Raw genomic sequence first — 71,475 nt, forward strand, 5'->3', positions numbered from 1 at the left:
CTTGAAGTCTAGATGCTATTGTAAGGGGTTGATTGGAAAATTGTATCTCTAAACTAGTCATCATTGGATGAAATAAGTACTAAATTCATTGTTAATTTGAAACCATCCACACAAAAGTAGATATCAAAACAAATAAATGAGCAAAACCAGCTATCTATTCACCAGATGTTCCACATTAGGAAGACAACATGAGACTCTTGGTGAATTCAGGCACACAAAACCTAAACGCATTTGCATGCTATTGAAATTTGGCAGTCAAATATGTTATAAGAAATGCTCTGATTGCAAAACCAAGCTAACAACTCAATTAGTTAGTCAAATGATGCCCGAATAGACATAGAAACGTAGACCCAAAATCAACTGAACATGTATATGATCATATAAAACCATGACATACTATAGAGTTCATGTGAAAAAGTGTAGACTTGATTGTCATACCTAAATGACAAATGAAGACAATATCAATAAAGGAAGTGGCACGGTTAGCAACCAAAGCCAAGACAGCAAGAAAAGCAATCCTCAATATCTCTTGACCAAGTGCATCCATTTTGAACACATGCTTGAAAACCATTTGGAAACCATTTTTGAGCATTAAAGAAGACAGCCGGGGTACATATCATGTAACTTATCCATGTCATGACATGACTTGAACTTTAAGCACCTTTGAAGTTTGACTAATTTTTCTAGAGAAATCTATGGCTACTAGAGTCTTGATAACTTGACCAATGAGCAACCGAAATAACTAAGTAACTTTGCTTCATCAACTATAGAGAAGTTGAAGTTGAAGTGGTGCAAATAAAGTCAATTAAGAAGTGAAGACAAAGTGAAAGAACATCATGGAAGTTATTGATGCGAGGAGTAAGTTTTGCAACTTAACTGTTAAGTAGTATAAAGTATTTGAAAATCTTAGGTGGTTGCCTTGTCAAAATCGGTAAACAAGCCTTATTCAGAGTGGACAAAGAGAAATGGAAGCACGAAAAGAATATAGCTACAGACGAAAGCTGTAATCCTAGTCGAGGTACTTAATCTTGGCTTGGACTTTCGACTGCGATAATATCTACACGACTTGTATATAATTAAATGACACTGGGGAAACAGACAACGGGTATGAACTGAAGCAATGTTGATATTGGTGATGCGAGTTTAGTGATGTGTAAAAGTTTACAGTCTTTTGCGTCAATAGAATGGTGCTAAATTACCAGTTAACCTTCATTATTTCCTTTTAAGGGTTTCTGAACTTCTAATTTAGCCCTTCCTCCTCCTAATCCCAGCCACTCGACTATTTGCATCAATAGAATGGTTTTTAATCTTGGCTTGCCGCCACACAATAGCTGCACGAACGTCGCACGATCGCCACACGACCAAAAACCAAAAAATTGAGATACTCTTGCTTTGCATCATTTAATCAATGTAGTGTCAAGGCAATCCAAACAATTATATCTAGAAGGAAGACACTTACAGATCTTACGCCCATAAAAGCAAAGATGGTTCTAGCACCAAATGCTAGAGGTAATGGTAGCAAACGCAAAGGATCTCGGCAATTACTAGTGAAGTAGATTGGGAAGAGATATATTCTCTTTCCTTACTACATGTAGTTGCCGTAAAATCTAGTCATCCAAAAATACGGTCATTAAAGAACTGACATCTTGCCATGTCTTTTGATTAAATGGTAAAACTAACAAGATGAGATTGGAACGTACCTTATGCTAGAACGATTTCATCATCAAGCCTTGGCTCTTCTATTTCTATGATTTCATCGTCACTAACAAGATGAGATTGGCCATCTATCTCCAAATACAAATCACTTTCATCATCTATCTCCTCAATTGAGCTTTCATCTTTTGTTAGGTTGGCACATGTTTTTCTGAGAGTTTTGTCTTTGGCGACAAGTGAAGCTGTTACAGTGGCTAGAAGGAATGTAAAAAATGTTCACAGCTTGATTAAATAAAAAGATAGAATATCGTGTAGCTGCAGACTTCACTGGACCTGCCCATGACAAAGTTGATATAAGTTACACAAAGTAATCATCCAATTATCATATCTCTTGAAGTCTAGATGCTATTGTAAGGGGCGGATTGGAAAATTGTATCTCTAAACTAGTCATCATTGGATGAGCTAAGTACTAAATTCATTGTTAATTTGAAACCATCCACACAAAAGTAGATATCAAAACAAATAAATGAGCAAAATCAGCTATCTATTCACCAGATGTTCCACATTAGGAAGACAACACGAGACTCTTGGTGAATTCAGGCACACAAAACCTAAACACATTTGCATGCTATTGAAATTTGGCAGTCAAATATGTTATAAGAAATGCTTTGATTGCAAAACCAACCTAACAACTCAATTAGTTAGTCAAATGATGCCCGAATAGACATAGAAACGTAGACCCAAAATCAATTGAACATGTATATGATCATATAAAACCATGACATACTATAGAGTTCATGTGAAAAAGTGTAGACTTGATTGTCATACCTAAACGACAAATGAAGAGAGTATCAATAAAGGAAGTGGCACGGTTAGCAACCAAAGCCAAGACATCAAGAAAAGCAATCCTCAATATCTCTTGACCAAGTGCATCCATTCTGAACACATGCTTGAAAACCATTTGGAAACCATTTTTGAGCATTAAAGAAGACAACCGGGGTACATATCATGCAACTTATCCATGTCATGACATGACTTGAACTTTAAGCACCTTTGAAGTTTGACCAATTTTTCTAGAGAAATCTATGGCTACTAGAGTCTCGATAACTTGACCAATGAGCAGCCAAAATGTGACATCCCAGATTTTCAGTCCTGTCTTCCACTGAATAAAGCGGACAATTTTACACAATAGGGCCCGAGTCGTTACAAATGGTATCAAAGCCGACTCCCGACCGTGTGTAGGGGCCACAGCTCTTAAGGGGTGGAGAGTGTGATAGCCTAAGGAATGGGAGGGGTCCTCTCTAGTCCCACATCACTTAGGGGGAAGAGTCCTGGGCTAGTTTATAAGGCTTGGGGTCCCTTTAACCTGTGTAATGCATTTTAAAGCCGTGATGACTCAGTGTCAAAAGCAGACAATATTACACAGTAGGGCTTGGGTCGTTACATCATAAATATTATAACACTCAAATGGGTACCTCTTAAAACGTTCGTTCATTTGAAAAAATTTGCTATAGCCTCCTCATATGTGCTATGGATCATATCATCATCCTTTATCTTATATCTACCGTTTGCACTAAAAATAGTGCTATGGCCTCCTCATATGTGCTATGGATCATATCATCATCCTTGATCTTATAACATCTACCGTTGGCTCTATATCGATAATGATAGAAGTTATGGGTACCTCTTGGCCATGATTTTTATAAACGTTTATTTGAAAGTTTTCTTGTTTGCACTAAAAATAGTGCTATAGCCTCCTCATATGTGCTATGGATCATATCATCATCCTTTATCTTATAACATCTACCGTTGGCCCTATATTGATCATGATAAAAGTTTTTCTTAATTTATAATGTTGGTAGTGATCATTGACTAAGATCTCCTTTCTCTACGAATAGACAATCCTTGCAAGTGGATTTGCGGAGAAAGATTATGACAAGGCACTATAGCTGCATCTAGGTTATTATAGGTACCTATTTTGATGAATAATAATGGCTTTTTGAACCCCTAATCTTGTGAATTGGAGATTCTCGAGAGCCAAGAAAAAAAAAAAGAAACAATTAAAATTGCTTAGACTAATAGATTGAATGATAAGCAGTATTCAAGCATGAAAACAAAATAGGTGCACAAATATTCAACGTAGTAGAACGAAGGATCCGTTTAATTAAATTAAATTTAGTTTTTTTGGTTGCATTGTCTCCAAATACACCACCAGACAAACAGTGCAGTATTCCAAGATTTTTTATGAAGTAAAACCAGCATCATATTTAGGACCCGTTTGGTTCGGGGCCCAAAGCCCCTTGGGAATGCCCAACCAAACGGGCCCTAAAATAACCGGATGTTTCCCCAAGTTATTCATTTGGCGAGACTCACGCAAAAGACATTCATGTCTGTCTTCCTTAGTAGAACTACGTCTCTATTTCTGTTGTCTCTAGATCCAATTTTATAATACTGGTTTTAGTTTTTCAGAAGAAAGAAAAAAAATCCCCTATTCTTCTACTGATTAATAAGTAGGTGCATATGCTGCTAGTTGAATTTTCTATCATTTGTGGAACTTTGTGGATATTTTTCTTTTACTCTTGAAGGAGGTCAACTATCATCAATGAACATCACTAATGATGGAAGTCAAGTTCATCGTTTGAATTGATGCGCAGATGGATTTGGATGTGTATATTATCCTCTATCTAGTGCTTGATTGGTAATTAACTCATAAATTAATCATCCTTTCATACACTAATTACCTATGTTATGCTCTGTCTTGCTTAGTATCATGGAGGAACAAATTTTGGTCATACTAATGGCGGGCCATTTATCACCACAAGTTATGACTATGAGGTACCAATTGATGAATATGGTAAGCATAATTTGTTCGCATGTACATGGACATGTTTAAACTTGATAATTGCGAATGTTTATAAAGTTAATATTTTGGCTACTAATTTGACCGCTTGCTTTCAGGTTTACCAAGGTTCCCAAAGTGGGGACATCTCAAGGAGTTTCACAAATCTCTAATGTTATGTGAGCATGTGCTGCTGAACGGTGAGCCAACTACTATGTGGTTTAAGTCCCAATGCCGAGGTGATTGATTCTTTCTTTCTTTCTTTCTTTCTTTTTTTCTTCACTTCTCAATGCTATGACTTCTGTTCTGATGCTAACTGGAACTTTGATCAAATATTAACATCAACACAGCATCACCCCTTCACATAATCACCTGTTTACTTCCTTTTCTGCAGACCACCATTTTGGAATTTTATTTTGCACTTGTCACATAGAATCCAAGATTGTAGGATCATACTAAATAATGTGAGGAATTAATTTTGGAAATCATGTTCATTCATGCAAGTTGATAGGCAACCTTGACATATTTTTCCAGTTAAAAGCTTATTTCCTTTTTAAAGGATCTCTTGACAGTTTTAGTCATGTCTACTATAAATGAACCGTCGAGAAAAACTGACACACTTGGTAGTTGCAATGATGCATACTGTTTATATTCCTCTATGTCATATTATACGGTTTTTGTGTCTCAACAATTTATCCAAATCTACCCCTTTTTTCCCAATCCCAATTAACCTTATTATATCGTCATTCCCTGACAGAAATTTGTGTAGGCCAATGTCTACACTTCTTCAGGATTTTGTGTTGCCTTTCTGGCAAACATTGATGACGAGGAAGACAAGAAAATACTGTTCCGAAACATGTCTTATCATTTGCCTGCATGGTGAGTCAGCATTCTTCCTGACTGCAAAAATGAAGTCTTTAACTCAGCAAAGGTAGCACTTTAAACTCTTTTGCATTTATTGTCCAAAAAACAAAAAAAAAAAACTCTTTTGCATTTCTCTAATAAGGATTTTTCTTTTGAGTTTTGATGCATCACATTCTTAACCAAAAGGTTGGGTTTGGCCCCACATTTTTTTCTCTTTGGTGTGCATGCCTTGGGTTAATTGCCTCCTTATTAACAGCATAACTTGAACAGGTTTGCTCCCTGAGCTCCGTGCTAGAAATGATACCAGAATCTTTGATGCCATCTGCCTCATCATCGGATAAGGATCTGAAAGCTCTTGAATGGGAAATATTCACTGAGAAACCTGGACTATGGGGAAAAGAAGACTTCAGTCTGAATGGTTTTGTAGATCACCTCAACACCACAAAGTATAGGACAGACCACCTTTGGTATAAAACAAGGTTGCTCATGTTCCTGTTCATTAGTAGAAAATCACTGACATATTTCTTAATTTATTATTCCTGCCAAAGATATACATAAAAAGCGAAGATATTGTTCGACCTTCACAGTTGAGGAGTCCATTGTTTCTGCATATATCTGTATGATATCGTCATGAGTACCTCTTTCCTTCCTTTCTAATTCTTCTGCACTTCTTCATACATTTAATCATTAAATGGCCTCTTCTTGGATTCTTCACTTTCTTCAGTTAGATTAGCTTTCCTAGTGAGTGCACATTTATTTATATTATGAACAAGCACTCTCATTTCAAAATTTCACCCTTCGTACATACATCTGGATAATGGACCAACCTTGATCGAGCAACTTCTGATGAATGCTTTTGCTTTGCATTTCCAGTATAAATGTCGGTTAGAGTTTTGTCTCCTCTGAGATTTCTTTCTATAGGGAACTTCTTCTACTTATCGTTCAACTCGTCACCTAGCATTCTGCTTTCAATTATGCCTCCATTTCACCTATGTGTTTATCATGCCCTGTGTGGTGCAAATTGATCTTCCCTCGAGAGTTTTTTTTTTTTTTTTTGACAAATCCCTCGAGAGTTAAATAAGTACGGATTTTTCACCATTTAATATTTTCTTCCTTCCATGCCGTGCTGTTAGTGGCATATTCTTTTTAAGGGTGAGCTCTTGTCATGTTATATGTTGGAGAAAGTATCTTTCATTCAGTCGTCAGCTCATAATTCGTGGTTGCAGTTCAGACTCTGATGTTTGATTATTGCCCTGTCAATTGTCAGGTAGTGGTTATGGAAATGGATTGAATGTACCTTTCAACTTCTCTGCTTCCATTTCTCTCAAGGCTGGAAAGAATGACATCGCTATTTTGAGCTTGACAGTAGGAACCCAAGTGAGTCCCAGGTTCATGTAACTGGTCCAAGGTTTATGATAACTTCCTTTTTTGCCCCATGTCATTAAATCTTCTGCTTAGCAAAAGAATGGCTAACTTCAATAAAGTAGTGGAGTGCACTTTAAAAGGGTGGCCAACTTTGAAAGCTACCGGGTGCAGTTCTGTAGTGTAAACATGTTTAGGACATGTCAGAGAGTCTGATGATGATGAAACTGTTCTTCTTGATAACAATGGAAAAGTTAGCAGGAGCTTTCTTATATATATTTGGTTTAAGGTCCTTCTTCCTTAGTGCCTTTTTAATTAATTGCACATTGTCCTTGTTTTTTGTTTTGGTATGATTTCAGAATCAGCCACTCAAGGTAAAGAATGCTTGGACAACGCCCAATGCATTCGATGGTCCTGTTTTCATTGACCCGAAGAGCGCACTAATAGTTATGTGTATTATCTGTCACAATTAAGTTGATTTATTGCAGCCTATTGTGGACCCTCCAACAGGTAATGAACCTGTTGGTCTGGATATGATCCATGTGGGTAAAGGACGGAAAAATTGTCCAAAAAGTCATAAATCTATTTCACTTTTGCCAATTCAATCATAAATCTTTTAATTTTGCCAATTGAGTCATAAACCTTTTTATTTTTTGCCGATTTAGTCCATCCGGCTAATTTTGGCCGGAAAATGCTGATGTGGATGCTGGTGGTGCCACCTAGGACTGACGGCGCTAATGTGGACAATTTTTAATAATATTTTAATAATATTTAATTTTTTTGAATTTTTATTTTTATTTTTAATATTTTCTGTTTTTTTCTTCTTTTTTTTTTTTTTTTTTTTTTTTTTTCTTTTTTTGGCTTTTTCCTTGGCCTTTTCTCGGTGGCCGGCCATCGGCCACAGGCAACGGCTAGCCACCGGCGACAACCGGCCGGCTAGCCTCGCTTGCCACGGGCGAGACCCGGCCAGGCGAGGAGGAGCACTAGCGAGGGAAGCTCGGGCGAGGCCGACCCTCCCCCAGCCGGGGTGGCCTCGCCGGGCGTTGGTGAGCGACGGCGACGTTGGGCCACCCCTCGGCGAGGCCGCCTCGGCCTCGGCGAGGGCCGAGCTCGCCGGGCTCGCCCGCCTGTGTGAGCGTCGGCCTCGCCCCGACCTCGCCCGCCACGGGCGAGGCCCGGCCGGGTGAGGAGGAGCATCGGCGAGGGAAGCTTGGGCAAGGCCGGCCCTCGCCGAGGCCAAGGCGCCTCGCCCGACATCGCCGTTGCTCGGCCAACGCCCGGCAAGGCCACCCCGGCTCGGGAGGGTCAGCCTCGCCCAGGCTTCCCTCGCTAGTGCTCCTCCTCGCCCGGCCGGGCCTCGCCTGTGGCGGGCGAGGCCGCGGCCGGGCCGTGGTCGGTGGCCAGCCGTTGCTGTGGCCGTGGTTGGCCACCGGAAAAGGCTAAGGAAAAAAAGAAAAAAAGAAAGGAAAAAGGAAAAAACAGAAAATAAAAATAAAAAATTCAAAAAAATTTAAAAATTATTAAAATTTATCCACGTCAGCCTTGGTAGCCCTACGTGGCACCGCTAGCGTCCACGTTAGCATTTTCTGGCCAAAATTAGCTAGATGGCCTGAATCAGCAAAAAGTAAAAAGATTTAGAACTCAATTGACAAAGTTAAAAGGTTTAGAACTAAATTGGCAAAAATACAATAGGTTTAGGACTTTTTGGACAATTTTCCTGGTAAAGGACTGGCATGGTTAAACGGACAGCAAATAGGAATTTACTGGCCTAGATTAGTCTCCTTTGCGAACCCGTGTGTCAGGGAGTGCAACTACAGAGGCTACTTCAAGCCAAACAAATGCCTCACTGGATGTGGAGAGCCTAGCCAGGGATGGTACAAAACTCGATACTTTAAAAATTAGAATACGAAGCGACACTGCAAATGCCCGGTCTTCTTCCAAAGATTATTTGGAATAACATTCTCTATGACAATTTAAATGACCCCTGGTGGATCGACTTTCTCAAACACGATAATGTATGCAGGGAAATTTTTTTTCTCTTGTCATGTCATATCTATTGTTTGTTCTGCTACATGGGAAAGGTACCACGTCCCCCGATCTTGGTTCAAGCCATCTGGAAATGTTCTGGTTATCTTGGAGGAGGTAGGAGGTGATCCAACGAAAGTCACCTTCTCAAAGCGGAAAATTTCAACTGTTTGGAGCTATGTTGCAGAAGATTACCCCTCCATCAACTTAGAATCTTGAAAGCCAGATATAGATGATGATAGCAGTCAATATAAAGCACCCAGAGCTCACTTGAAATGCCCTGATTCTACCCAACTATCTGCTGTTAATTTTGCAAGCTTTGGGAATCCGGTCGGATCTTGTGGATCTTACAGCCTGGGAGACTGGCATGATCCCTCGTTCAAATCCGTGGTTGAAAAGGTAAGTTTAGCGCTATTGTCCTCTTAATTGTTGCAGGAGGTCTTTGCCATTCTATTTATTTAACTTCACATTCAGGCTTGTAACTGCTATAGAAATACATGTCTTAAAAGTAAAAATGATTCATTTTCATTGCATTGCAAGCTCCCTGGCACGCTTCATAGCGCAGGCCTGCCTAACCAAAAATGAATGTACTGTAGAGCTAACCGAAGGGAACTTCAGTAAGAACCTGTGTCCTGGTTTGAAGAGGAAACTAGCCGTGGAAGCAGTCTGCGGATGATATTGAGCTTAGTAGGGAGAAGAGAAGAAGCCGGAGGTTCCATTTCATGATTGTTTTTTCCCCTCTCTTTTTGCGGAAGTAGCTTTTTGGCTTATAATTCATTAGCTTTAGGCTATTTCTTCTGTTTCCAGCAAAAGCTGTGCAGAGGACATGTTACTTTGTGATATCAATTGTCGTTACCATGTCCGAAGGCATCAAACAATGCTCTCTGAAATTTATCTATGGTGCATATCTATAAATAAATGCAAGATCCACAACATAAATGCCCGTTGATCTTATGAAAATAATGCTAAATCTTCGAACCATGGTATCTCAAAATACCAGTTGGGAGCGGGAGGCTTTTCTTCGTCCCTTGAAATTATGAGATCCCAACAAACAAAATCCTGGAGACACATTGTGGCTCTATTTATTATCAAGAGATACACAGTTTGTTTTATCTTTAATGTGTAAAGGTCAATGTTATATCTTTTGTATGGTACTAACATTTTTTTTTGGGGGGGAATGGCGCTAACATGAATGCTATATTTGGGCAGCCTAACTGTTTTTCTGTCATAATTTTTTCTACCACTTTAGTGCTACCACAAGTGTTGTGTCATGTCAGATTTTCGGCAATTAAGTGAACATTTCTACAAAATTATGACACTGATCAATTAAAATTACTTGTGGCAATTGGTCGCAAAAAAAAAAAATGCCTCAATTGAGCATCATACGATGTTACGACATTTGTTATATCTTTATCCCAATTATTCCTTTCTTTATCCTAAAATGAGCCCACCTAAAGCAAAGTATCTCATTGACTATTTTGCTTTCACTTTATTCCCTAATTGCCTGTTTTGCTAGACAGAAACATTCATAATTTCGTAGCAAAAATTCAGTGAGGGACCAAACGAAAAGGAGAATGTTAAAAATTGCCTTCTTTGAAAAATATGCTTTGGAGATATTGATGGCTTCCTATCTGATTAAAACATGATTCTCTTGTAGTTTGCACTTAGATTCCAGAAAATATCTTATCTTAATGAATGTGGTTGAGCACAGAAGAGAGGCCAAGAATGAACCAAGTCGGGTTGGGTTGGGTCGAGTTAGGTCCCAGCATCTCCCCTACCCAGAAAAAAAAAAAAAAAAAAACTGATTATAACACATTCCTATTAAGTTTGAAATGTTATGATAACTTTTGGAGATTCATAAACTTCATTTACATTTACTCAATTATAGGGGAAATTGCAATATCTCAAGTGCAAATTTAAGTATGAAATGTATGGCATCTCAAATTTTTCTTCTAGAGGGCCTTGAGAGCTCTCTTTTAAACAATAACTCATCCTTGTTGTTTATGAAAACTTCATGACGAGAGAAGTAACATTCTCACTCCCTTTATTAGTCCCCAAAATGAATTACATGCTCGGTATACTATTCTTGTTGGTAGTAAATTTCTATTAGGAAAAGAAGCATTTAGTAGGTGTAATAGTAATTAGGGATGATCTGTTTCGAGATGAGTAAATTTTAAATTGAGAACATGAAACTTGCGCTATCCGTAAGAGTTGATTATTTCATGAACCGGTTTTGAGCATAATTGGCCGACTCTAGGGGCCACTTGGAAATTGAGGAATGTACTATGTTAAAGGTTTGTGGCATAATAGTTAAGCCATTAGTGGATTTCTTAAAATTCCTGGGTTCAAAACCTATATTTTGTATATTTACCCTTTTCTTAAACAAAGTTAAAACAAGAACTAAAATCGATTATGTTGATTCTCAAATATGGCAGGAATTTGGGAGCCAAACTAGTCAAGACTGATTCTCCAATTCGGTCATGACCGGTTCTTCAATTTTTCATGTAGTGATCCAATGTGAACCAGCCTAGACTAGGTTGAGTAAGCTAGCTGAGATCGATTTGATTCTTGAGTGGAACCGAACTTATTGCTCTTCTTTAGATTGAAGTTTCTTTATGGAGAGTTGGATTATATCAAAATATCAATTCTTAAAGCCTAGCCCATAGCCCATAGCCTATAGGTACCCAATGAGAAAAACAAAATTATACACAATCACAACCTATGCATATCAAAGATTAATTTTCATATTAGCGTGATTGATAACCTCGATGCATACAAATTTTATCTTCTGACATCATTGTAATTGAGGATGGTAAAACACAAGAGAGATGTGAAATTTCTGTCTTTTGATGTATATATTAATGAAAAATACGTTAGCTATTTATGAGCTTTTAAGATAACTATTCTAAATAAAATATTAATAAAAATATACACAATCAAGGAGAAATATACATGAAATATATGTGTCATATATGTGCAATATTAAGAGATACGGATAATCAACATAGTTATCAAACTATATCTAATAAAGGAAATTATCATAATAAATCCCTAATTATCTCTAATTGTTGTAAAGACATCATTTGGCAAACAAGTTGCTAGTGACGAACATCATTTCACAAACCTGGAAGCCAGATACAAATCACGATAGCAGTTAAGATAAAAGCACCAGAAGCACACTTGAAATTAGCCCGATTCTACTCAAATATCTGCGGTTAATTTTGCAAGCTTCGGGAATCCGACAGGATCATGCGGATCTTACAGCATGGGAGATTGCCATGATCTTACATTCCATTGCTTTTTTCCCTATGCCGCCTCCGGACGTGCTGTTTTCTCAATTGTTGCAGAAGGGCTTTGCCATTTTCTTGCATTCGTTTGTATTCAGGCTTGTTGCTGATGTATGGTTTCATGTCTTAAGAGTGGAAATGATTCATTTTCAGAGCACTCTAACCTTCCTCACACGCCCCATCGCTGCTGCTGGTGTGCCTAAACAGAACAGAATGTACCATAGAGCTAACTGAAGGGCATTTCAGGATGGACCCGTGTCCTGGTTCGACGGAAAAATCTACCGCGGAAGATGTCTACAGGTGATACTGAGCTTAGTAGAGCGTGGATCGGAAGCTGGAGGTTCCACTCCCCGAGTTTTTTTTTTTTTTTTTGCTCGAAAGTAGCTATTCGGCTTATGGTTTGTGAGCTTTAGATGCTTTTTCTTGGTCTGGCAAAAGCTTTGCGGAGAGGACATGTTAGTTTGCAATATCAATCGGTGATACTATGTAAGAAGGCATCGAATGGTGCTCTTTGAAATCTACTGTGCATACTTATGAATAAATGCAAGATCCACGACATAGATACCTGTTGATCATATACCAATTGCGAGCGCCAAGCGGGAGGCTCTCTTCTTCTCTTGAAATTATGAGACCCCAGCAAACAAAATCCGGGAGTGTGGCAGTATTATCACGAGATACATTCAATTATCCCTTCCCTTGTACAAGAATGAACCTACCCAATGCAAATCTTATATGCCAAGTCTCTCATCGACTGTTTCGCTTTCCCTTTAATCTCTCATCGCTTGTTTTGTTAGCAGAAAAAAATGCATAATTTGGTAGCAAAAATTCAGCAAGGGACTGAAATCAAATAGAGAATGTTAGGTTTTATTGAAAACTTATTGACAAAGGAAAATTTTTCCATGAAAATTGTTTTTAAGGAAAATGGTTAATTTTTATTTATTTGGTAATTTAGAAAAAATGATTTCCTTCAAATGAATGGCCCCTTAAAGAGTACCTTAATCGTAAAATATGCTTTGGAGATATTGGCCACTTCCCATTTTAATCAACAAGGTTGTCTTGTAGTCTGCACTTGATTCCAAAAAGTGTCTTGTCTTAATACACGTGGTTGAATCATGACGGGGTGGGTTCCTGCATGTTACGAATCTTATGATAATGTTTGAAGGTTGATAAACTTCACTTACATTTCCGCAATTTCAAGAAAGTTACATTGAAATTTCGCGATAAGAGAAATAACTTCTTCATTCTTTCTTATTTCGTAAAAAATATCACATATTCAATAACTTTCTGAATTTATTTATTAACTTTTATTTTAAATAAAAAAATTAATTATCTTATCCGATATGAATACATACATAATTAAAAGATTAATTCTCTTGATTTTTTTTTGTTCTATTAATTCTCACGTTTAACCATATAGTGAAAAATGTAAATTATTTCTAAGAAAATCGCTCTATCATCATTTATTTACTGTAATAAAATAAAATAAAATAATAAAAACCCCGAAAGATATTTCAAGGGGGAAAATGCCGCTCCCTCTCCGGCAAAGAAATCCAAAACCACCAACCTCCTCCCGACATTCTTCTTCTTCTTCTTATTCCTCCTCCGCCGCCGCCGGTCGTCGCCGCCTGTCATTCTGCGACTGAATCCGCCGCCGTTTCTGGCACAGAGCAGCGGGCAGCAGAATGTCCATCGTCTCGACAACCTCGGCTCCTCCTACTCTCACTCCCCTCCACTGCCCGTCGCTCCCCCTCCTCCGCCGCCACCGCCGAAGCCCCGGCCGACCGCCGCCGCCGCCGCCGTTCCTATCGCTCGCGGCCCCGCGCCCGAGGCGGCGCGATGCCGCCTCCGGCCTCGTCCTCTGCCGCGCCTCGAAGTCGCAGGGTAACCCCGTGAGGAAGCGCCAGCCGTCCGGCGCCGGCAAGCGGAAGAAGAAGCCGGCGAAGGAGGACGGCGCGGCGAGGGATGTGGAGATTGTCGATGATTTCGTCATCGGCGAGGGCGAGGGAGAGGGCTCCGGGGGCCTCGGTGCGAGCTCGGCGGGGTATCACCCCACGCCCTTGCCGAAGCCGCCCGCCGGATTCGTGGTGGATGATCAGGGCAGGGTCGTCATGGCTTCGCACAAGCGTCTGGTTACGATTGTGAGTTCGGTTTTGCATCGTCTTTTTTTTGCTGTTTGCGTGGTTGGTTTGGTGATTCTCTTAGTGGTTGCTGTGTAATTTGAACTCGTTTATGGCGTTTTTTCGGGGCTTCCGCGATGTCTGCCTGTGCATTTAGGTCTAGTATTGGGAGTCCAATGCCAAATTTGATTGAGGGTTGCTTAACGACTGAAAGCTGAGCGGTGGGCAACATGGATGGTTGTTTGAAGACGAGTGTTCTTCATATCCGGAATATTCGATGGGCGTGTTCTTTGAAAGCTAAGAATAGAACGAGAATTCTATGTGTATTAGGCTCCAATCCCAGTTCAAATCCACTCCTTGTATAGTTTCTTCTTAGCTGTCCAGTAGAACATGAAAAATTCGAGGTTGAGGGGGTAAAGTGAAATAGGAATGTGATGTAAATAAAAGGGACTCATGGCTCTTTTGCATTAACTTTTCCATTAATTATCACACTAGATTGGCAGATCTTGATGTCTTACAATTAGATCTGTTGAACACATTAACTTGTAAATGATTTTTCTGCAGGGGTCACCATTTGAATGAAAATTTGCTGTTATTAATGGAAAAGAAGTGAAATAGGAATAGAAGGGAACTTTAACTTATGTAGCGGACTAGACAGTTCCTTAATTTGAAATGTGATCGAAGGAGTAGTCCTTTTCAATGGTAGTGCTCTTTGAATTATTAGTATGCGCAGGATTTTTCTCTGTGAATAATTTCACTCTCAGATACTCTGCGTGTTGTATGCTGTGGTGCTGGTATACTAGTTTTTTAGAATAATCACACCCTGGATTTGGATCTTAATATGTTACCTGGCCGCGATGATATCCACAATCTGTGTTTTGTGCTGTTAAATCTATGCAAACCAAGGCAGACTTTTGGCTTAGGTATGTCATGATTGGCTCTGGTTATAGTGGATTTTTAACAAATGTTCTTTTCTTTAAACATATTATGTTGCAGTTTATGTCTCTCTTATGTGAGGACTTATCTTTGCACGATAAATTTAAGTTTTCATGACTTTTGAAGTGGTCATTGGCAGGTTGATCCTACTAACAACTTTCCCTTGGAGTGTGTTATAAGGAGAATTTTCAGAAGTTCAAGCGGTGATGAATGTATGCTGCTTTGCCCTGCAGACACGTAAGCTATGGTTCCATTGCAACACTAGGCTATAAAGTATAGAGTTGTCCCCTTGGATACTATCTATAATATGGATGTTTTTTGAGCAGGCCGGTCCAGATATTGAAGAGCACCAATATTGATGGCTGGTCAGCTGTATGTTCAATGTCTCTAATTTGAAGTTCTTTAGTATTGAAGTCATTCAGGTCTGTTTTTTTCGTTGACAAATCTCTTGATAATTGTGATTTGGTGTCTTGTTGATGTATATGGAATTTTCCGACTTCTACATTTTGTTTTGTTTGATCTGTTTGTTTCTTCCTTGTGTGAATGCCTTTTTCCCCTTGTTGATTCTCTCTATCCTCTCCTGCAATCTTCCCATAGCATTGGAAATGTCAATATTGCATTGTTTTTCAACCATGATAATATGCATTATAGGGTTTTCTGCACCACGCACAGAGCTAAATGCATTTGCAATGTAATTTTTTTATAAATTGTGGCATGCTTGTGCATTTGTTCAAGTACTTATGCTAGTAAGATCCTTCTTCAGTGTTTCTGCACGATGGTGTAAGTTAAGGCAGATTTTTATGTTTTACTGTACTATATTTTTTTTGTGGTTATTGAATATTGATATGAAGCTTGGCATAGTCTTATCAGTTTGATGCATATCTATAATCTGGTTCACAATTATTAAATGATCATAAGTTTTTCTTTCCTTCAACTAAGTGGCTTCTGAGGAGAACTTGTTTCTTTCAATGGAATCTTAGATAATTTTTGTAAGCATGAAGGGGCAATAGCAAGATGACTGTTCTGAAAAAAATATAACTAAATTAGCTAAGATGGGACAGTGTAGAGAGGGAGAAGAACAGGATGTGTGAAAGGCTGGCGAGAGTGGACTTTGGAAGGTCCTTGTACTTCCAAGCAGTTGTTAGTCTTTCTCTTATAAGAGTGATGGCTAGTGGTAGCTACGAAGCTCTTTATTGGGAAGATTCTCCTATGTTGTAATGAGCATCAATTTCTAAAGCTAGAAAATGTCTTGAACTATTGTTGGTGTGGTGTCATATTTTGTTCGTTTAGATTCACTAAGTTTGTCTTATTAGGTAGGTGACGAGGAAGTTGAATCTATACTTCCTACAGCAGCTTTTGCTCTTGCAAAGATACACATGCACTTGGTATATAGTGGGTGAGAACTCTCTGCTATAAGAACTTTATTTTTTCATCCCTTTAAATGTTTTTTTGCTGATTTATTTTCTTGCATTGTTCCAAGCAGATTCTGTTATACTGCTCGGGGAGGGTTTTGCTACTCGGAAGATGATATATTTGATTTCCGAACAGGCAATGGCCTTCTTTCTGAACTAAATGTTTCTTCTGACTTGCGAAATACTTATTTTACTGCTTTTACGTACTTGGGCCAGTTGTTGGTGTATGTTTATTCACATACAGTCTGGTATATTTAGCTCATATAAATGCTTACAAGATAATGCTAATGCAAGTAGCCTCCCCCCTAAACCTTGCAAGTCAATATATCATACATCACTGGCCCCTTTTGTCACACGTGATGGGCATATGGATATAGCAGGTGCAAAATGCATGCCTATATATAGGAGTCAAGACTTCAGTAGGGTCTGGCGTCTGACTTCATTCATTCAGTAGTTAGTCTCTGTCTTTCTCTGAGTAAACAAATTATAATTCCGGAGGTAAATAAAAGCTGGTTGGGTTTTCCTCAGCGAATGCATTTGGGACCCCCTTCAGTGTATTATTGGATTTTAAACATGAACTCTCATGTTTATGGGAGTTTTCTGATGCTAGATCGTTTCGTGGAGACTCAACTCCACACTGGAGAGTGGAGACTCATGTTTTGTGTCTTTAGATTACTTTCCCTATATATATACACACGGGCTTCACTGCAAAGCTGATGATAAATTTTAAACATGACCAGTACTTTTGACCATGTCATGTAACTTGAGTTTTGGTTTAAGTATGGCAGTGGCGAGCAATCTAATTTGAAACTTTGCTATCAAAATATTTTTGATAAATTCTTGAAGTGTTCTTCCCAATCTAGAAAGAAGTCACTCATTATTATAATTGGTTCGCTTAGTTAAGATTTAGAATGTTGGTTGGTTAATTTGATCTATCAAATGATGAAATTTTTGCTTCAGAAATTTTACTGATGCTATGCATCTTTCAGCTTTCTTATGTTAGAAAGTGCCACTAGAATTTTAATAATTATAATGGAAATATTTGCTTGGGTGATAACTAATTATCTAAAAGCTTGCAATCTCGTTATCTGTTCAGATTATTTGAGTCATTGTCACTTGTGAAATTGTTTTAAATACTTCTCATGGGTCTCCTCTTCCCCTTTCTATGTGCAAGGAACTGCAAATGCCATGATTTTGTCAGTTTATTTTTGTGATGTATTTATAAACATCAATTAACAAAACCTGGATATTTGTCAGAAAGACAATTAAAGTAATATGTTGATTATCTTGCAGATGATGGTCAAGATGTTGATGGCTTACCCACTGAAGGAGTGGAAATTACATGCTTCCATATGGTAATGCAATGATCATCAATAGAGATTATTTTCCCTTTCCTTTCACTTTGTTTCCATTCCTCCAATTATACCTATTGTGTCGGACAGTGTGATCCTGCAACACTGATCATTAGTGCTAGATATTGGTTTCCAAACATGATAGCTCCTACATTGATAAGGTACTGGGCATTTTAGATGACACTATTGATTCCAATTCTCTTATGCTCTCTTTCTGTTGCTTTGTGGTTGTAGGATGGTGCACATTACATGATTTATACACCCTCCGATCCACTTCTTTTTGTTGCCATAAAGGTAAATTCCTTCTACTAAGGTCATAATGAAAGAAAATTGTGCTCTCAGCCAATTCAAGTGATTGAATTTATTCCTCTACTTATGTGCTTTTCGTTACACAAAAAAGGTGTTAGAAAGAATATTACATGTGATGTTGTGGGTTGTAGATGCCCGTTAGCTAAGTACAAAAAGTTGTGATTGCTAGAGTTAACCATGATCTCTCAAGCTGAATTTTATCCTGCAGGATCGCAACGGGAAGTTGCAGATTGCTGATGACGTAAGCAATTCTTTTCCTGATTGAAATTTTGATTTAGGATGGCTGAAAATATAGATATTGTCTCTCTGCTTTAGCAGTTTCTTGTGGTTGGATCTAAATAGAATATTACGTTGTCTCTAATTTTTCATGTTTGTCACTAATATTTCGTGCTTTGAGGCTGCATCACCTATAGATTGCAGTGACAGCTTCTATGCTATTATTACTCCATAAAAAGGAATATCATCTTGAAATTGCAATAAATTTGTGAAGGCACATGTAAGTTGAAGTTGATAGATCTCCAATTGAGTGATGCTTTCTGTTTTAAGTCGCCTTACTCATTTTCTGCTTTTGGATGTTATTGAATTATCGTAGACTGGGAATATGTGTTTGTTGTGGACATATTCCTCATGGTGTTCCACATGCTGTTTTTGTACCTGTTTCTGATTGATAACAGACAAACTTCTCTTTCAATATCAGAGAGGATTATTTGATTCTGTATTATGTAACATGTTTTTTTTTATAAAACTGTTTAAAGGAAACATAGTTGTGCCCTGGCATGATAAGCTGGGCTTTGCAAATTCGTTGGCAATTAGATACTACCCAGGATCTTGAAGGTTTTTTAGTTTATTAGGTGATACTTCACAGTTGACTTACTAACTGGGTTGTTGAGTTGAAATCTTAGTGTCGCATGATGTCATGTGTAATGCTGGAATATGTTCAAGTGGTTTCTTGATTATATTTATGCACTCGATGACTGATTGTTAGCCCCATACTGGAGAATTTGAGGAGCTAATGCCATCCCGATAACAACCGGAGTATGTGATAATTGAGTCTGTTATCGAACAAAACTCTGTGGGTGGAAACTCAGTATGAATTCTAGGGTCCTTCTGGAGCGCCATTGTTCCACATGATCTAACACCTCACATGAAGGGCATAAGCCAATTGAAAGGTTCTTCTGATTGATCTAGAGATCATTTGACTCAATTATTTATAATTCTAGTTTCCAACATGAAGAGGCTAAGTGATGCACAAGTTCTGTGATGGGTATCTACTTAATAATACTGAATCCACATTAATATGCAAATATATGGAATTTTTTTTTAACAATTCCTTTTGTTTTGAATTAATAGGATCTGTTGGAGGACCCTTCCATAATAAGTGCCATAGATGAAGAGACTGAGTTCAATGCCTTAGTGGTAAGGGTCATCTTTTGCTGATACTGGATGTATGCAGTAAAGAAAATAATAACATGGTTCCTCTCTCTCTCTCTCTCTCTCTCTCTCTCTCTCAGGAGGAAGAAGCTGCCCTGCTTGAATCACTGATGGGTGAAAGATGACAAAGGAGCTTGCCTGACACAAAATATAGGTTATTTTGGAGGTGGCTGTCTTGAGAGACCAGTCTGGCTAAAGAAGCAATGCAAAAAGAAAGGCCTTAACTTGTAGTGTTCTTTTGCCCTTATGCCTGTCTTATTGTAAATGGTGAACTCTCTCTGGAGTAAGGTGCAAAACTGCAAGTAGTCATTATTCGTGTTAATGCTTTCTATTCCTCTATATTGGCCCTTTGTTCAGTGGTTTCTGATGAAGAAATCTTGCTTCACATCATTTGGATTGGTCTGTCTCCAAAAATTCAGGTCAATATAGAAGTTGAGGAGATGTTATTCTAGGAAAGACATGGTCACTGTACATAATTGACGTGAATTTTGTAATTCATTAAGCATTTAGCCATTAGTCCTTTTCTTTAACTTTCCTTTTTTTCTGATATGTTGGAGATCCTGCTACTGATGTAAAAATAGGGATGTGGAAACGCCACTTTTATCGTCTTTTACCATGAGATAGCATTGCTTGGATGATCCTTTTTAAGATCTTTGTTCTAGAGATTACTTGGCTAGAAAATCGTCGTATCAGTCTCTAGACATTGCCTCATATTCATGGACTTCTTGCTACTGGGAGCTTCTGGTCTTTACTGGTGTTTTGTTTCGGATCTCTTATCACCAGCGAAGATAAGCTGATGTCAAAGTTTCAGTTGTATAAGAATATTTGTCTTGATTTGCGAGAAATCGCAGATTACTTGTTCGTGTTCCTGGTGGTAATGGTCATAAACAACCATGTGACGAGGGCTCAGTCATCGATCCGGTCACATGGACTAATTATGTCATATGTGCAATGCCGACCTCCTCATGCTTTATCAATTACGGCATTCTGATTCCACTGCATAATGCGAAGCGGGATTGCAATCCTTTCGAGATTTAGATGATGACACGATCTTCTCCATATCCTTGTTTTCTCTAAGAGTGAATGGTTTCATGGTGAGTAGATTTCAAAGTTGGAATGCGGAACCTATCCTATTCTAACCGATTCTTAGTTTTTGGAATTTGGAACCTATCTTGTTTATATAGAACTGGTTTTGAAATCAACCTGTTTTTCCTATGTCTAAGGTCTACTCGAGAATTTATTTTATATTTTTAACGATTTAAAGTAAAAAAAATGAACAACATAAATCATAATCCATCAAAAATAACAATTTATAAGATAAATACGTATGTAGTCGTGTAATTATAAACTATAAAAAGTAAAAACACATAAAATAAAATATACATTATAAAATTCTATTCTTCATTTATCCAAAGAAATTTAGGGGAGGAATTGGGGCCTCCCAATCACTAGTCAATATGCTTTTCTCTCATGCCTTTCTTCGTTCATGGTTCGATATTCTGGTGTGCTAGGCGTAGAGGAATCACACCAATCCATCCCGAACTTGGTGGTTAAACTCTACTGCGGTGACAATCAGGGAGGTCCTACGGAAAAATAGCTCGACGCCAAGATGATAAAAAGCTTAACACCGCGGATCATACCACTTGCATCGGTTACTCAAGGAGTTTAGTTCCTATTGAGGAAAGACTGATGATGAGTTCTAAGCAAGGACAAAAAACAAAGGAATGTTGTGATTAGAATTTAGGGAAAATAGAAATTAGAATTTTGGCTTTTTTTAACTTATAAAATCAGTTCTAAAATTAGTTTCAAAATAGAATGGTCTCGTATGATTCCTGAGTGAGTATTAACTCGGAATTTGCTCTCAAACCAATTACAATCGGTTTCGAAATTGGTTCTAAAACAGAGTGGTCCAATCCGATTCTCATTTGGGTATTGACTTAAAATCTGTTCCGAACTTGTTACAATCGATTCCAAAAAATTCGGTATCTGTTCTCGGACTCGGACTGGTTCCAACAAAAACTATTTCTCATACTTGTTTTTTGGGTGGTCCAGATCGATTTTCGGGTAAGACCACTTTGGTTGGACACTCTTAAGTTTTCTTTTTGCCAAAAGGATAGTTGGAGTGATTTTCCATGATATGTCTCAAGGTAATGACGATAAAAATTTCCATAAAGGTGCACTGCATGGGCAAGTTGTCAACTTCTCATGATTGAGTGTGAAATTCGGATCTTTCTCCTTTCGATTTCAAATGACGTGGTAAAACCGTCCTGTATCAATTACCAAATGCTTCTACCTACTTTTCAACATGAAAGAGACCGGTGAAAATTTGATGAAACAAAATATGCGAAATCACTATATTGATTTTCAACCTCTACAAGAATACAGATAATATTATAAGTTATGTGAAGAATCTCGACCCAGATCGAAAGCAAAAAAAATATCCTTTTCAAATTGGGTCAAGAAATCTTCGACCGCTGTATGGAGAAAAAAAAAGTACACATTTATAGAAAGCATTCCCTGGAAAACCCAAAACCTTGTACAGATTCGAAGGAGGCAAAAAACAACGACATGCCGTTCTGAAGCAAACTCCCAGTTCTCCCGAAACGGCACTGCGTTTTGGGGAGTAGTCTTCTCTCCCCCAGGCCGTGTCTCAGTTTTTTCGCAGAGAGAGTGACGACTTTGCGCAGGCCAGCAACTCCATTGATTACCTCTCACGCCTCTCTCTCTCTCTCTCTCTCTCTCTCTCTCTCTCTAGGGTTCCCAACCCATCTTCCTATGCTCGATCAGCCCTCATGAGGACTCGTCTCTCCCTCTTCCTCCTCCTCCTCTTCTTGAGTTCTTGCGCTGTCGTCCTCTCATGGAAGAAGGAGGAGTTCCGGAACTGTAACCAGACCCCCTTCTGCAAGCGCGCCCGTTCCCGGAAGCCCGGCTCCTCCCCCTTCCTCGCCGCCGACGTCTCCATCTCCGATGGCGATCTCGTCGCCAAGCTCGTCCCCAGAGAACCCGACCCGGATCAAGAAGATCAAGAACCGCCCGCCAGGCCCCTCGCCCTCACCCTCTCCGCCTACCGGGATGGCGTAATGAGGGTCAAGATCGACGAGGACTACCCGTCCCAGGAATCCCCCCACAAGAGGCGGTTCCAGGTCCCCGACGTGATCGTCTCCGAGTTCGAGTCCAAGAAGCTCTGGCTGCAGAGGGTCTCCACGGAGAGGGTCGGCGGCGACGAGGGTGTCTCGTCGATCGTGTACTTGTCTGATGAGTATGAGGGGGTGGTCCGGCACGACCCTTTCGAGGTTTACGTTCGCGAGAGATCGAGCGGGGATCGGGTGTTGTCGATGAATTCACATGGGTTGTTCGACTTCGAGCAGTTGAGGGAGAAGAAGGAAGGGGAGGATTGGGAAGAGAGGTTTAGGAGTCATACGGATACTAGGCCTTATGGTCCTCAATCCATTAGCTTCGATGTCTCGTTTTATGGGGCTGACTTTGTTTATGGTATTCCCGAGCGCGCCGCTAGCCTAGCCTTGAAACCCACCAGAGGACCTGGGATCGATCACTCGGAACCGTATAGGCTGTTTAATTTGGATGTCTTTGAGTACTTGCATGATTCTCCCTTTGGGCTTTATGGGGCGATTCCCTTCATGATTTCCCATGGGAAGGCGAGGGGGACTTCTGGGTTCTTTTGGTTGAACGCGGCTGAGATGCAGATTGATGTTCTGGGTGAAGGATGGGATGCCGATTCTGGCATTTCACTTCCTTCGTCGCAGAAGCGGGTGGATACTTTTTGGATGAGTGAGGCTGGGATTGTGGATGCTTTCTTTTTCATTGGTCCAGGGCCTAAGGATGTCGTCAAGCAATACGTTGGTGTGACGGGTAACCCTGCGATGCCTCAGCTCTTCGCGATAGCTTATCACCAGTGTAGATGGAACTACAGGGATGAGGAGGATGTTGAGAACGTGGATGCCAAATTCGATGAGCACGACATCCCTTACGACGTTCTTTGGCTCGATATTGAGCACACGGACGGCAAGAGGTACTTTACCTGGGATAAGGTGCTTTTCCCTCATCCCGAGGAGATGCAACGGAAGCTAGCTGCAAAGGGTAGGCACATGGTGACAATTGTGGATCCTCATATTAAGCGTGACGAGTCATACCACATACACAAGGAGGCCTCCAAGAATGGCTATTATGTCAAGGATGCTTCTGGAAACGATTTTGAGGGTTGGTGTTGGCCCGGTTCATCATCATACATTGACATGCTAAGTCCAGAAATCAGATCATGGTGGGCCGACAAGTTCTCATTTGAAAACTATGTCGGCTCAACACCTTCACTGTACATATGGAATGACATGAACGAGCCTTCTGTTTTTAACGGTCCTGAGGTATATTTGTGCTTTGTGTCCTTGTCTTTGGCTCTTAGAGTCCACATAGGTGCTGAGATTAGATTTTATTGGTGACCATTCATGATACACCTTTGCTTTCGTACAAATATTATATCTTAAACCGTACCTGGGTCACAATCACTCTGTAGGGAATGCTCATAGGACCTTATGTTGGGGCTAGTGTGAAGGATTAGAACTATTGCAGACCATGAAGAGCTTTTAATTCTTGACTGTTTGGATGAGTCTTATGATAGTAATTTTTTAATGCTTGTGGAAGTCATTAGTCATATCTCTGCATTTTTTTTTTTGGTGAAATGTAAGAAATATCTCTGCATTTTTTTTCTTGCCTTTTTTGCAAATTTTATGCTAAGTGTCTTAGCTTCACCAGAAAAGCAAATAGGTAAAGAACTCGTTATCATTTAAAAGGTTAAGTAAGCAAGTCTTTTGTTGTTTTATCTGTATCTTGAAGAAACGTTAACATTGGGGTTTTATGTGTGTTATTGTTTCATTCAAGAAAATTTAATTTTTAATTTTAGACTGATGCTCATGCCTTCTGGTTTATATTCAGTGGCAGCACCAGGAGTATCGGACTTTTCCTTTTCAATTTGGGGGAATGGGGTAGTTAAATTTTATTCATGGAACCTATGTACTAGAACCATCCCATGGTAACTTAATTGCACAAATTAAATTTCTCAGTTAGGCATGTACAAAGCACGACTTGCTAGTTCTAAATCTGTTGTACATCATCTTTCTCGAAATCTAGTGACTTGACCATTGGACTGGGAACAATTATAGTACTTACTTGTGATGCAAGATAGATTGATAGAAGAAAAAATAATAATAATCTTTCAAGTTTTATAATGGTTGGCTGAAATATGTGTCTAATGTAGACTCATGTCAAGCTGCATAACTTCATCTTGGCTTCTTCAAGACTTTTCGTGTGTAATCAGTAAATACAGAAGATTATGCTATTAAACAGAATGAAAAGTTAATGCAGTCCAAAAAATCTTGTTCTTGGAAACCTGTAAGAAGAGTCGGCCAATTATATTTGGTTGAGGGGAATTTGTTCTCCCACTCCTATATATTGTGGAAGAGAAAAATGAATTGAGAGTGGATCAAAGTTATTTGTCATAAAAGTAATAGCTTATAGCTAATTTATCGACCTGGGTTTGTATAAATAACAGAATCATGGTGGATTGAATTTTCTTGTCTTTTGTCATCAGCTCACGATGCCAAGAGATGCTTTACACTATGGAGGTGTGGAACATCGAGAACTACATAATGCCAATGGTTATTATTTCCACATGGCAACATCTGATGGGCTCTTAAAGCGAGGAAATGGAAATGACAGGCCTTTTGTTCTTTCCAGAGCTTTCTTTCCCGGAAGTCAAAGGTATGGAGCTGTCTGGACTGGAGATAATACAGCAGAATGGGATCAACTTAGGGTTTCAGTACCCATGATTTTGACTCTTGGTCTCACTGGACTGTCATTCTCTGGTGAGTTTTGATTGATTAGAATAAATATTTGATGTGAGGTTCTCTCTCTCTCTCTCTCTCTCTCTCTCTCGCTAGTTTTCTTTGCAATGTAACTTTGCATCGTCTGTAGGTGCGGATGTTGGTGGTTTTTTCGGCAACCCTGAACCTGAGTTATTAGTCCGCTGGTATCAACTTGGTGCGTACTATCCTTTCTTCAGGGCGCATGCTCATCAGGATACGAAAAGACGGGAACCCTGGTTATTTGGGTAGGTTGTCCTTTATATTCAAGTTGTGATTGGATCATAGTATGGTTCTGTGGGAAAGATATTACGCTTTACCTAATTAATGGGAGGACAAGTGGGTCCATACGCTGATACAGTTTTTTATAGTGGTGCATCCTTATAATAGGTTTTGAGAGGTATTTGTGGTAGTCCTTTATCAAGGGTGACCATTTATACAATACTTCACTGTCCACCCTTTCCGCCCCTTCTGATGCTGACTTCAGTTTGCCATTATTATTTGTGTTGTTACAGAGAGCGCAATACTGAACTGATGAGAGATGCCATACGTACACGCTACATGTTGCTCCCATTCTTTTACACTTTGTTCAGAGAAGCAAATGTCACTGGTGTTCCAGTAGTACGCCCTCTGTGGATGGAGTTCCCTTTTGATGAAGCTACATTTGACAAGGATGAGGCATTCATGGTGGGAAACAGTCTGCTGGTCCAAGGCATCTTCACCGAGGTGCTTTATGATTGCTTTTTTGTTCCTCTTTGGAACCTCAGTTTGTTGTTCTTTTAGTCTCTTTTAGTAGCAATATCAAGCATACTTTACTCTTCTGGACCAGCGTGCGAAACATGTATCAGTATATTTGCCGGGGAAAGAGTCTTGGTATGACCTAAGAACTGGGACAGCATACCTGGGCAGTAAGACTCACAAGCTGGAAGCTCCAGAAGACCATGTTCCAGCTTTCCAGAGGGCTGGAACCATCATACCACGAAGAGATCGGTTTCGTCGTAGCACCACACAGACGGTGAATGATCCTTACACTCTGGTAAGTATCGACAATATTTTGTCATTTTCAGGCCCAAGTTGTTATACTCCAAGCTTACTAAATACACACAGCAATTTGTAAGTGCACCCTTTCTTATTTTTTTTCTGAAAGCCTCTGGGCCTGCTTGTAATATTCAGTCATGGCATCAGCATGTAAATGGGAATCATGTGACATATGAATGATTGATTTATTCCTATTATGCAGTTCTGATATGATATTGGAGATGAAGAATTTTTGATGCACTTATCTGATTATTGCACAATGCAATATGAAGCAACCTCTAGAATAACCTATGATTATGTTGGAATCATACTGGTGGCTTATTATTATTATTATGATTATTAGCATTTAAAGAGAGAAAAGACCATCTAATAAATTGCTTCATGGAAATGGCACTTCCGAATTTTGCAATAACCTCAAAGATGGCCTAATTGCTGTCTCCATGTTCTTTCTCAGTACTGTTCCTATGTGGATACTGTTATCCAGTTATTTCATTCACCTATTGCATGTCTAGATCTGTAAGATTTTTCCTTTGATGCTTGGATGCTTTTAGGCTTCTTTCGGTCTTGTTTGTGCCTGTGATTGTTTTCCTAGTGCAGACATTATGAAGGCTTTCCCCTCCCATGAGTGCTGTTACTGATGACGTGTAAGTATTGCTTACAGCCTTCCAATCTCATTTCAGGTTATAGCTCTGAATAGTTCCCAAACAGCCGAAGGTGAACTCTATATTGATGATGGGAAAAGCTTTGAGTTCAAGCATGGGGCATACATTCATCGCCGATTTGTTTTCAAAGGGGGAAAACTTACATCATTGAACATGGCACCTGCTACCTCTGGTAACCTTCCATTTAAGTCGGAGTGCATAATCGAGCGGATCATAATTCTTGGACATGCTGGCGGGCCAAAGAATGCTCTCATTGAGCCAGGTAATCTGAAGGCCCAGGTTGAATTTGGACCCCTCCTGCTTCAAGGAAGAAGCAGCTCTGGTGTTTTGACCATACGGAAGCCTGGCATCCGAATTGCAGATGATTGGACAATAAAAGTTTTGTAAGAACATGTGAGTTTTCCTGATTTTCTTGTTTCAGTCGCACATCTGAAATTCATGGTAGTCATTGGGTCCACCTTGTGAAGAGCACAGGTGGATTTCATGCTTTCTTGATCAACTTTGGCTAGCCAACTCATAAATTGGCCATACTTGTGTTATGGAAACATCACACTTCGCTCTCTTGTTAAACCATCGTATGGTGGGACCAACATTTGGTGATTCACAGGGAAAGGAATTCTGCTGTTCAGAAAAAGCTTCTTTTTTTCCTTTTTTTGCCGCTATTATGTGGTGACAGATTAATGCTGTTAACTGATGCTAGATTTCTTTGCAGACCCGTAGTCCTTTCGATGTTCAAATATAAATGCTGGGTTTCTTTTTGGAATTTATCCGCAGGATTGCTCAACAAGAACTCTCCCTTCCCTTTTGCAGAGTTTGGAAATTGGGCAAATGGAACTAACAACTTGGTGTTACTGAAAAATAAGAACCAGAATTTACAGGATTGCTTGAAGATGACCTGAATCACTACGCAACAGAAAGTCATCTGTCTGGTTATTTTTCAGTAATTTTTTGTGCCGCTTACTCATTCTTTCTTGAAGAGGGAATGACAGTGAGGAATGTTAATGCAAATTTGCAATTTGAGGATTATACTGTACTAACTGTTCAGTTATCAGATTACTGTAAGAGAAGCGTTAATAGAGATGGTTAGACCATTCTTAAGTGTTGGAAAGTCGCTAGCAGAAATTTCAGTTCAGTGAGTTTAGTCAAGCAGAAGTAGTGCTCATTGCATTTTCTGTGCAAGATTTAGGTTTTGATTGCATATGATTCGAAAATTTTAGGAGATTGCATGGAGGCACAAGTCTGAGGAATTCATATGGCATTGTCCCAATGCTTTTATAAGTGATAGTAATTTGAATTAGGAAAAGTAATGTCCAACATATCTGATGTCCAGGACCGAGAACCCAGTATGTTGTAGAGAATTCAACACTGGTTGACATGAAAATCTCCGAAAATTCAACATGTTCACCAAGTTGACATATAGGTTCGACCATCCGATTATGGGAAACATTGAAAGGTAAATTGAGCATAAAAAGTGGAATGAAAACTAAGAACATCCTGTATATGGCAGAAATTCGACCAAATCCAGGTACTCATTCGAGAAAATGCTGCTACGCGGATGGCCATTCGCCTCGACACCTTCAACAACCTCTCACTTACACTCAGAATGGAGGAGCCCTTCGATCCCACTGCGCGATCAAATACATTATAATCATTATGTAAGCTCGGGGATAAGTTAAAACTCGAGTTGAACACAAAATCAATAGTCGAATTGAACTGTGACTCGGGTTTCTCTGATCGCTTCGTATACTTTAGGTTCACTCCAGCTGTCGGTAGTCTTCGATCTTTGAGTTACCTTGGAGCGGAAAATTGAGTCTGGATCAATATGAAAGGATCGTGGACTAAAGGAGGATGAAATAGGTCGGGAGACTTGAACAAAATATTGTCTTAGTCAACACTCAACGGTCTTATTTAAAGATATTCAACCGGCTCAGCTGGTCGACTTGTGAATTGAATCCCCGTACTTATTTGAAATCTTCTTATCTCTCACACCTCCCCATCCTTAATTTTAGTGCTAAACTCACACGATTGAGCGGCTCTAGAAAAAAGTATTATCTCCGTTTATCAACGAAAATTACAATAATCCGGATAACTCAAAAATCTCTTTAGTTGTTTCTGTTATACTGATCAAGATTTCGCCCCCTAAATTAGGTCAGCAGGTAATTAAGCCGATTTGATCTGGATTGCTAGTCCGGATTGCTCAATGCTCATTAAGATTTACGCGATGTCTCGCAGAAATCACCACAACTTGTACTAGCGCCAGCCACCAGGGGTGTCCAAAAAACCGGTGGGCAGATCGAAAAACCTCGTTTTGAACCACCCAAAAAGAGCATTCCTTATAGGTTGTGTGGCAGTTTTACTTTAGTGTTTTCAGTTCAGAACAACCCAGAGACCAAAAGGAACAAAAACGGCCGAACGACCCTTTCAGAATTTTTCACCGTTCCACTGCACTCGGACCCAATTGAAATCATGCATTGCCCTACACATTTCCCCGGAAGAAGTAACTCCACTATACACATCTCACATTATCCAAAAATCTCTAAATACTAAAAGAAACCCATCTGCTTCAATGCCGTAGTACGCTATAATCCCTGTTCATGAAGAGAGCAAAAGAAACAAATCAAAGGGAAGTACCTGTCACCATTCAGCCTTTTACTTATAGACAATAATCTGAACAATCAAAACAAAGGGCTAAATCACCGAGACACCTCCGCTACTTTGGTAATTTTAGCCAGCTGTCCCCCTAACTTGAAAGTAGCACAGTCAGTCCTTGCTTTGGATACTAGTGAGACGTCCATCCAACTTTTGACAAGAATTCTATTGGAGTTAGGAATGTGGTGAAGTAGCAATCTCCCATGCTACTGCATAAAATGTTCCTGCTAGGAACCTTAAGGTACGGAGTACAGAGGGACTTCTATCACCAATATCCAAAGTATAGGGACAGCTTTCACTGTTTTCAAAGTGGAGGGGTTTGCTCGCTAAATATCCTTAAAGGGGGATATCGACAATTTACCCACGCTAAAAATATCTTACAAGTATACCAGCAAATTGGTACAAATGGTAATGTTCCAATCCCATGAGATGTATACACAATGCTATTATATTTGTTGCGGCGGATTGCAAAAGGCAATGAGTTTTAGCCTCGTCACTTGGACAATGCAAGGGAATTCATTGTAGGCGCAACCACAGGATCTTCCATGCAGTAACCTACAACATTGGCTACGAGGAGAACAGTTTCGGCAAGATCCTCATAGCCCAAGTGAATGTACTTGTTTGGCAACCCTAAGTAAATCATTGGCTACGAGGAGAACAGTTTCGGCAACTTCAGAGGATGAACTTCCTTAAATATACTGTATTTCAAAACGGGTGCAATATTGGCAAGATTATATTCCTCAGAGACATTCATTGTCCTCCAGGAGTATCTGCCAAGGAAAGAAATGGGACGCTTGCTTAAAATAGCTTGAAGCTGAAAGGTTGTCTCAAGAGTTCAGAAGAGCTCCTCTGAATTAAATTTGTTCCAAGCTTCCTGTAATAACAAGGACAATTAACAATCAATGCTGACATTGGAATGTCATATTACTAAAACCACGAAACAAGAATTAAATGGCACTTATAAAAGTAGTAAGTAGTATTCTTTCCCCACATTGTCACATGGAGTAAACGTTATTGAAAGCAGAGAGTGCCAGGAGAAATCTTCAGAGAGGTCATTTACCCTCCGCACAAAAAAATGTTAACGATGTATTATGCTTACAGAAAACCAACAAAGGAAAAGGAACATCTAGAAGCGCAAAGACTGATAAAGAGGCACCACTGTAGGATAAGGGAACAAGAATTGCAGACCTGGCAGGGTATTCACGTGCCAAAAGATGAAGAAACTTCCTATCAATTCTTTTTCTCACTGTTAATCCTCATTTGTAAATACAGAAAGGGAAAGGGGAAAAACCTAAGTCTTTGAAGAGGATGGATCTTCTTTTTATGATCTTCAAAATGATTTAGAACATTAAATATAGCATCCAAAATGTACTCTTGGAATAACTTCTCAATCATGCAAGTGAGCATTTTCTTTATATGAGCTCTTTTCTAAATGTCTTGGTGCCTGCCGTTGACAAAATTCTCATAACTAATGAAATAATATGCAGACCAACTTGTGTAGCCAGAATTTCCTAAAAATGACAAAGCAAAAGTTTGCCAAACCCAATAACGAACATTATGAATTATTATTATTATTATTGTTATTATTATTTTACTGATCTCCACATGCATAATAGAATCAGATGCAAATGGAGGACCTACCCTTCATTTAAACCTGATAAAATGGGACTAACCCTACTCTCCGACCACAGAATACAAACAAAAGCATGATGTCAAGATTAATAAACAATCTACTAGAGTCATTTTATATTTTTCCAATGTTAGCAATGCTAATTTTGTGGAACTGTCCCAATGCTATTCAGTCCACCACACAAAAACGATGATAATTTCAAAGCTCTTGGGTTGTTAAATACCTTAAGGAAGTCAAAAACCTTCTCGGCAATATATTTCTGCTGAAGATTGGCACCTTTTTGCTGCACCTTGTCAGGATGAATACACAAAGTTGCCTTCCTATAGAACTTTTAACTGAAGCAGCAGCAATCAAATCCGTCAGAGAAACAGGTTCCCAACCACATTCAGGCCAGAGCACCTAATAAGAAAATGATCAACAGGAATTGCTTAGCCCAAACACCAGAAAGGTATGCTCCAAACAGATAAAAAAGCGAAATGAACGGGATAAGGATACAATCTATAAAAAGTTTATATGAGATTTGAGCAAAATGTCAAATAAATAGCTTCGGGTAATATGTGCCAATAAACACAGGGTAGCTAATAAACAAGTAGGTAGCTTAAAAATACATAAAACAGTCATATGCAGAAGTACATCCAGATCAGGTCAGCAAAATCTCATCATATGCTATTAGTTTAACATGGCTCACAATCAGTATTTCTTTGGAGCGTCTTCCTCCCTTTCATAGAAAAACCTCAATGTGTCCAGTAAAATTTTCATGCACACAAAGCAAGAAAGTAGCTACTTTCTCTATCAAGTAGACCAATGAGGAATTTCTGTAAATGCATGACCCCTCTTATCATCACCACCAGCTTTAAATCTTCTGTGTTTGCCCACAAAGAAAATATTTTGTTGCGAATGAACAAGATATTGAGGAATTGTCTGTGTTTATTGTAGGCAATGTGAGGTGACACAAAGGTTGCACCTACATCTTTTTCATGTAAAGCTGTTTCCTATGTACTGCTTTCCAATGAAAAGCATCTGTTTACGATAAGAGTGCCACAACTGCCATTCAAGAAGAAAACTCAGACGTCTCCCTATTGTGTTATAGGAACAATTGCAAGACAAGTCCTAAAATCGGTTATGATAATGCACTTGAGTAAACTTTCATTTAGTGCATCTAAACTTTAAAACTTGCGCAACTTAGATGCACTTGGGTACTCGAAATGCCACGTGGCTTTTTTCTTTTATGTGGCCATTAAGGGGGAAAAAAAGCCATGTGCATCTTCCATCCACTAAAGCCTAATGGAGTTATCAGAAGGATTTAAATGAACGACCATGACAAATTTTATGACTTGCAAAAAGTGAGAGTTTTAGGACTCAAGTGCATTAGAGTGTCAACTTTTAAAATCCTGCTATAATTATCCAATAATCCCATGTTATACATACTGATTTCAAGGATCTCAAGAACTCATCATGAGTGAAATGCTAAAGAAGAATCACCATCCCATATTCAGTCAAATTTAACACTGCAAATTTCAATATTGAACCACATAAAATCCACCTCTTCTTTTGGAGCCTTGAAAACAGGGCACATCAATTTTTGGCTCTGCCAAGGAAAAATATTTAATGCTCCATTCCTTGTATACCGAAAAATCAAGATTGAATAAAACATGCACTCTTTCGACTAATCTATTCTAGAATTAAACTACGACCAATAGATAGTAACAGCTTCGATGCAGAAAATGGGTGCCTATTCTCTCTCCTGTGTATTTGTCTTACTCTTGTTCTTGCATCCCGTCCAATGCCATTGGATGAGTACCAGAAGATGCAGCCTGTATTTTTGCAAGCAATGCACGACAGTGAAAAGAACATCAAGGAACACATCTAACTTACATATTGCAAAGTCGATAGCAAAGCACGCAAGTTCCCCTCTTTTCCAGTAGCCCAGCGCTTTATCTCAACATCCAGTGTTTCAGCAATCCTCTGAAGGAATTCATCAGATAAGCGGTTAATGTTAACTTAACGAAAACCTAATAGCAGGAGTGTCAGCGAATAGCCATAGGGATGTAACATTTCACCGATAAAATAATGTGAAATCAGGAGCAAGAGGAATTAGTTACAAGTAATATTCTGCAGCTCCAAGCATTTATGTGCACCGCGAAGACAATGTTTTTTTTTTTCTTTCAAGATTTCCAAATCTTACTGGCGAGGTACACAGTTCAGACAGTCAGTCACTTGGTTTTCCCCTAGGTCAACCATGGGCCATGCATCTATTTTTTATTAGGTGTAGTGAAGTCTTGAATGGAAAGTAATCAGGCATAACTAACTAATATTTTAACTCTTGAAATCCCAAACAAATTGAGAGAGAGAGAGAGAGAGAGAGAGAGAGAGAGAGAGAGAGAGAGAGAGGTTCAGTCTATGCACTTAAGTCTCAAATTCTAAAACCCATTATAGTCCACACTACAGCAGATACACCTCCTATTCTACTTATCAATTTCCTCAAACATCAGATAGAAATAGTAGCAGAATGTATCGAATGGTTCATATCAACTCCACTTTGAGGGGTTACATTGATAACTCTGCCTTTTCACCTATGTCACAGTCACAGCATCCAATAAGATAGAAAAACTATGGCATCTTGGTGAAACTAAACACATAGAGTGGGAAACTCAAGCTTCTTACATGTCTCTCTTCCTGTTCCTTTAGAGTCTGAAGATCACGCTGATTTTTCTCAGCAAGTGCTTTGGCCTGAATAAAACATGCGAAGAGTGATAACACAATACTCTCAACAATCAAAATGCCTTCAGCTGAAAATGCACTCCATTCAGAGTTGCAGAAAATAAAAAATTAAATTGCCAAAATGAAAACCTACTGTTCTTTCTTGCGTTCTCTGATGGCGTTCCAGTCTGGCTCTTCTTCTTTCTTCAGTTTCTCCTTCAACTTCCTGGAATTCTCTGGATGGTGCAGCACCTTGTCCCAAAAAGATTAATAAAATTCAGCAAGCAATCATTATAAAATGATGACCATGACTTTCAAAAAAAAAAAAAAAAAAAACATGTTTGTCGAATAGTACCACCAAAAAGAGAGGAAAGATCATCAGCAAGATTGGCTGTTGAAGATGGTTTTCTTATGTTAGATGATGTTGCAGCAGATGGCTTTGCTGCTTCAGGCCTTTGCCTTTTCTGAGTTTTTGTATCAAATTCAGGATCCTGAGGCATACGTTCAAAGAGGTTAGCAACAGAATGAGCAATACATGAGAAGCAAGACCTTCACATCCATACCGATGAATTTACTCTTGGCCTTGGAGCTGTGGTGGCATGAGAACCCATCTCGAAAAAGGAATCAAGATCATTATCATTACTGGCTTGACTAGCCCTTGAAGCCCCAGCAGCAGCTGCTGCTGCTTTTTGACGAGCCTCTGTAGTAGCCCTTTGCCTAACATCTGCAGTGGCTCTTTCTACAGCTGCTCTTTCTGCTCTTATCCGAGCCTCTGCAGCCTTCTCACGTGCTTCTCTCTCCCTTGCTTCAGCAGCAGCCTTCTCAGCTCTTTCCTTGGCCTCATTAGCAGCCCTTTCACGGGCTTCTGCTTGTGCTCTCTGGACAGCAGCCCGTTCTGCTCGTTCTCTAACTTCAGCATTAGCTTTCTCAAGAGCAGCCCTTTCAGCTCTAAGGCGAGCCTCAGCAGCTGCTCTCTCACGAACTTCCCTTGTAGCCCTTTCCACAGCTTGTCGAGCCCTTTCCCTCTCAATCTCTCTGGCTCTCTCCCTCTCCTTCTCAAGTCTCCTTTGCTCCCTCTCTTCCTCTTCCCTTTGTTTTTCTTTGAAAGCTTGCTCTTGAGAGTCATATACATTCTCATCCTCTTCCAGCTGTGTATCTTTACTTCTGGCAGCTTTAGTACTCCCTCTACCCCTTACTTCCTTCGCATGCCTGAACTTTGCCTCAGCTCTATCCATAGCTGCTTTCATAGCTGCAGACGACGCAGCAGCGTTTGTATTCCTAGCATGTTCCTCCCTAGAAAGACCATTTGCAAGATCATCAGGATTAATAGGGCTACTGCCCCTGGCAAACTTTTCAAGTTCATCCACAGCTGATGGAGATGACACCTTAGTCATCGAAGGTATTGATTTTGGACTGTGGTAGCGTTGAGTGGGATTTGCGAATGAAGAAGAATCATTGATCTTCTTCTTTGCACTTTTTGATCCAAATAATCTACTTACTGCCTTTGGAATTCGGGTTGGCAGAGGGGGTGGGGGTCTAGATGGTGGAGGCACAGTTGTTGGTTGTGTAAAAAGAGGGATCTCGGACACAGTGAGCCAAACTTCATCAGATGATCCCACATTCTGTTCAGACCAAGGGGAGCTGTCGCCCTGGGTCTTTGTGTCATGAATACTACCCTTCCCATATATTGGTGAAGAAGCAGTCTGGCCAGTAGATTTATGGGAGCGGTTCAAGCCTGAAGCCATGTCAAAAGATGTATGTTGAAATTTGCTGCCATTCTCCACATTCATTTCCCTCCTTGACTGGTCATTCTTATTGAATGAAAAGGATGGTGCGGATTTTCTAATACTACTAAGCATTTCCGAACCATTGTGGATTTCGCCAGCGGAAGCAGATGAACCATCAGCTGCCGTGCTTCCAGCATTACCTGTCTTATTAGAAGATGAGGCAACATGGGGTGAGGTAGATCCCAATACCACAAAGGGGTCTTCTGTCATTTTACTAGTGTGAGTCCTAGGCCTAGATGACCAACTTGACTCAGGATTTGGTCTGAAGAGGAGAAAGATAAAACTTGAAGTAATCAAATCTTTTGTATCGAGCATAGAGTAACAAAATCAAAGAAAAAAGGAGACTAAAACAAAAACAATAGCAAAGAATAAATGCTGTCATGCCTTAATTTAAATATTTTTCTCATAACGTGAAATATTATAAGCGTGTGAACATTATTTGCACATACCCTACTGACTAATGAGATCTACCACAGATGCCTCTCATCAGAACAGTCGCAAGTGAATACCATCCAAATTCCAAGCCATTTACAGGAAAGAGTATTTACCAAGTATATCAATGAAATCTTAAAAGTATTAAAAGAATAACAACAACCCTAGATAAGCACCGCCAGCCGACGGCTCACATACACAGCATTGCACACCACATACATAGTGTCAAATCGCGAGAGCAAGACAAACTCATTTGCAACTAAATAAAAGACGAGTCACGTTCATGGAGATTTAGTAAACTCAAGACAATATCACAGCAGAGTCGAACACACTGAATCATTCCCCGACATAAAGAATTCGTTTAGCTGCATAACGGCATCATTCGTTGTACTGAGAATTCTAAGCTTGCCAAGTGGACATGAGAAGGAACTAACTACTGGCCCGGAAATCACACTATGCGGGATTATGCAGGCCCTGCAGACACACAATAATACAAAAGTCCGCTACTTGAAATCCGAGATGTCCAATAGTACCTTCCGATCGGAGAAGACTTCCTCCCAAACCCAGGTAACAAAGCATCGAAATGCTGCATACCCTTATCCCCGTTCTTCGCAGCTCTACTCCTAGGACCGTCGTCCTTCTTCCCAACTCCAGCTAAAAGATCGTCGAAGTGGTCACCGCCGCTCGCACTAGAAGAGCCCTTCGATCCCAGCACGCGATCCAACACATCACCATCATCATCACCTTCATCATAAACGGGCTTATCGTAACGCGGCAGGCTCGAGGACGACTTCGAGCCCGAAACGGGCGCGGAACCGAAATCCGGCTTTCTGGGTCCCTTCGTACGGTCGAACCCACCATAATTCTCGAGGTTCTCCGATCTCTGGGCGCCCCGGGAGCTCGAAACAGGATCTGGGTCGGCGGGAAAGGATCGGGAATTGGGGGAGGGCTTGGGGGCGGACATTGGGGCCGATTTGACCTGCGATTTGAGGCCGAAATCGGGGGCGAACAGGCCGTCCAAGTCGTTCATTACGAAGCGGCGACGATCAGGAGAATGCACGAGGGATCGATCATGGGATTACCCGGAATTGGGACACGGAAAGGGAGGCGAATCTGCGGATCAAGAAAGGATTTTGAGGGGCCGAGAAACGGCAGAACGCGTTTTCAAGAAATGGGGTCGTCGAATCTGACCATTTCTTGAGCCGATTGTTTTGAATTAATGGCGAATTGCCTCGTCTTCCATCTTCTTCATCTTGCCAGTTTTAAAAAATTGCAGAGAGAGAGAGAGAGAGAGAGAGAGATTTGTTGGGAATTTCTTTACTGGCCAGTTTAATGAATTCGAATGTCGGCCAAGATTCATAGTAGTTTATATGCATTCCTTTGAATTGAGATCAGGTTTACAAAAACACCACAGATTAGTAATAATATTTTTGGCCAAGATTAATAGTAACCTGATCGACTAACTGGGCTGGTAATTTGTCTAAATAAGAATATCTTGTAAAATATGAGAAACATCGTATCCCTTTAATTAAATTTCAGAGTATGAGAATATTGTATTATTATTGAAAAAAATGTGTTGAAAACTGATTATGTAAACATAGTATCATGTTTGAATTTGATTACATCATTTAGTGTAAAAATATTGTCCGTCTCCAGTAAAGTGACGTGCACTTAACTTTGCTTTGGAGGAATTTGATAAAAGAATATTTAATTGAACTTCAGCGACCAAAAAAGAACTTCATGTTCAAGAAAAGTGCCCCAATTAACAGAATCTACATTAGTTGCAATTGAAGAGGGAAACCACTAAAGATTGCTTATCTCGTTAAAAATAATAGATAATAATTAAGGACGTGCATGACAAAATTTTTATTTTCTTTATTTTTTTTTTTTGTTTTCTGAAATAGATTTGGAACATAAATCGATTTAGTGACGCAATTTCATTTTTATTTTTAGAATAGATTTCTATTATAAAAATATATTTTAAAAAAATCGAAACTAAAATTTTTAATTTTTAATTTTGAAACAAAAATAAAAAATAAAAACTCACATCATCATTTATTTACCACATTATCCCCACCCATCACCTATGAAATGCTGAAAGCCCACTACTAGTCACCAGATGCTGGCTCCTTTGCTAGCTAACGCCAGTTGCCAGACGCCTACCACTCGCCACTTGCCACCAGATGTCAGCTGCCACTAGAAATAGAAGTTTTATTTTATTATCAAACGAATTCTATTGTATAAATAAAAATTTTGAATCGTTATCAATATATTTTCTTTTCTTTCAGAAACTTGTTAAATAAAAATTGATAAATTAATATTTTGTTAAAAATTGATTTCTATTTTAAAAATTTTGTCACGCGCACCCTAACAAACAAGAGTCAATATCTTTTTAGGAATGTAGTAGAACATAAATATTAATGAAGTAATTTCAAAAGATAGAATACTAGTTTTGTAAAAACAAATTTTATATATATATAAACAGCAAAAATAAAAAACAAATAAATAGACAAGAGATATAATATGGACAGAAGGGAGCCTAACATTTTCACTTGGAGGCGAAGTAAGAAATTGGAAAATTATTTCCTTTTCATCATAATGGGAAGTCATTTTTCACAATCTAGATTTGTTGTTTAAGTCTATGGAAAACTTTGTGATTGCTCAATTAGTTTTCCGTCTTCCAAATACTAAAATATTCGAAAACAATTTCTCGAGAATGGTTTTTCATTGGACAAATTGACCTAAAAATTATATCATAAACCGGTGAATACATAGTTTTTCTTTTTAATATATCCCATTATCCAATCGCGTCTCATTATATGAAAGTTGTCTTTTGCCTAAAAACAAATAATTACACTATAAATTAGAGAATTTCGTTGAAATCTCAATTCATCTTGTCAGCCAGAAAATCATGGTTCACAAAAGGCTAGTGAATAAGACAAAAGGGGTCATCACTCGATACTTTGAATTTTAAACACATCCTAATCCAAGCACGGTTGAGTTGTTCATCCGCCTGAACCTAAACTTGGAAAAGGCACTAAACTACAGCCACTTGAAGCCAATTCGAACCCACTCCTGAAAATGCCCATCTCAATGAATTCCATATGATTTTGACATAATCTATATTTATATACATACTAGATCTATTTCTATATTTCACAAGTTCTCATAATCACGATATGTACATTAATCGCGACTATCTACTAATAACAAGATATCAATACTTATCGAGACTGCTGGTGAAGAGTTTCTTATCTCAGTATTTTTCAAAAAAAAAAAGCCATCCATTCATTTATATGTCTATCTCTCCACTATCCACACGAAAGATACAAGAAGCTCATCGCATGCATGTCAATTTTGTCGCGTGATTATATTGCTGGTGAGTTCTAGCAATCGAATTATTTTCATTGTTAATCTAGCCTAATGTAGAGCTGGTGTAAATTGGCTTGAGCTTTGATGTGTATTATTACACTTCAACTTTGCATACTATAGATTGAAAATCCAAAAAAAAAATGGTGCCGCTTTTAGGTCGTTCGGATAGGATAAGAGGGAGCATGCTCTCTGTTGATTAAAAATAACTAGTGTTGAGGTGCATGATTATAGGTTAATTATGTACGAAGAAAAAGGAGTCTTGTTTTGCAAGAAAACCCGGTGATTATGTAGCAAGTAATTGTTAAACATGTGCAAATTGAATGAATACTTGATAAAGAAAAAGTAACAAGTAATTTGCTTTTGTATATTTTGACATTTTATGACATCACTCTTTCTGTATTCATCAAACGAAAACCGGAAATTAAGCCATTTTTGAAAAGTTGATATATTTAGAGTAATAGAACATGGGTACTCGATTAAACAATGCTAAAGAGTCAGGTACTTTGGCGTTATAACCCTTAATCATATTGATAGGGTATATGTTATATTTAAGATACATTGTTGAAGACAGATATGTACGTGTATGTATATATTATATGCATATAAATTGTTATATCTAACACTTCAATTTTTCCAATATTCACTCAATGGAGTCCGCTACAAAATAGTTAGTTTGGGTATTATTTCGCAACACTCGACGAAGAAACAGAACATTTTTGTAAAGGAGTAATGATATGAGTAATCCATTAAAATCCGCTCAATGTACTGCTTCCGTCAAGTATATGGCCACGCCATTCGCAGGAAGAAATTGTTGGGGGTAGTGATGATGATCGAATTGTAAATTTTATTTCGATACATTTTCTTGGAATTTCCTCACAGCATGAGAATCAGAATCTTTCTGGGGCTTTTCTTGGATTAGGGTTTTGTTAGGTAATTCTAGGTGATCAGTTTACTTTCAGCATTTGGGTTTAAGTGGTGAAGGCTTTGCTTCCAGGTAATTTATAAGTTTTAGTTCGCGACTCGTGAGCAATATCTTGGCAAGCATCAAACGAATAAGAATAAGAATAGATTTTATGGGGAAAATAAGCTTCGGCCAGGGAAATCGTAATCGGGTTAGATTTTTGGGGAAAATTTGGACGTCCCTGTGAACATTAAACATAAGCTAGGATCATATACTTTGCAGGAAATAATGTACTTAAATATTCTAAGAGATATCATTATAGGGTCGTGCTTTTGCCACTCCTCATATGCTTTAATACTCTCTTTTACAGTGTATGGACTATATTACCCATCAGTTTTTCCATGCTGTCCCTGCAAAGAATCGAAAGTGGGGGATATTTGGGTTTATTTATTTATTTCTTATTTTTCCTTCTACTTTCCTTTTTCATCTTGGTGGTTTTGTTCATTAGGGACTCCTGAACCTAATAATTCACCATCTCCTGCAACCTTGACAAAAGTGTTCGAGTTCTTTATCCTTTCAGGTAGCAAGTTGTTAGACATATTAATACTCTTTACATTTAGGTCTTTGCTCATGTTATCCATGGACTTGAGCACTTTGATAATTCTATTTCGATTTTCATAAATCATTATAAGAATCAAATGATTGTCGTAGAGAATTACATCTTAAGAAAGGGCACATCTTGATATAGGGGTGGTTCTGCCAGACATGCTAAGGTTTGTGAGGGGCGATGAAAAGGTAGATAGGAAGCTCGTGAAGCTATATGAGACCACCCAATTATTGGTGTGCATGGAGATGTCGGGGAGGAAGATGAATAAGCGGCAGTAATATGCTTGAGCACAAGTGAGAACAAAAAGAAGGAAAGTGAAAGAAAAGAAGAAGCAAATTCAAAAAATGACCCCATATGTCCCCTCGTATTTTGACTATGTGGGGGTACAACATTTAAATGAGGAAAAAGCAAGGGGTAATGTGGTCAATACACTAAAAAGAGAGTATTTGAGCTAAATGAGGAGTGAAAAAAGTACAAACTCTTACTATATAGTTCAACTTATCCCTTTTTTCCTTAATTTTGTTTTCTATATGTGTGATAAAATTTAATCATTGACTCAATCAAAAGTATAATTAACTTGTTATGTAGCTAACGAAGCAGTCGGTATATCAGACCAATACAAAGTAGAAAAAATGTGCTTAAATGCATAATGCATTATCATTAAATGGATCCTCTTTAAATCTAAATTCAAATGGCCAAATCCTATTCCCTTATTCAACGGCATAAATTATGTGTATTATGGGCATATTGTGCTTCATGCCTAATTTTGTTGAAAATTGAAGTGGAAAACGGTTTTCTAATGCCACCTGCGATAATGTGAGGACTTAATCGAACCTATTTCGAAAGAAAGGGAGAGAATTACAAAAAAAAAATCATAAATTTATTGCAATTGTGTCAATTTAGTCATAATTTTTTTGTTTTGCCAATTTAGTCCTAAACATTTTATATTTATACCGAGTTAAGTTAATTTAGGCAATTTTGACTGGCCGGTGTTAACGTGGAACTACTCGGTGCTAAGGTGGCATTTTTAAAATAATATTTTAATAATGTTTGGAATTTTTATTTTTATTTTTTTCTTTAAATTTCCCCATTCCCCTTCTCCTTCCCCTAGAGTCGGCGAGGACGTCCCAACCCCTCGCCAACCGGGCGTGAGGGGACACCCTCGCCTAGCCAGATTTGGCGAGGTGCCGTGGCCCTTGCCTATGGTTGGCAAGGATCCGCTGGTGACCCTCGCCGGTTCTAAGGGAAAGGGAAGGGAAAAAAAAATTAAAGAAAAAAAAAGAAAAAAGAAAAAAATATTCAAAAAGATTGAAATATTATTTTAAAAATGTCATGTAAGTATTGGTAGTGTCACGTTAGCTGCTGTTAGCCAAAATTTGTTGAATTGACTCAACCGGCATAAATGCAAAATGTTTAGGATTGAATTGATAAAAAAATCTTTAGAATTGAATTGACACAATTGCAATTGGTTTTAAGACTTTTTTTTGTAATTCTCCCAAAGAAAGACTTATATCACTGTACTAATCAAGACGATTTAGATTAAATTGATGAATGGACAAAAATTTTAGGCCTCCTACTCTACTATTTCATGAATTGACGTCTTGTTGTAACTCGGGCTTGTTAAGATGTATTATGGTTAATTAATTGTTCAAAGAATATAAATCTTATCCAGGTATGGTGGAGCTAAATAGAGATTAACTTTCTGGAGGGAAAAAAAATGGACGTACACGTGGAAGATTCATAGATATGATTGAAAACTTGTGAATAGTTGGGTTTCTAATTATTATTATTTTTTTAACTCATTAGGACTAGGAATCCAAAAGCTGCACGGATTCCGAATCGTGCTGAATTCACTTCTACTAGGATTAGGAATCGTGCTGTATATAAACTAAAGAAGCTTCTCAAATTCCCCACTCGGTTATTCCGTAGACGAGATGTCGCAGAAGAGAAGCGATCCCGGATTCACCTCCTCAACCAACCCCAACTCCTCCATGATGGAACAAGAAGAGGATGATTCCAGGTTCATTGGCCCCGATCTTCTCGTAGACCCCCCCATTCACGCAGTCACCAGCCGAATTCGTCGGGTCTGATGTCTACTCACTTGTCAATGGACTTGGAGACGATAATGACGGAGTTGTTGGACCAATGAGGAGTTCCAATTCTGAGGTTTCTCGTCGGGAGAGTGCTTTCAAGAAAATCAAGAATTTTCAACATGACGTTTTCCCTTTTCCATTCGCCACGAAGATGTCCGGAGGAGCATCTCAGCTTGAATCCAAAGCCGACATCAACATATGGAGCTGGTCGAAGGTAAAGGAGAATAGACTTGAAGAGAAAGTGGTTAATTTGCAAAACGTTTAGGAACTGGGCCTTTCCTTAAAATAGGTTTACAAAACAGCGTCAAGCGTCAAGCGTCAAGCACGTATTCAATTTCGTTAGTTTAGTTTTTCCGGCTCGTACATCATATTAATCATTAAATAATATATTCATGTATTTTCCGAGTTCCAATTAACTCCATGATCATTCACATTATCTCCAAATAGTTACCATCTTTCGAAATCTAAATCCATAAAATTTTTTAAGAATTGTAATTCATCCACGTTGGTTGATTCTAGGATATGCTGTAGAATAAACAAGAAAGGAACTTAATAAGAAGCTCGCATGAAATTGAGTCACGTGATATGATTTTCCTTTTTTTTGGTGGAAACGTGGCATGGTTATAAGTGAAGTATCATACGCTTATTTAGTAGATTAATGGATAGATATATATCTGTAAGATTTTATTTAAAGAATTAAGATAAATAGATGTCCAAAAACAAGAGATACAAATAATAAACCTTAGCCCGTTCAAATTAATCAATTTAAATTCTTTTATGAGCAACTTTCAATAACAAAGTTAGGCTTGAACGGGCCTCAACCCCATTGGACCCATCTATATCATTACGTCTATCTCGCAAACAAAGACAATCATCTTTTTTTTAGCTTTTTTTTTTTTTTTTTTTTGAGATGCTTCTTTAGTTCACTAATTATATAAAGGCACGGTCTTGTCTTAAGGCCTATTAAGAAGCTTTTAAACATAATTTAGCATTGACAATAATTGCTTGTATAAGTTAATTGGATTATTGCGGAGCAAACAACTTATTATTTAATGTTAAAAAGTACGTTACTATTTAATTAAGAATTTATTTAGCGAGCAAGAGTCCCATTTTGATATTTATCAATTTATGTGATAAGTACGGTAAAAAATCTACATATGTGATATACAAGTCAAGTTATTTAAACCAATCGAGACTTCAAACATTTAAAGAACGAATGGTACTAGGAGTCATAATTAGATTAGAAGACATTAGGACTTAGGAATCATGTAGTTTAGATATATAATCCTCCCTCCATAGCTAAATTCTACCGGTTAATCGTTTCTCAGGACAACTTGCATTCTGGAGGCATCTTCCCAACGAAATCCGACTCCTCCATGATGGCACAATTGCAACCAAATCGTTTCGAACAATCGCCAGCCACGTTCACAAATGGACCGAGAGATGAAGATAGTGGAAAAAAATACTCACAAGCTTTTGGGTAGAAAGACCGCTCTCTAGATAATCAAGGAGATTTGAGATCGGGACTATGAGTTTAATTTTTCATACTTTATGACAACCCATGAAGAATATCTTGGCTTAATTGCAAAACCAAAATCGATTGATGGAGTGGCGCTGTCGAAAGGGAAGAAGCATGAAGTCGAGGAGAAGGAAGGAAATTCGGTCTCTCATCCAATTGATTCGCAAACTGTTTAGGAAGAACTAGGACTTTTTTTTTTAAATGATGGTTGATGTGTTCTTATGTTTTTGTTGAAATTTCGGAGTATTTAGATTAAATTTATATAATCTCTCTTATTGATTGGAGTAAATTCATTGGAGAGTATGTTTTCGTAGAAAGTGTTTTATTATAATCTCTCTCATTGATCCCGCGGTACACATGGAAATTTGACCATTCGTAATTGACTTCATTTTAACATATGATCGACCCATTGATGACTTAGATCGATTATTCAACCATCCATGGACCTTGAATTAGAAAATAAGCAGAAATACATTATGATATCAATATGGCTGATAAAAATAAAATGGACCCTTCTGCCTATTTGTCAATTTTTTGCTAGTCTCCTATAAATCAATGTGAAGAAGCAACTATAGAATTACTTGTTAGCTAGTGCGTAATGACATATCCTATGTAAAATACACAGGCGAAAATAGTTGTTTTATGGAATAATCACATGAAGCGGAGTAGTAGGTAGAGTACGTCACGCTTTGCGTCCGGAGAAATAAATGTAACTATATTCTAAAATCTTTATTTTTCAATATTCACACGAAAACCTCAAAGTGCTTTAAAATATATAGTTTTATGGACTAATTTGTTGGTAAGAGTAATCGAGTGACAAACTGGTTTTGGAGATATGTACATCTAACTACTTTGGCTTTCTTGAACTGTCAACGAATAAAAACTGCCTTTCAACTGCTTTTAACAAGCTTGGCGCTTAGTTCAGGCTTCATAAAAGCCAAGGCTACCTGCAAATTAAACCTCCACGAGCCATTTTGCATTTTATATCCAAGCGTTTCAGAGAGAAAACCACCATTACAGAGCTTTAGTTTTCCGCTGAAGCTACACGAGTTTTTCTTCCTTGGAGAACCGATGGAAAGAGCCCAAGATTCACAGACGACAAGCGGAAATGGCGATGAGTCTGGAGAAACATCAAGACAGTCGCAATCGCATCGGCGACTTGATTGTTTTATTCTTTTTGATCGAAGGCGACTTAATTATTCAGTACCGGGTCGCTACTACTGGACGCAAACTTCAGAGAACTTCATTTTCGCTTTGCGAAGCATTAATGCTGGTAATCGAGCAGGCGATGATCGAACTGCTAGCGTTGACCCCGAACGAGAGGCGGAGAATGTTCCTGATGATCAGACGGGGACAGCCCAAGATCAAGAATTGGCTGACGGGTTGCGTCGAAGGGAAAGCGACGGTGATGTTGGTGATGATCGAAGGGGAAGGGTTGACGCCGAACAAGAGCGAGAGAAGGTCGTTCCTGATGATCAAGCAGCGAGGCTCGAGGGCCAAGAATTGGCGAAGGGGCCGAGTATGATTCCTGATCAAGAATCGACAGCGGGATCTCACGGACAGAGAAGAGACGACCACATTTTGACACTCGATAGCACTGATACGAGTTCAAGGCAGCGGCCATTACTCGGGTCGAATAGTGGAACGGATAATCAGAGTGCCGCAACTCAAGGTCAAGAATCGATGCATTCTGTCACGCGGGAGAGCGCCAGCGGCAGATCGAGGCAGACGGAATGGCCACAACTGTTCGAACGTCTGAGGGTTGCAGACGAGAAGAAGAAGGAAGCGCAGGAGTAAAAGAAGGAACGAAGGAGATGGAACCGAGAGGAGACCGAGAGGGAGAGAAACCATAGAAATTCCTTAGCAATGGTGGAGTATGTTCTTGGAATCTCTCTCGCAAAGCATGATGATAAGTTTCTTCTCGGGCTTTTCTTCGTTAAGGGTTTTTTAGGCGCTTCCTTCAATTTTTTTTTTTTTTTTTTTTTGGTTTCTTTGTGTGTAAGCCTTCGTGTGAAATTGATTTTCACGGATGAATATTCTTGGTGAAAATAAAGATTTTTGGCAATGGAAAATGAAGGGTCAGATTTTCCAGAGAAAGTTTGGACGTGTAGTTAATTTGTTTGTGCTCTCCTATCCTTTATTCCTTTCTGTTGACTTAGGTTAGGTTAATTGGATCATCATCATCTTCATCATTACTATCTCTAGTTTTATTGCCCCTATGTTGCACGGTTTTTCTTAAATCTGCAAATTAGAGAGGAGTAAATAAATATTCGATAACATAATTACTAATGCTGGTATCATGACTAAAAGTTCTCTTTATTGGTGATATATTTCCCACCACTAAATTTTTGTAATAGCAAAACCAATGAAATATCGTAGATTATATTAAAAAAATTGAAGAAATGTTTCGTGATATTTTCCACTCAAAATAGATTGTCTGCGTAATAAAAATAAAATACAATTTTAGTCTGCCAATTCGATTTCTCAAAATTTGGGGCACCAATAAAAAAAAATGTATGTATTTAATTTCATAATCACGAAATAGTGGAAAACTATATTGTAAGACAAAAATGATGTATTCCTTATTTATAAACAAAATATGTAATTATCAATGAGTGTAAACTTCCCAAAGAAAATCAATCAATTGTTAGACCTTATTCTAAAGAATGAGAAATAATTTAACTTTAAAAGGACAAACTCCATAGTTTTAACGTGCATTTTGTCTTCGCCGTTTGATTAAATATAAACAAAGAGAGGTGCGAGTGTTTTAGTTTTCTTTTTTTTTCCCTTTTGTCTTTGATGAAGTCGGGAAACATCAACATGAAAGTAGGAGATTTTTAGACGTTTGAAAAGTAATTGATCAAATATATAAATGCCAATAGAGTGATCTGAGTAAGACTTAAGTGAGATTATGTTCTTTCTTTTGGAAACTTTCTATTAATGAAGAAAACTAAGCGATGATGCTTCCGTTCGTTTTCTAGCTCGATTAGAGAATTCTATTTTAAGTCAAATAGGAAAAAGCAACATCAACGGGAGTATTTTTCACAAAAGAACGTGCATGATCAGGACCCATAATCTTAGCTATAGTTCTTTGAAGCAGAAGACAAAAAGCACGGCACATGGTCATCCTTCTTTGGCATTAAAGAAAAACCTATCAAAGAGGTGCGACATAAATTATTATTATTATTATTTTTTATGACTCGAAAATCGCCATACAGCCAGCAGTTGACGACGTAAACCTAGGGTGACGCTAGTGGAGCGACCCCTCTCCCACGGCACCGCACTTAAGTCGCGCAATTGTGCACGCGGTAACTTGAACCTCCCTTCAATCGGGATGGGGGAAACACCGGACCAACACACTCACAGCAGGGTGGGTGTGGGTGGTGCGACATAAATTATTGATTGCCAAAAAAGCCAAAACAAAAAAAAAAAAAAAAAACTTGAAGGATGATTCTATCATGCTTGAAGAGAAGATGAATCTATCCAAGTTCTTCAACTCATGACCGGCGAATGTAATTGGTTTCTCCACTTTTTCCCGAATATCCCTGTGATTGTGCAAACACATTGGAGCATGTATTTTTAAAGATCCTTGAAAAGGATATCATCTCGTAATAATTATGGATTTTTGCAATTTACTTTAGACAACTCGATATTATTAGTCATGATGTGTTTATATCAACTGCCACGTGCTTATATTTTAAATAATACTGAAAATGATTAAGAAGATAAAAGAAAATAATTGTGCATTTTCAGGAGGAAAGCTTTTAACCCAAAAAAAAAAAAAAAAGAGCGCTTACATTAGGAAACTCCTGTGTCAAGTCACGCGACAAAATCGTGTTAGGTCACGTGCCTATCACGTGGCAAACAGAGAGGTGTAACGGGGGACTGCGACGGCCACTTCTGCAGCGTAGTTCTTTCCCGCAGCTCTCTACTTCGCTCTTCTTCTCAACCCCTGAAGCCACCATGAGTTCCTCCTCCTCCGGCGGCGATGGCGACGGCGGCGGCGGCGCGAAGCTCCCTCACGACGTCGCCGTCGAGATCCTGAAGTGGTTGCCGGCGAGATCCCTACTCCGATTTAGGTGCGTCTGCCGATCGTGGCGTTCCGCCATCGACGACCCTCGTTTCGTGGCCCTCCACTTGAGCCACTCCGCCCTCCACGCCTCCAGTCGGCATCTCGCGTGTCTAGATTGCGGCGACGACGCCGTCCAGAACCGGTGCTCTCTGTTCCCCAACGCCCCTCTCGCCCTGCTTCCTCCCCCGTCGCAAATCGAAATCCCGTTCGTTGCTCCTCCCAACCATTACGCCCTCGTCGGTTCGTGTAACGGTTTGATCTGCGTCTCGGAGAGTTCCAGTGACGGCACTGAGCGGGCGCTGTATTTTGGAATCTATTCACCAGGAAGCATAAGGCGGTTCGGCTCCCCCGTCCGGAGCGGATGCGACCCCAAGGGGGCGCTCATGTAGTTCTGGGGTTTTGTTTCGATGCGAAGTCTAATGACTATCGTGTTGTCAGGATTATCCGATACCTAGGTATTCGCCATCGACGCTTCCGCAACAAGAAGCCTCGAGTCGAGGTTTATTCGTTCCGTACAGATTCATGGAAGACCTTGGAATGTGAGGTTCCTTTTCTCTGTGACAGTGCGGTCTTCTTGAATGGGAACCTGCACTGGTATTCTGTCAATGAAGAGGGGGGTGAATACGGATCCATAGTCTTGTTCAATGTCGCAGATGAGGTGTTTGATGAAATAGCTCTGCCGGAAGGGATCAGTCCCCATTTTGAGTTTGTGTTGTCCCTGACGGTATTGAATGACTCGCTGGCTGTGTTCTTTGGTGATGGGGAGGCTTGTTTCGTTTGGGTTATGAAAGACTACGGCGTGCCAGAGTCTTGGACTAAGCTGTATACTTTCGAGGCTACTGGACCGGTAACAAGACTTGATGGCTTTACATGGAATGGCGAGCTTCTTATGGAAATAAATTTCGAAGAACGAGTTTCTTGGAATCCGATCACAGCACAACTCTCAATTCTTCCATTATTGGCGAGATACGAATTGCTCCCCGTTGTAGAGAGCCTCGTTCCACCTTAGATAATAGATATGACTCGATTGCTGCTATATCGGTAAAGATTAATTCTGACTGCTGAAAAGTTGAAAGTTACATCTGAATTGAATTGAAAAGATGTAGTTTTATTTTTATTTTTTTTTGGGTAAAGGAGAAGATATGATTTTATTCGTATGTGTCGGCCATAAAATGATGAGGAGAAGTAGTGCGGCAGTGTGTATTTACTTTGGATACTTGTTGCAAGATTTAGAATGCATTTTCATTTTCACTTCGAGTTTTTCTTTAGACTAGTGAAGTGTGTCCTCTGTATGACTTCCGCATTGTCAGCACCAGCGGATTTTAGACCATGCGGAAGAAAATGACACAGCTTTTTGAATGCTATGCATGTATGTGTTCGATGCTATGCCACCATAAGCATTTTCAGCTTCCATAAGACCAAAATATTCATGGCTTGAATCACGCATCTTGATCCCGGGGCATTGCAACTGGTGCAACTACAGATTACTATATTTTGTTTCCTAGCATTGGCAATGCTTACCTGGTAAGCTTATTTATCAATATATGCAGACTGCTGCATTAATGGATGAAGAAAACAGTGGAGATTGTATTACCACGATACACTCTTTTTCCCCCCAAATGCTTTGGGATCAGAAGTCTCACTTCTTGTTATGATACACCGATGATTTTGCATGTCAAGCCTTATGAGAATTTGGTCTTTAGATGAGATAGTCTCTTTGCTTCCTCCTCGGAAAGACATCTGGGATAATGATTTTTAAATTGCAATTCTCTTCTAAAGTCAGGTGCAAGGAAGGTGCTGGAGCTCTTCTTTATTAACAGGAATTGTGGTGATTGGCGATGCAAGTTCAGCTGGCTCTAACAAAAATGGGGGAGTGGCAAAGGACAGCAGAAAGTGATGTTGAAGTTTCTTCGGAATATAGTTTACATGGAAGGCAAGAAACTATCTGCTTCATGGTTAAGCTACTTCTCCCTTCGAGCATGTTCTTAGATTGATTGATTTGTTACTTAACATCGATTTGAAGGCTATCTACTTTCAAAAGGATACATGTTGTGCTTATGATTATCTATATAATGTAATGATGGGGATAGTGAAAAGCTAAAATGTGTGAGATTTGCTTATACTGTCATCTATAATGAGTATGTCTGTTTACATAACTATTTTCTTGCTACCATCTTTAAAAGCTAAACAATTGATGCACCAGCCTTTTTTCTTGCCAATCTAAACATTAGGTTTGTCAACCTAATTTATGGTTGTCAAAAGCAGTCTCCGTCTTGAAAATTTTGTGAATTTATGTTATGACATAGGAGTTTGTCAAAAAGTGCTCCAGTGCACTTCTTAAACAATTGAATCAGCTAATGCTTATTTAGACAATGAGAAAGAGTTCAGAAACTTGCGGTGTCACAAATCACTCGATGGTATTGATAGGGGAATATGCTATATTTAAAATACTTTGTTGGGTATATGTGTATTCTGTTGTTGTATCTAACACTTAACTCTTCCAATACCTATGCCAATAAAAGCGCTAGCATTTAATTAATTGAGATTAGGGTGTAACTAACCTGGTAAATTCATCCTAAAGGCTCGAAATTAGGGAGTAATTTTAAAGTTAGGGGGCTAATTTTGTTAAGAGTTGTGGTTGTTTTCATTGTGCTTGATAACGTTTTTTGTTGGACTTTTTAACACTATATCATATTAGACCGCAATTGTTTCTAACATTTTCCTCTACCTTAAGTTTTTGAATTTGATTTTCTAACAATTGTACCCCTTGAGAGTACTTCTTTAAACCAAACACTCCGGTGCTTCGAGCAAATTTATGTAATTATTCGAAAACCCTTAACACGACTCTCTTGCCCCTTCTTTGACACGCTGCCAACCCAGACCTCCTCATCAGCGTCCCCATCAATTTGTCCATCTATCTCTTCTTCTTCTTCTTCTTCTTTTGTCGATTGATTGTCTTCAAGCACAACCTTGGCATCTTTGACCCGATGCCTACCATGCTCTCCTATCCTTAATTCCTTTCTGTTGACTTTGGTTATGTTAATTGGATCATCATCATCTTCATCAATACTTTCTCTGGTTTTATTGCCCCCTGTTGCACCGTTTTTCTTTAATCTGCAAAATAAAGAGGAGTAAATAAATCTTCGATAACATAATTACTAATGCTGGCATCGTGACTAAAGGTTCTCTTTATTGGCGATATACTTCCCACCACTAAATTTTTGTAATAGCAAAACCAATGAAATATTGTAGATTAACTTAAAAAATTGAAGATATGTTTCATGATATTTTTCCTCTCAAATAGATTGTCTATGGAAAAAGGAAATGAAATACAATTTTAGTCTGCCAATTAGATTTCTCAAAATTTGGGGCACCAATTAAAAAATGTATGTATTTAATTTCATAATCACAAAATAGTGGAAAACTACATTGTAAGACAAAATGATGTATTCCTTATTTATAAACAAAATATCTAATTATCGATGAGTGTAAACTTCCTAAAGAAAATCGATCAATTGTTAGATCTTATTCTAAAGAATGAGAAATAATTGAACTTAAAAAGGACAAACTCCAAAGTTTTAACATGCATTGGCGACCCAACCTGCAAACAAGTCCATCATTGTAAACTGAGGACAAACTCCAAAGTTTTAAAGAGCAGGGCAAGAAAATCAATCAATGGTTTCCCTCTGAGGGAAGAACTGAGGCCAAAGCTGAACCGCCAGCCCATTGGCGACCCAACCACCTGCAAACTGAGGATGGAAGATGTGGCGGAACTTACGCCGGCCCTACTGGACAAGTCTTTGACAGAGTACTAGGAAGAAATCCAGCGCATGTATAACCGTGGCCTGACAGTGTCGAGCACCGGTCCTGCCACTAGTACTGTGGTTGGTTGGAGAAACTAACACTCAGCCTACTGTGCCAACCACATGTGATTTTTAATTAGTTATATAATTATGATAATGTTAGATACATGTACAGAACAAGATCTGTTTGGTCCTGGGATGAGAAAAGGAGGACATTGATCTGACCGTATGGATTCAAAATTCAATGAGGATATGAAATGATTCTTTCTCTAAGATGAGGACTTCAAGGTCGTTGTGTTCTGCTTAGTGTTGATTTCTGCCTGCACAGATCTGTTTCCGAAACAGAAGCCTTGCCTTGTGCGGTTTGCGTTATCTAATGCAAATGCAGATAGTTCTCTCTTGGCAAGATCTGAAGATCTTTTAGCTTCGAAAGCATGCACATCACGAATATGGTTCACTGAGTAACATGTTTGAAAGATGTCTATGTAAGTTGTCTGCAGTCTCAATCCAAGTCGGAGTTCTAAATCTCTACGCATGATCTGCAAAAACAGCTTAGCTTTTGCATGTTTATTCGTAAATCTTAATGAAGTAAAGACAATCAGATCGTCTTGGACATGATTGGTCAAAATATGCATAGGCCAATCTGGAGTCAAAGACTGGTAGAAATCCCTGAAGTGACGTGCCTTGGTTTCTAACGCCAGTGGTCTTCCTTTCCCGTGCATGGATGGGAGCTTTGATCCTCCACATCCCACGACTAACATGCAAACAAGACTTGTATCCGACCAAGAAGAGCTGTTCAGCTGGTTTCCACAAGCTCGTTGTATCCGATTATAAATGCCTAAATTGGATATTTTAAACCATGTTACCTGATCTTATCTAAACTCAGTCACCTTCAGCACCTCCATCCCAGCCTCAGCGATCCTCTGACTCAAGATGAAGGTCAAAAACACTGATTGCAGTGCTGATTTTTGTTTTGAATTCATACTTTCTTCTCTCAAACACGAATACACCGAAAGCATTCATTTGCTCATTTCACTTTTCACTTCAACTATTGGTTTTGGTTGATTCCAGCTCTTCACCTAGATACAGAACAAGCTGAATGTGAGATAGGAGTATACTCGTAAAGCTGATACAGTTATCATCAACCTGTCACCATAAGTACTATTTTGGCATGTCTTTGTAATGGATGATTCTTGGCTTTATACGGTGCATCGCAAAAGCTGAGAAAGCTAAGAATGAAACCGTACTCTCATTAGGGTAGAATTGAAGGCCTTCTATCGATTTGTTTTTCTCCACTCACTAACACGACATTAGCATGCTGCCATGTGTACACTAGTTTTGCTTATAGAAATGCGCCGTGAAAGAGGGGGTGTCACGGTCAGTGTACACGCTTATCATTTCCTTACATGACTGCAGGATCTTGATTATGATAACTAGGAATCTACTTAGGGCCTTCTGTACCATCATACAAGGTGCCTACTTTTCCAATTCACTTACATTTTATTTTGGAGAAATTAAGAGGAATCTGTTCTTTGCTCCACTTCTAGAACATGGGTTCTACTGTGAGTAGACCACATTGATGTTGATATACATGAATTTCATGTTGTCTCTTCCATTGATGGAGTTTAATATCTTGTTAAACCTTAATGGTTCAGATTAGGTGAAACTAGAACCTTGAGAAGAGTTCATTGACCGCCACATGGATTATTTGCAAGTTGGACTTTTGGGAAAAGTGATTTCGGGGGAAGCCGGGGAAACCAAGATCTATAGGAGAATCATTTTCATCCGACAAAGCTATAGAAAGAGCCAACCAAGCTTTTGTCCCTTAAAACAAGCAGCAAAACAGAAAACCAAATCTTGGACCTCTAGCTGGATAGACTCGTGTACTGTCCCTCGAGTTTGGAGGTGGATCGCTGAATCGGCAGTTTGTTTCACAGTGATTGAGATGACTATGATGATGATGATGAGATTGATATTGAGTGGACCATCAGTGCGATACTTCATAGATGCAAGGAAATTTGTGCAGATAGCAACAAGAACGATCGACGAAGGAGTAATTTTCCTTCATTATCAAGAAGATGTTTGCCTGTAGAAGTGGAATCCTTGTATTGAAAAGTTGTTCCATTGTGGTCCATTCATGCTACAGTCTCCAGTACCAAGAAAAAATTGTCCAAAAAAATTCTAAACCTATTATACTCTTGCCAATTCACTTTAAACATTTCAATTTTGTCAATTGAGTCTTATAACCTTTCAATGTTTTATCAATTTAGTCCATTTGGCTACTTTTGAACATAAATTGCTAATATAAAAACCGACCGTTTTACATAACATGATTGATGCTGACGTGGATAATCTTTAATAATATTTTAGTATGTACATGTCTTGTTTCTTTAGTCAAGTATGTGTGGATCTTCTATTTCCAAGTGGGTCCTCGATAATTATTTGCTTGTCCAGTAATTCTCTCTTTGACAAGTTTTTGACTTTTTTAGACATAGAATCTGCCCTCCTCGCCATCATCATTTCCAACCTTGTCTTCAGTTGGATATTTGAATATTTTGTAATTTTGATGATCCGTTAAGAATGGCACCATAAATTGTGGAAGATATCTCTGTCACAGCTCCTCAAACTTGTGATCTTTTCACCCCTTTCCAAAAAGCAATTATAATGAACATTTTTCTTTTTTAATAACTAAAAAGTAACATTTTTTTTTGTAAGTTGAAAAAGTAGAAGAAAATAAAAGGAGCATTCTAAATTTCCTCACATTGAGCCAAAGAATGAAATCACATAAGAACAATTAAGGAATTTTATCGGTTGTCATTTCTCGATAGAAAGTAAGTGGTTAATTTCTTTCCTTTACCTTTTTGTCCTTTTTATTTGACCATTTTACCTTTCTTTTATCTTTACTTTATAATTAGAGTAATACATACAGAAAGACTAAGGGTGCGTTTGGGAACCACTTCCCAAAGCCCCTTGGGAGTCCAAAGTCCCTTGGGCCAAGTAGAGGGCGTTTGGCAAAAAATTTTGCACCTCCATTCTCCAAATGCCAGCCTTGTGAAGGCTGAAAGCCCAAGGCAGGTCTCCCCCTGCCTTGGGCTTTCGGCTTTTTCGGCATGCCCACGCGGGTACTGTTCATACTTTTTTTTTTCCGAAATTATCCTTACGAACTTTTTGTTTTGCCGTCTTTTGCCCTTTCGAGAATACTTTGTTCATCTTCACCACACAGTTCTTCCCGATTGCGAGGGGCCGGTGACGGCTAGAGGGACGCCGGCGTGATCGCGACAACCTAGGCGAGCGTCGTCGGAGAGTCGGGCGACCACCGCGAGTCGCGGTGACTCAACGACCACGGCGAGGGGCCGCCTCGGCGAGTCGCAGCGGCCCAAATCTAGGTCCTCACGGCTCAAATCTGAGTCGGCGACGGCCGATCGAGGTCACGCGACCCTCGCCGAGGTCGCGCGACCCGGCGCGGCCCTCGCCGGTCGCGCGACCCGGGCGCGGCCCTCGCCGAGGTCCCCGACCTCAGGCGAGGTTGCGTAGCCTCGGCGACGGCCGATCGGGGTCGTGTGACTGTCGGAGGTCGAGGCGGCGCCGTAGCCGAGGCTGTGGTGGAGGTGGACGATGACGGGGTCGACGGCGCGGGCGGGGAAGGAGAGGAGGAGCTCGAGGAAGGCGAAGAAGGGAGGGTAGTCGAGGGTCAGGGGCTGGTCTCGTCGGAGTACCAGTGGGCGACGGGGAGGGAGTGGGTCGGGGGCGAGCCAAGTGGCGGTGGACCTCGAAGTCGGTGCTCCGGTAGGAGGGGACCAGGAGGAGCTTGACGCAGGCGGCGGCGGCCGCTTGCCACAGGAGCTCGGAGGCCGGCGGCGGCGGCGGCGGCATGGGGGCGGTGAGGTTGGGGATCACCGGCGAGGGTCTAGGTTGAAGAAGGAGCTGCGCAGAAGAAGGAGCTGGGCATCGTGCGGCACTTGGGAAAATGACCAAAAGAAGACTTTGATTTTTACTGGAATTTCATTAAAAAGAGTCTAAACTTGGATTTTATTTTAGGTTATAAGTTATAAACTATTTTGATGTGAATTTAACTAAAATTTTAAGTACATAATGTCTGTATTTATGACCCACACAGTCAAATTTTTTTATTTTTCTTTTGGTAATTTTTTTTATCATAAAAGTCCTTTGTCCCCCAAACACCATTTTGCTCAAAGGTACTTCACAAAGAGCTTTTAAATTACAATTTACCAAACACAGTTTGCATTTTGAAAAACACCTTTAACTCAAAGGTCTTTGCATTTTCCTAAAGACTTTCCCCAAAAGTCTTCCCAAACGCACCCTAAATGTGGCTCTCAAAAAGTGAGACAATTAGGGGTCTTGACTTATATATACCAAAATTTAAGTTAGAGACAAGACACAGGCTATGCACATGTATGAAACAAGATTGTTATGTATGATTAACATATTTCTATTTAGTAAAGAAAGTGGATGGAACCTAATTGTGTTATTATTATTATTATTATTATTATTATTGTAAAATATTGTGCTGTGCCAGCAGAGAGCTTACATTAGGAAACTCCTGTGTCAAGTCACGTGACAAAATGGTGTTAAGTAACGGGGGACTGCGACGGCCACTTCTGTAGCGTAGTTCTTTCCAGCTCTCTACAGCTCTCTCTCTACTTCGCTCCTCCTTCTCAACTCCTAAAGCCACCATGAGTTCCTCTTCTTCCGACGATGAGGGCGGCGGCCCGAAGCTCCCTCACGACGTCGCCGTCGAGATCCTGAAGCGGTTGCCGGCGAGATCGCTCCTCCGATTCAGGTGCGTCTGCCGGTCGTGGCGTTCCGCCATCGACGACCCTCGTTTCGTGGCCCTCCACTGGAGCCACTCCGCCCTCCACGCCTCCAGTCGGCATCTCGCGTGTCTAGATTGCGGCGACGACGCCGTTCAGAACCGGTGCTCTCTGTTCCCCAACGCGCCTCTCGCCCAGTCTCCTTCCCCGTCGCAAATCGAAATCCCATTCGTTGCTCCTCCCAACCGTTATGCCCTCGTTGGTTCGTGTAACGGTTTGATCTGCGTCTCGGAGAGTTCCAGTGACGGCACTGAGCGGGCGCTGTATCTGTGGAATCTATTCACCAGGAAGCACAAGGCGGTTCAGCTCCCCCGTCCGGAGCGGGGGCAACCCCTTTCCATGGGGGCCGCTCGTGTAGCTCTAGGGTTTTGCTTCGACGCTAAGTCTAATGACTATCGTGTCGTGAGGGTTATCCGATTTGTAAGTGATCGCCATCGGCGCTTCCGCGACAGGGAGTCTCGAATCGAGGTTTATTCGCTCCGTGCAGATTCATGGAGGACTTCAAATTGTGAGGTTCCTCTTCTCTGCCACGGCAGCAGTGCGGTCTTCTTGAATGGGAATCTGCACTGGTGTTCTTTTAATGGAAAGTGGGATGGATACGGATCCAAAGCCTTGTTCAATATTGCGGGTGAGGTGTTTGACGTATCCATAGCCTTGTTCAATATTGCGGATGAGGTGTTTGATAAAATGGCTCTGCCGGAAGAGATGCTTCTCATAGACAGTCTCCATTTTGTGTTGTCCGTGGCGGTATTGAATGGCTTGCTGGCTGTATTGTTTAGCGGTGGGGAGGCGACTGAGCGGTTTGATTTGAATTGCGCTTGTTTCGTTTGGGTTATGAGAGACTACGGTGACCCTGAGTCTTGGACTAAGCTGTATACTTTCGAGGCTACTGTACCGGTAACAAGATTTGATGGCTTCACGTGGAATGGCGAGCTTCTTATGGAAATATATTGTAAAGAACGAGTTTCTTGGAATCCGATCACGGGACAATTCTCAATTCTTCCATTGTCAGCGAGATACGAACTGGTCCCCATCATAGAGAGCCTCTTTCCACTTTAGATATGACTCGATTGCTGCTACATTTATTGGTAAAGATTGATTCTGACTGCTGAAAAGTTGAAAATTACATCTAAATTGAGAAGATATGGTTTTATTTGTAGGTGCTCTGGAATGATGAGAAGAAGTAGTGCGGCGGTGTCCATTTACTTTGGATACTTCTTGCAAGATTTAGAATGCATTTTCATTTTCACTTTGAGTTTTTCTTTAGACTAGTGAAGTGTGTCCTCTGTATGAGTTAAAGTATGCAACTCAAGACTGCATGTATGACTTCTGCATTGTCAGCACCAGCAGATTTTAGACCATGCGGAAGAAAATGACCAAGCTTGTTGAATGCTATGCATGTATGTGTTCGATGCTATCCCACCATAAGCATTTTTCAGCTTCCATAAGACCAAATTATTCATGGCTTGAATCACGCATCTCGATCCCTGGGCATTGCAACTAGTGCAACTACAGATTACTCTATCTCGTTTCCTATCTCAAGACTTTTTGGTAGCATTGGCAATGCATACCCAGTAAGCTCATTTATCAATATATGCAGACTGCTGCATTAATGGATTAAGGAAACATTGGAGATTGTATTATCATGATACACTCTTTTTCCCCCAAATGTTTGTGGTCAGAAGTCTCACTTCATGTTATGATACACTGATGATTTTGCATGTCAAGCGATATGAGAATTTGGTCTGTAGATGAGATAATTTCTGTGCTTCCTCCTTGGAAAGACATCAGGGAAATTGATTTTAAATTGCAGTTCTCTTCTAAAGTCAGGTGCAAGGTGCTGGAGCTCTTCTTTATTAACAGGAATTCTGGTGATTGGCAATCCGAGTTCACCTGGCTCTAGCAAAAATGGGGGAATGGCGAAGAACAGCAGAAAGTGATGTTGCAGTTTCTTCGGAATAGTTTGCGTGGAAGGTAAGAAACGATCTGCTTCATGGTCAAGCTACTGCTCCCTTGGAGCATGTTCTTAGATTGATTGATTTTTTGCTTAACATCGATTTGAAGGCTATCTAGTTTCAAAAGGATACATATTGTGCTTATGATTGTCTATATAATGACAGGGATAGTGAAAAGCTAAAATGTGTGAGATTTGCTTATACTATCATCTATAATGAGTATGTCTCTTTATATAACTATTTTCTTGCTACTATCTTTAAAAGCTAAACAATTTACGCGCCAGCCTTTTTTCTCTGCCGATCTAAATATTAGGTTTGTCAACCCAATTTATGGTTGTCAAAAGCGCTGTTCGTGTTGAAAATTTTGTGAATTTATGTTATGACATGAGTTTGTCAAAAAGTGCTATGGTGCACTTCTTAAACAATCAAATCAGGTAATGCTTTTGTTTTTTTTTTTTTTTGGCTCAAAGGTAATGCTTATTTAGACAGTGAGAAAGAGTTCAGAAACTTGCAACTTGCAGTGTCACAAATCTCTTGATGGTATTGATAGGGGAATATGCTATATTTAAAATACTTTGTTGGGTATATATGTATTATGTTGTTGTATCTAACACTTAACTCTTCCAATACCTATGCCAATAAAAGCGTTGGCATTTAATTAATTGAGATTAGGGTGTATCTTACCTGGTAAATTCATCCTAAAGGCTCAAAATTAGGGAGTAACTTTAAAGTTAGGGGGTAATTTTGTTAAAGTAGTGGTTGATTTCATTGTGCTTGATAATTTTTTTTGGTTGGACTTTTTAACACTATATCGTGTTAGACCTCAATTGTTTCTAACATTTCCCTTCACCTTAAGTTTTTGATTTTGAATTTGATTTTCTAACAATTGTGCTCATATGAGAGAGAGAGAGAGAGAGAGAGAGAGAGAGAAATGAATCTGGGCATGGCCACAAATCAATCATGTGATGGCTCGTGCAAGGGTTGGTGATGACGGATCGACAGAGGCTAGTGCGGATCACTCTGCCTCTTGAACACTAAGGCCCCGTTTGTTAACTTTTGTTTCTATTCTCTCGAACAAAAATTTATGTTCTTTTGTTTCGGAGAACAAAAAAAAGAAATGCATTTGTTTAGGGTGAGTTTGGTAACGTTTACTGTTCAAACATTGTCTTAGGGAACAAAATAGAGAAAATTATTCATGTTCGGGAAATAATTTTGAACGGAAAACGCGTTTGATAAATTTGTTCCGAAATAGAAAAAGAATAGAAACACGTTTAGTAAACTTGTATAATTTTTTTTTATTTCTTTAATTTTTAATATTTTTATTTTATTTTTCCTTTTTCCTTTTTTCTTCTTTTGGTCGGTTCTTTGGCCTCGGCCATGGCCGACGAGGGCCAACGAGGGCTAGCGGCCTCGCCCAGCCACGGCGAGGCCGAGCTCGCCTAGGCGAGCCTCGCTAGGGGCCGACGACGCTTGGCCTCGCCAAGGGTCGGCGAGGTCGCCGACCCTCGACGGCGTTGTCGACCTTAGATGGCCAGTCGCTAGCCATGGTCGAGGTCGGCAACCGGCCAAAGAAAAAATGAAAAAGAAAAAAAGAAGAAAAAAAGAGAAGAAAAAGAAAGGAGAGAGAAAATTTGTTCTTAAAAATTGTTCCAGAAACAAGAAACAAGTTTTTCTTATTTCTTATTTTTGTTCCAAATGTGTTTCCAGAACAAAACAATAAATTTGGAATAAAAACGTAAACAAACGTGTTTATGTTCTTTTTTTGTTATTCAGAAAAAAAAGAAGGAATTGTGTTTATAAACTAAAAAAAGAAATACAAACAAACACCCCATAAATCTTCGATAACATAATTACTAATGCTGACATCGTGACTAAAGGTTCTCTTTATTGGTGACATACTTCCCACCACTAAATTTTTGTAATAGCAAAACCAATGAAATATTGTAGAGTAAGTTAAAAAATTGAAGATATGTTTCATGATATTTTTCCTCTCAAATGGATTGTCTATGGAAAAAGAAATGAAATACAATTTTATTCTGCCAATTAGATTTCTCAAAATTTGGGGCACCAATTAAAAATGTATGTATTTAATTTCATAATCACAAAATAGTGGAAAACAATATTGTAAGACAAAATAATGTATTCCTTATTTATAAACAAAATATCTAATTATTGATGAGTGTAAACTTCCCAAAGAAAATCAATCAATTGTTAGACCTTATTCTTAAGAATGAGAAATCACTGAACTTAAAAAGGACAAACTCCAAAGTTTTAACGTCCAATGGCGACCCAACCTGCAAACCAGTCCATCATTGTAAACTGAGGACAAACTCCAAAGTTTTAAAGAGCAGGGCAAGAAAATCAATCAATGGTTTCCCTCTGAGGGAAGAACTGAGGCCAAGGCTGAACCGCCGGCTCATTGGCGACCCAACCACCTGCAAACTGAGGATGGAAGATGTGGCGGAACTTACGCCGGCCCTACTGGACAAGTCTTTGACAGAGTACTAGGAAGAAATCCAGCGCATGTATAACCGTGGCCTGACAGTGTCGAGCACCGGTCCTGCCACTAGTACTGTGGTTGGTTGGAGAAACTAACACTCAGCCTACTGTGCCAACCACATGTGATTTTTAATTAGTTATATAGTTATGATTATGATAGATACATGTACAGAACAAGATCTGTTTGGTCCTGGGATGAGAAAAGGAGGACGTTGATCTGACCGTATGGATTCAAAATTCAATGAGGATATGAAATGATGCTTTCTCTAAGATGAGGACTTCGAGGTCGTTATGATCTGCTTAGTGTTGATTTCTGCCTGCACAGATCTGTTTCCGAAACAGAAGCCTTGCCTTGTGCGGTTTGCGTTATCTAATGCAAATTGTAGATAGTTCTCTCTTCGCAAGATCTGAAGATCTTTTGGCTTCAAAAAGCATGCACATCACGAATATGGTTCACTGAGTAACATGTTTGAAAGATGTCCGTGTAAGTTGTCTGCAGTCTTAATCCAAGTCGGAGCTCTAAATCTCTATGCATGATCTGCAAAAACGACTTAACTTTTCATGTTTATTCGTATATCTTAATGAAGTAAAGACAATCATATCGTCTTGGACATGATGGGATGGCCCCTCATCCGCTCAAATTTCAAAGCTAATAGGGTGCTGAATACTTTGTAGATGCGAGGAAATTTGCGCAGATAGCAACAAGAACGATTGAGGTAGGAGTAATTTTCCTTCATTATCAAGAAGACGTTTGCCTACAAAAGTGGAATCCTTGTATTGAAAAATTGTTCCATTGTGGTCCATTCATGCTACAGTCTCCAATACCAAGAGAAAATTGTCCAAAAAAAAATCCTAAACCTATTATACTTTTGTTAAGTCCCTCTAAACATTTCAATTTTGTTAATTAAGTCTTATAACCTTTCAATGTTTTATCAATTTAGTCCATTTGGTTACTTTTGAACATAAATTATTGGTATGAATGCTGACTGTTCTACATAATATGATTGGCGCTAACGTAGATTATTTTTAATAATATTTTAGTATATCTCCGACATGTCTTGTTTCTTTAGTCAAGTATGTGTGGATCTTCTATTTCAGGTGGGTCCTAGACAATTATTTGCTTATCCAATAATTTTCTCTTTGACAAGTTTTTGACTTTTTTAGACATAGAACCTGCCCCCTCGCCATCGTCATTTCCAACCTTGTCTTCAGTTGGATATTTGAATATTTTGTAATTTTGATGATCCGTTAAGAATGTCACCATAAATTGTGAAAAATAACTCTGTCACAGCTCCTCAAACATGTGATCTTTTCACCCCTTTCCGAAAGCAATTATAATGAACATTTTTTCTTTTCTAATAACTAAAAAGTAACAATTTTTTTTAAGTCAAAAAAGTTAAAGAAAATAAAAGGAGCATTCTAAATTTCCTCGCATTGAGCGAAAGAATGAGGTCACATAAGGACAATTAAGGAATGTTATTAGTTGTTATTTCTCGATAGAAATAGTTAATTTCTTTCCTTTAACTTTTTATCCTTTTTATTTGACCATTTTTACCTTTATTTTATCTTTACTTTATAATTAGAGTAATACGTACACACAGACGAAATGTGGCTCTCAAAAAGTGAGACAATTAGGAGTCTTGACTTATATATATATATATATATATAAATTTAAGCTAGAGACAAGACAAAATGCACATGTATGAAACAAGATTGTTATGTATAATTAACATATTTCTATTTAGTAAAGGAAGTGGATGGAACCTAACTGTATTATTATTATTATTATTATTATTATTATTATTATTATTATGGTTTCTAGTCGAGACCATCTTGATTTCCAAAGGTTTGGTCCAAACTCCAAAACCCTGCCTCCACATCTCTTTTGAGATGTGTAATCAATGAGGCCCATTTGATCCTACCAATAAAGTGGATGAAGTAAGTGGTTACTAAAGAAAGTGATGGGATTGTTTTACCTTTATGTTTTTCTTAATTTTTTCATGAGGATGCTCAATTTTTTCTTTTTTAACTTTTACTCAATTTGAAATGAGACCTAACTCAAAAATGCCTAAAATGTTCAGTTCAGATCGATTGGGTTTATGAATGATATTTATGCTTATTGTCAAATATCTCTTATTTATTTCTTTAAGAGTCTTTTGATATGATTTGTACTCTTTATTTATTGTTTCTTTTATGAAATGAGAACTGATAAAAAATAATAATCTTTTATATGAAATAGTATATAAAGACGCTCGCGTAGAGAGAGAGAGAGTGATACCAAAAGAAAAAGTCGAGAAAAATATTGTGCCGTGTCAGCAGGAGAACTTACATTAGGAAACTCCGGTGTCAAGTCACGTGACAAAATCGTGCAATGTCACGTGCCTATCACGTGGCAAACAGAGAGGTGTAACGGAGGACTGCGGACGGCCACTTCTGCAGCGTAGTTCTTTCCAGCATTTCTCTACTTCGCTCTTCTTCTCAACCCCTAAAGCCACCATGAGTTCCTCCTCCGACGACGGCGGCGGCGGCGGCGGCGGCGGCGGCTCGAAGCTCCCTCACGACGTCGCCGTCGAGATCCTGAAGCGGTTGCCGGCGAGATCCCTCCTCCGATTCAGGTGCGTCTCCCGATCGTGGCGTTCTGCCATCGACGACCCTCGTTTCGTGGCCCTCCACTGGAGCCACTCCGCCCTCCACGCCTCCAGTCGGCATCTCGCGTGTCTAGATTGCGGCGACGACGCCGTCCAGAACCGGTGCTCTCTGTTCCCCAACGGGCCTCTCGCCCGGCCTCCTTCCCCGTCGCAAATCGAAATCCCGTTCGTTGCTCCTCCCAACCGTTACGCCCTCGTTGGTTCATGTGACGGTTTGATCTGCGTCTCGGAGAGTTCCAGAGACGGCGCTGAGCGGGCGGTGTATCTGTGGAATCTATTCACCAGGAAGCACAAGGCGGTTCGGCTCCCCCGTCCGGAGCGGCGGCAACCCCTTTCCATGGGAGGCGCTCATGTAGCTCAAGGGTTTTGCTTCGACGCTAAGTCTAATGACTATTGTGTCGTGAGGATTATCCGATTTGTAGGTGTTCGCCGTCAAGGCTTCCGCGACAGGAAGCCTCGAGTCGAGGTTTATTCGCTCCGTGCAGATTCGTGGAGGACTTTGGAATGTGAGGTTCCTCTTCTCTGCCATGGCAGCAGTGCGGTCTTCTTGAATGGGAATCTGCATTGGTGTTCTTTTAATGGAAAGTGGGATGGATACGGATCCATAGCCTTGTTCAATATCGCGGGTGAGGTGTTTGATGAAATGGCTCTGCCGGAAGAGATGCTTCTCATAAACAGTCTCCATTTTGTGTTGTCTGTGGCGGTATTAAATGGTTTGCTGGCTGTGTTGTTTAGCGGCGAGGAGGTGATTGAGCGGTTTGATTTCAATTCCGAATGTTTCGTTTGGGTTATGAGAGACTACGGCGTCCCTGAGTCTTGGATTAAGCTGTATACTTTCAAGACTATCGGACCGGTAACAAGATTTGATGGCTTCACGTGGAATGGCGAGCTTCTTATGGAAATATATTGCAAAGAACGAGTTTCTTGGAATCCGATCACAGGACAATTCTCAATTCTTCCACTGTCGGCGAGATACAAATTGGTCCCCGTTGTAGAGAGTCTCTTTCCACTCTAGATATGACTCGATTGCTGCTACATTTATTGGTAAAGATTGACAGTTGAAAGTTACATCTGAAATGAGAAGATATGGTTTTATTCGTAGGTACTCCAGCCACAAAATGACGAGAAGAAGTAGTGTGGCGGTGTCCATTTACTTTGGATACTTCTTGCAAGCTTTAGAATGCATTTTCATTTTCACTTTGTGTCCTCTGTATGAGTTAAAGTATGCAACTCAAGACTGCATGTATGACTTCTGCATTGTCAGCACCAGCAGATTTTAGACCATGCAGAAGAAAATGACCAAGCTTGTCAAATGCTATGCATGTATGTGTTCGATGCTATGCCACCATAAGCATTTTTCAGCTTCCATAAGACCAAATTATCATGGCTTGAATCACGCATCTCAATCCCTGGGCATTGCAACTAGTGCAACTACAGATTACTCTATCTCGTTTCCTATCTCAAGACTTTTTGGTAGCATTGGCAATGCATACCTAGTAAGCTCATTTATCAATATATGCAAACTGCTGCATTAATGGATTAAGGAAACATTGGAGATTGTATTGTTATGATACACTCTTTTCCCCCCCAAATGTTTGTGGTCAGAAGTCTCAGTTCATGTTATGATACACTGATGATTTTGCACGTCAAGCGATATGAGAATTTGGTCTGTAGATGAGATAATTTCTGTGCTTCCTCCTTGGAAAGACATCAGGAAATTGATTTTAAATTGCAGTTCTCTTCTAAAGTCAGGTGCAAGGTGCTGGAGCTCTTCTTTATTAATAGGAATTCTGGTGATTGGCAATCCGAGTTCACCTGGCTCTAGCAAAAATGGGGGAACAGCAAAGAACAGCAGAAAGTGATGTTGAAGTTTCTTCGGAATAGTTTGAGTGGAAGGCAAGAAATGATCTGCTTCATGGTCAAGCTACTGCTCTCTTGGAGCATGTTCTTAGATTGATTGATTTTTTGCTTAACATCGATTTGAAGGCTATCTAGTTTCAAAAGGATGCATATCGTGCTTATGATTATCTATATAATATAATGACAGGGATAGTGAAAAGCTAAAACGTGTGAGATTTGCTTATACTAGCATCTATAATGAGTATGTCTCTTTATATAACTATTTTCTTGCTACTATCTAAACATTAGGTTTGTCAACCCAATTTATGGTTGTCAAAAGCGCTGTTCGTGTTGAAAATTTTGTGAATTTATGTTATGACATGAGAGTTTGTCAAAAAGTGCTCCGGAGCACTTTTTAAACAATCGAATCAGGTAATGCTTATTTAGACAGTGAGAAAGAGTTCAGAAACTTGCGGTGTCACAAATCACTTGATGGTATTGATAGGGGAGTATGCTATATTTAAATACTTTGTTGGGTATATATGTATTATGTTGTTGTATCTAACACTAACTCTTCCAATACCTATGCCAATAAAAGAGCTGGCATCTCATTAATTGAGATTAGGGTGTAACTAACCTGGTAAATTCATCCTAAAGGCTCAAAATTAGGGAGTAACTTCAAAGTTAGGAGGGTAATTTTATTAAAAGTAGTGGTTGGTTTCATTGTGCCTGATAACTTTTTTGGTTGGACTTTTTAACACTATATTGTGTTACACCTCAATTGTTTCTAACATTTCCCTTCACCTTTAGTTTTTGAATTTGATTTTCTAACAATTGTGCCCGTAAGAGTACTCCTTAAAACCGAACACTTTGGTCTTTCGAGCAAATTTATGTAATCACTCGAAAATCCCTAATATGAATCTCTTGCCCCTTCTTTGACATGCTGCCAACCCATACCTCATGCCGTCACCGCCAACCCATTGGCGTCCCCATCATTTCACCCATCTATCTCTATTCTTTATTTTTTTTTCAATCGACTGTCTTCAAGCACAACCTTGACATCTTTGACGCGATGCCTACCATGCTTGATAAAGTCACTGGAGAGAGAGAGAGAGAGAGAGAGAGAGTACAATGGGTCTGCCCACGGCCGTGAATCAATCGCGTGATGGCTTGTGGGAGGGTTGGTGAGGACGGACCGACAGAGGGTGGTGTGGATCACTACTGCCCCTTTAACACTAATTTGATGAGTTTTGCGGGTGCAAGGAGGAGGGCTGTTCTGGAAAACTAGAAAAAGAAGGAAAATATAAGGTAAAAAATGATTAGGAGAAAAGGGAAATTTATCCTAGGCCATTCAAATTAGTTGTGCGGATAAGTCCATTTTTCAAGGGTGATCTTAAGATGTAAATTATTGTCCTTAACTTCAAAGAAACATAATCTATTAGGAAATATCTGATGAGGCAATGACAAACTTCACTGATTTTAGAGAATCTTGAAGACATGTACACTGAAACGGCTTCTTTAATGGACTGTTTTTCTTTCTTGATATAAAGGAAATAACTAAAGAACTGTTTTTCAGGAAATTGGCCCTCAATAAGCAAATTAGGAAGGTCTTCGTTCAATAACTAGAGAACTGTTCTTTCCTTTAATGGACACCCGAGATTATTTTTATATGTGAAATTCCGAATGTTTTGAATTGAATATTTTACGGCTGTCCCAAATCAAGTAATGCAAATTATGAAAATTATATTCGTGGTTGGATTCGTGGAATCGTGAACAAGAAGCAGAAGTAATATTGACCTTCCTACTGTGCGTTGAAGTGTTTGGTTGAAATTGGAAACTGCACTGGGGGCTTCGAGTTTGACTAGGACTTGTTCAACGTGGGTTCTTATAAGAACCAGACGCTTTAACGCACAGTAAGAAGGTCAATATTTCCTGCAAGTAGATTGGAGCTCCTTCAGAAGCGCTGTTTTCTTGTTTGATCTGTTTGCTTGTCTGTTATGGCTATTTTCTAAAATTATGCTTTATAGTGCAAGACAGATAATATTGGGTCTTCGCTTTGCACAAATTATTTCTTTGGATTAATATACTCCGGCACGTGTATTTGAGGTGTAGTATAATTCATTATCAATTGCGACGCCAAATTCCATAATCAGTACAACTAACTGGGACATGCGAGGAGTTAATTTATTATTATTATTATTATTATTGTAAAATGTATTAAGAGCATGTATCGTAGTTGCCCTAGGTCTACTGACAATGGACAAGATTATTGGTTGCAAAATGTAAACTAAGTTACATCAAATCATATGTGTGTGTGTATGCGTGTGTGTAAGGATTAAGTTCATAACTTATGCCGGTGACAACTATCATTTGAGTTTGCCATACTTATCCTTAAGTTGGTAAGCAAAGGGGCTCGGACATCAATTATTAATTATTTAGCCTTTGTAAAGATAGTAACTCAAACACAAATTATATAAAAGGAAATACTCATCATTGGAGGTGCAAAAGGGGAAATGCACAATTGCAACAATTTAAGCTCTGTGTGTTAATTTGTCGGTTATCTTAGGAGTAAAAACTTGTGTAACTTCAATGGAAAAACTTAAGCTCTGTGTGTTAATTTTTCACTGAAGATTTGGGATATAAAATGTAGATTGGCTTGTGGAGGTTTAATGCAAGTATTGATGTCTTTACGTAAAGCGTGAATTGAGCACCGAGTTTTTGAAAAATCGATGATTAACTGTCATGCATTTATAGTTTTGGTCTCTCAGACATTCAAGAAAGCTGAACAAGTTAGACTCACATATCATGAAAAACATGTCTTTACTTGTTTCCTTTTATCAAGAAAAACCAAATACATTTGACACAAATTAGTGAGGAGTTTTCTCAAAATTCAATAGTGAGACTATAGCAGAGTAGGTATAGCGTGTTAATTTTTGTGCTTGGATTTAAACAAATAAATAAATGTAATTAGATTTTGATGCTGGAACTATTCAACATTCACAAAAAAGTTCTTTGACCATTGAGATATGTAAAGAACTGTTACTGTTGATATGTACGTTTAATTCATTATGCTTTCTTGAATGTCTAACGGAACAAAGTTGTGAAATCTAAATAACTATTTTTCATCCATCTTACGAAAACTTGGCGCTCGGTTCACACTTCATATAAGAGAATGGTACTTTCCAACTAAACCTCAGCAACCCATTTAATAATTTACATCCAAGAGTTTCAAAAAGAAATCACCACACACAATCTAAATTTTTCACTGGACCTACACAAGTTTTTGTTTCTTGGAGAAATGAGAGAATTCTTTTGTCTTTAAAAATTAGTGTACTTTATATATTTAAGATACAAGTTAAGTATCAGATTTATGCTTTATCTTATACTATAAGTTAGGGCGATCGTGTGTAGTGGATTATGCATAGAACGAAATTGTGTGCTTAGAGTTTCAACTGCCATTACTAATCACATATACTTGTGAATCTGGGGATCTTTCCATTAGAATTTTAAAAAAGAGATGTAGGTTTAATGAAAAATTCTGTATTCTCTCATTGATCAAATGGAACAGAGCTGCGGAGGTTTTAACTTGCGAGTGCTATTTTGACATATGAAGAGTGAATTATTGAGGCCGAGCTTTTGAGAAGCAGTTATTAACTAGTTTCTTCTAGATCAACAAAACCGAAAATATTAATATTCTACATATAATTAAAAGAACAATTATATACTTATTTCCTTTATAACAAGAAAACTGAAAACATCTTACACTAATGTATACGCGAAGATTATCTTTGCATCAAAGAAAAGAAAAAAATATACCTGTTGAAGAAAGAAAGCATAGAAGCTTCGTCCAATGTTCTTCTTTTGTTTTTTTGGACCTAGTTGGGTCGAACTTGAATATCATGGACAACCTTAAAGAGACTGCGCAATGACCAAGTTGACAATTTTGAGGGATAGAGAAAAATCCCTAATTCGAAGGTCGATCAAGAGTTGCATAAAAAAAAAAAAAACTCGAAAAGAATTGCAAAAAGAAAAGTTGAAAGAGTCAAAGGAGATACCAAAAAAAAGGAGATGTATAAACATATACTTACTTTGAGCATTAGCATTTCTCCATACTGATTATGCCTACTCATATGTCACATATGAATAAAAAAATCAAGTTAAAAGTAAAAATACCTTGAAATTTCAGAGCATCTCCTATTAGGGGTGAGCATGGTCCAAGTTGGGTCAATCTATTCCTAACCTAAGACCAATCCACACATACTAGTCCTCAATTTTTGGGACCGATGACCGACTCTATTGAGTTTGGGACCAAGGACCGAACCCACCTAGTGGGTTTGGTTTAGTTCTAAGGTTAACCCGAGACCAATCGATAATTTTTATTTCATTTTTTTGCTCCTTGAAAAAGCAATTGAGGATCGGATTGACCCAATGGGTTTGGTTCAATTCGAGGTCAACCGGGACCAACCAATAATTTTTTATTTCATTTTTGAACTCTTTGAAAGGGCAACGAGGATCGAGATCAGCCCAATGGATTCGATGATGAGCGAGGTCGGCTAAGAAAGGCAAGTAGTAAGGGTCGAGTGGGGTAGCGTCAAACATAGTGAGCATTGAGTGTTAAGTGAGCATTGAGTGTCGAGTGAGGAGCAACAAGCCAAGCTGGCATCAAGCGACGAGCGGAAAAGTTGTTTCTTTTAATTTTGGCTAATTGAAGATTAAGATGACAAATAAGATAGAAGAGAATGAGTATTAGAGGAGGATGCCGTAAGGAGTTGTTTATGCCCTTTTGGACACCATGAGGACTCCTCACGAAAATATTTTCCTCATTCATAAATTATGAATATTGATGCTGTAAAATATATTAAAAATCTAAGTTATTTAAGAATAATATAAAATTACTTGAACTCCTCACTAAATAGCTGTTTAATATTGTTGACGTCGTTTATTTTAAGGTTTTCTCTATATAAAAAAATTATAAAT

The 71,475-nt window shown here is 39.1% G+C and overlaps 5 protein-coding genes across 7 annotated transcripts; 4 read left to right on the plus strand and 1 right to left on the minus strand.

The window, feature by feature from the left end:
* The first annotated feature begins 13,557 nt into the window (after positions 1-13,557).
* Positions 13,558-20,117, plus strand: LOC104418063 (hypothetical protein). The gene is made up of 10 exons (XM_010029271.3): positions 13,558-14,168; positions 15,223-15,320; positions 15,410-15,455; positions 16,397-16,479; positions 16,567-16,631; positions 17,789-17,850; positions 18,082-18,141; positions 18,365-18,397; positions 19,507-19,572; positions 19,668-20,117. The coding sequence occupies exons 1-10, from the start codon at positions 13,713-13,715 to the stop codon at positions 19,710-19,712; spliced, it is 1,014 nt and encodes a 337-aa protein (XP_010027573.2). The 5' UTR covers positions 13,558-13,712; the 3' UTR covers positions 19,713-20,117.
* A 2,049-nt stretch (positions 20,118-22,166) lies between these two features.
* Positions 22,167-28,282, plus strand: LOC104418062 (probable glucan 1,3-alpha-glucosidase). Of its 3 annotated transcripts, none has more exons than XM_039301524.1 (7): positions 22,167-23,966; positions 25,190-25,463; positions 25,573-25,708; positions 25,976-26,186; positions 26,290-26,496; positions 27,179-27,553; positions 27,873-28,282. In XM_039301524.1, the coding sequence occupies exons 1-6, from the start codon at positions 22,380-22,382 to the stop codon at positions 27,545-27,547; spliced, it is 2,784 nt and encodes a 927-aa protein (XP_039157458.1). In that variant the 5' UTR covers positions 22,167-22,379; the 3' UTR covers positions 27,548-27,553; positions 27,873-28,282. The 3 variants fall into 3 exon arrangements, with proteins under 3 accessions (XP_039157458.1, XP_010027571.2, XP_010027570.2); XM_010029269.3 differs by having other exon boundaries at positions 27,935-28,282; XM_010029268.3 differs by having other exon boundaries at positions 22,168-23,966; positions 27,971-28,282.
* Positions 28,283-29,777: 1,495 nt separating this feature from the next.
* LOC104418064 (auxilin-related protein 2) lies at positions 29,778-37,679 on the minus strand. The gene is given in 9 exon segments (XM_010029272.3): positions 29,778-30,683; positions 31,663-31,766; positions 31,769-31,838; positions 33,315-33,404; positions 34,104-34,169; positions 34,294-34,391; positions 34,495-34,630; positions 34,703-36,188; positions 36,892-37,679. Coding segments are annotated over 9 exon segments (2,586 nt in total). The 5' UTR covers positions 37,389-37,679; the 3' UTR covers positions 29,778-30,644.
* Positions 37,680-48,733: 11,054 nt separating this feature from the next.
* LOC120286263 (F-box/kelch-repeat protein At3g06240-like) lies at positions 48,734-66,020 on the plus strand. The gene is made up of 2 exons (XM_039301808.1): positions 48,734-48,839; positions 64,552-66,020. The coding sequence occupies exons 1-2, from the start codon at positions 48,814-48,816 to the stop codon at positions 65,672-65,674; spliced, it is 1,149 nt and encodes a 382-aa protein (XP_039157742.1). The 5' UTR covers positions 48,734-48,813; the 3' UTR covers positions 65,675-66,020.
* On the plus strand, positions 48,839-51,044 carry LOC120288220 (F-box protein CPR1-like). The gene is made up of 2 exons (XM_039301809.1): positions 48,839-49,365; positions 49,396-51,044. The coding sequence occupies exons 1-2, from the start codon at positions 49,284-49,286 to the stop codon at positions 49,929-49,931; spliced, it is 618 nt and encodes a 205-aa protein (XP_039157743.1). The 5' UTR covers positions 48,839-49,283; the 3' UTR covers positions 49,932-51,044.
* Positions 66,021-71,475: the final 5,455 nt, after the last annotated feature.

This window comes from Eucalyptus grandis, chromosome 9 (assembly GCF_016545825.1).
Source record: "Eucalyptus grandis isolate ANBG69807.140 chromosome 9, ASM1654582v1, whole genome shotgun sequence".
In the NCBI taxonomy this organism is placed as follows: Eukaryota; Viridiplantae; Streptophyta; class Magnoliopsida; order Myrtales; family Myrtaceae; genus Eucalyptus; species Eucalyptus grandis.

Coding starts and splice junctions, on each gene's coding strand:
- LOC120286263 (XM_039301808.1), top strand. CDS start 48,814: ATGAGTTCCTCCTCCTCCGGCGGCGA. Junction 48,840..64,551: donor TCCTCCTCCTCCGGCGGCGA/TGGCGACGGCGG, acceptor CGGCGGCGGCGG/CGGCTCGAAGCTCCCTCACG.
- LOC104418063 (XM_010029271.3), top strand. CDS start 13,713: ATGTCCATCGTCTCGACAACCTCGGCTCCTCCTACTCTCACTCCCCTC. Junction 15,321..15,409: donor CTGCTTTGCCCTGCAGACAC/GTAAGCTATGGT, acceptor TTTTTTGAGCAG/GCCGGTCCAGATATTGAAGA. Junction 19,573..19,667: donor CTGAGTTCAATGCCTTAGTG/GTAAGGGTCATC, acceptor TCTCTCTCTCAG/GAGGAAGAAGCTGCCCTGCT.
- LOC120288220 (XM_039301809.1), top strand. CDS start 49,284: ATGCGACCCCAAGGGGGCGCTCATGTAGTTCTGGGGTTTTGTTTCGAT. Junction 49,366..49,395: donor CTATCGTGTTGTCAGGATTA/TCCGATACCTAG, acceptor GCCATCGACGCT/TCCGCAACAAGAAGCCTCGA.
- LOC104418062 (XM_039301524.1), top strand. CDS start 22,380: ATGAGGACTCGTCTCTCCCTCTTCCTCCTCCTCCTCTTCTTGAGTTCT. Junction 25,464..25,572: donor CACTGGACTGTCATTCTCTG/GTGAGTTTTGAT, acceptor CATCGTCTGTAG/GTGCGGATGTTGGTGGTTTT. Junction 26,187..26,289: donor TCCAAGGCATCTTCACCGAG/GTGCTTTATGAT, acceptor CTTCTGGACCAG/CGTGCGAAACATGTATCAGT.